The 71,489-nt window shown below is 42.2% G+C and overlaps 3 protein-coding genes across 4 annotated transcripts in view; 2 read left to right on the forward strand and 1 right to left on the reverse strand.

Annotated features, from left to right (window-relative positions):
* Window positions 1-9,116, reverse strand: part of ZNF623 (zinc finger protein 623) — a 16,628-nt gene extending 7,512 nt beyond the window's left edge. Inside the window, 2 exon segments of the mRNA XM_027859884.1 lie at window positions 8,614-8,949; window positions 9,009-9,116. Coding sequence (XP_027715685.1) covers window positions 8,614-8,949; window positions 9,009-9,116 — 444 coding nt within the window.
* A 17,565-nt stretch (window positions 9,117-26,681) lies between these two features.
* LOC114041431 (zinc finger protein 501-like) lies at window positions 26,682-32,060 on the forward strand. The gene is made up of 3 exons (XM_027859885.1): window positions 26,682-26,691; window positions 28,152-28,265; window positions 29,785-32,060. The coding sequence occupies exons 1-3, from the start codon at window positions 26,682-26,684 to the stop codon at window positions 30,810-30,812; spliced, it is 1,152 nt and encodes a 383-aa protein (XP_027715686.1). The 3' UTR covers window positions 30,813-32,060.
* A 13,908-nt stretch (window positions 32,061-45,968) lies between these two features.
* LOC114041416 (zinc finger protein 2 homolog) lies at window positions 45,969-60,655 on the forward strand. 2 transcript variants are annotated; one of them, XM_027859856.1, is made up of 5 exons: window positions 45,969-46,056; window positions 46,606-46,768; window positions 48,485-48,602; window positions 49,350-49,403; window positions 58,155-60,655. In XM_027859856.1, exons 3-5 carry the CDS (start codon window positions 48,569-48,571, stop codon window positions 59,741-59,743), a joined length of 1,677 nt encoding a protein of 558 aa, XP_027715657.1. In that variant the 5' UTR covers window positions 45,969-46,056; window positions 46,606-46,768; window positions 48,485-48,568; the 3' UTR covers window positions 59,744-60,655. The 2 variants fall into 2 exon arrangements, with proteins under 2 accessions (XP_027715657.1, XP_027715658.1); XM_027859857.1 differs by lacking the exon at window positions 46,606-46,768 and having other exon boundaries at window positions 45,996-46,056.
* The last annotated feature ends 10,834 nt before the right edge of the window (window positions 60,656-71,489 follow it).

A 71,489-nucleotide genomic window follows, 5' to 3' on the forward strand; every position in this document is an offset into this window, starting at 1 on the left:
TAAATTCCTTGGCCTCTTACATTATTTCTGTCTTGGACAGAATGTACATCTTTTTTAATAACACAGACACAATCAGCATACAGCCACACGAGCCCAAGGCAAATGCTTCTCATCTTCTTCACCCCTCTCCCACCAGAACTTGCCTTCTCCTCCTAGAACCAGCCTGGGATCTGGTAGGTAAGCTTTTGCTTTAGCTTTCTTGTAACCACACCTCCACATCACTTCCTGGCTGTCATTGCCAAACCATGTCTCCAGCTTCTATCTCTCTGACTCTCTTCTGGCCCTTTTATATACTGTCTTCCCCCTCTGAATGTAAGCATTTTGAAAGCAAAGACTATCTTGCTTTTTTACAAAACACTTAATAAAAGCATTATCATTCATCATTCATTCAACTGAAAACTTCTCACTCACTCGAGTGAGAGCCTTCTGATGTCCCTCTTCTCTCAACTCTCTGTAGATTCAGGCCCCAGGGCGCCTCTCCTCCAGCTGATGGATCACATCAGGTTTGGATAATGGAAGTCCTATAATAGAGAAAGACCTTGTGACTGAAACATGAGGATGGCTCCATGGTCAGTCCAATATTGTGGCAAGTGCAAAGAACTTGGAGTCATGAAACCTAGGTTTGAATACGGACATTGATATTCACTACTTCTGTTAATCTTAATCATGTTAGGTCATTGCTCTGGGTTTCAGCTTCCTCATCTGTAAGGTGAAGAGGCTACGTGATATCTGGGGTTCTCAGTCTTTTCTGTGTCATGGACTCCTCTGTCACTCTGGGGAAGCCCATGGATGTCTTCTCAGAATAAGGCTTGAAAGGAATAAAATAACATACAAAGGAAAGTAATTATATTCAAACACAATCATCAAAAATATTTTTAAAAAACAAGTTCATGAATCTCAGGCTAAGAATCTCTAAGTTTCCTTCCAGTTCTATTAATTTACAAGGAAAAATAAAGAATTATTATAGGTTGGTAACTTCATTGTCTGGATGTTATTGCTGAGATATCTGAATTTTTTTGGTAAAATTCCAGGAAGCCTAGATGCTTCTGGGTAACACATGAAACAGGGAAAGAAACTCCCACTTTTGCTGACTTCTTCAGACTCTGTCCATATTAAGGAGGCAAATCAGATGGAAAGGTCCTACAGTCCTTAGGGTGAAGGGCAAAGCAGATATTAATGCCTCTTCATTAATGTCATTTTGACTGAAAAAAATCACATCAGTTTCTAATTTTTTTTCTGAGGCAATCGGGGTTAAGTGACTTGCCCAGGGTCACACAGTTAGTGAGTATCATGTGTCTGAGGTCACATTTGAACTCAGGTCCTCCTGACTCCAGGGCCAGTGCTCTATCCACTGCGCCATCTAGCTACCCCTTCAGTTTCTATTGTTGAACCGTTTGACAACACCAAGGATTTTAGGGATAAGTATCTTCACAGGGATTGCTTCTCAGAATGATGGCTGTGGACACTGGGCTAGAAGCATTGCTATTCCAAAGGCTCTTGAGTTCAAGGTCCTGGGCTAGCTCTGTCGGAGTCTGAGGGAAGATGATGGTCAAGATGGTGGCAGCAGTGGCGGTGGCTTGACCTGCTTGGCACACACTGCTTCTTGTCTTTCTCAGAGTGCTTTGCAGCTTCAGTTGGACTGGCTTTCTTGCCCTGGGAGTGGCGATGAGTTGGGATGGTTGGCCCCTTTTCCATAGGAGATGCCTCCCCAGATGATGGCTATGAGGGTGAGGCTGGAAGTAGGACTAGCAGTCTGGGGAAGGGGATGGGGTGCTGCCCTCATTTTGTGCCTATCTGCCTACTGGTGGCAGTTGGTCAGAAATTAATGGCGATGGTGATGAGCCCCTTCTCCACAAAGATGGTTGTGGGGACTGGGCTGGAAGGAGGTCTGGTGGTTTGGGGGACACTGCTATTCCCTTGGTTTTTAAGTTCTGTGATATTTTCATCAGGGTCTGAGGGGAGATGGAGGTCAGGCTGGCAGTAGTGGTTTGACTTGCCTATCACACGATGCCTCCTGTCTCTTCCCCATAGTGCCCAGCAGTTCCTCTTGGAGGGCACTCAGATCAACTTATTATCTAAAGCAAAACTTCCCTCTAGAGCAGCCGGCACAACCTTTGGCCCAAGGTGCAGCACACCAAAGGATTTCCAGCAGCCTACCAAAAATGTATGTAGAGGAAATCCTTTGGCCTGTGCTGTAAGCAGCCTGAGGGCCGAAGGTTGTGCAGGCCTGCTCTAGAGTATCATCTCTGACAATACAGACTGCTCAAACACTTCCAGGCACAAGAAACTCATAACACGTGGCAGGCTCTTTCATTCATAAGTAGTCCTTCCTTCTAATGAGTTAAAACCTTGCTTCTTTATAACTTCTCCGATCTGGAACCAGTTCTGCTCTTTGAAGGGTACTTCTTCCCTCTCTAATCCTCTTTGATTTCATGCAGAATTTGGAAAGCTGGATGTCCTTCTTCCAAGACAGAACAACCTACCTGGTTTGATTAATCCTGGTCTGGGTATATCCTACAGAAGGCCAGGTTAAGGGACTCTGCAGACCTCAAATCCCAGCTCCTGACTCTTAGGTCTTAATCCTAGACTTAAAAAGCTAACTTTTTAATGGAGAGAAAGGAACTAGAACAGCCTAGTTAGGAAGGCCTGGGGGAAGGTGGGGCTCAGAAAAGTGTTCTCTGAAAAGGAAGGCAGAGAGAAGGTAGAGAAAAGAGGTTCGGATGAGGGAAGTGAGGATCTTGCCACAGAAGATATAAGGTCTTGTAACTACAGTTAACTGTCCTGAGTCTCCGTTCCATATATCCAGATTCCCAACGGACATTTCCACCTAAATATCTCGCTTATTTAAACTCAGTATGCACAGAAATAAACTTACTATTCTTTTCCCAAACTTATTCCCTTCCTCCTACATTGTTTTTTGTTTGTTTTTCTGCTTTTTGGTGAGGCAATGAGGTTAAGTGACTTACCCAGGGTCACACAGGTAATAAGTGTCATGTGTCTGAGGCCAGATTTGAACTCATGTCCTCCTGACTCCAAGGCTAGAGCTCTATCCCCTGTGCCACCTGGCTGTCCCCTTACATTGTTTTAATTAACGGCATCACCCTCCTTGCAGACTCAAAACCTTGCAGTTATCTTTGGCTCTTCCCTCTCCTTCATTCCTCACAATCAGTCTGGATCAAGTTCTAGAGTAGTAGTATTGGATTTGGAGACAGAAGACCTAGGTTCAAACACCAGTTCTGCTGTTACTAGATAGGTAATCTTGGCCAAGACAATTTACTTGTTTGAGTATCAGTTTCTTCATTTGTAAATTGGGGATAATGTCACTTACATAGGTTTTGGGTTTTTTTGATCAAGAAAGCATTTTGTAAACTATAAAGCAATCTATGTGACTTAATATGTGACTTATTAATATACATTGTTAACAATTAATAATAGTAAAATGTTTCTTGCATCAGTTTCTTCCTCTCCCATTTCCCCTTCCTATCATCACCCAAGTGCTAACCCTTAATACCTCATACCTGTGGATTACTACAACATCAATCAATCAACAAGCATTTATTAAGAGACTAGTATGTCTATTCCTGCAGGGAAAGATGATATTTGTAAATCATGAGTCCTTTGTTAATATTAGGGTAGTGGGAGGGAAAAAATTATATGTATGTATAGATAGATAGATAGAGGGCACAGGGTGAGTTGAAGATGAAAGGGTGATATCTGGAAAATAAAATTAAGGGGTGAGAGAGGATTATACTGGGAGAAGGAGACAGGGAGAAGTAGAACAGGGTAAATTATCTCACATGAAACAGACAAGAAAAGGCTTTTACAGTGGAGGGGAAATGGGGGAAGGTGATAAGGAATGAGTGAATCTTGTTCTCATAGGATTTGGCTTAAGGAGGGAATAACATACACAATGGGGTATGGAAATCTATTTTACCCCACAGGAAAATAAGGGGGAAAGGGGACAAGAGAGCAGGGAGCTGATAGAGGGGAGGGCAGATTGGAGGAGGGGATAATGAAAAGCAAACGCTTCTGAGGAGGGACAGGGTGAAAAGAGAGAATAGAATAAATGGGGAGTAGGATAGGATGAAGGGAAATATACTTAGTTTTTCACAACATGACTACTATGGAAGTGTTTTGCATGACTACACATCTATAACCTGTATCAAGATGCTTGCCTTTTCAATGAGGGTAGGTGGGGAGGGAGGAAGGGAGAAAATTTGTAACCCAAAGTTTTAAAAACATGTTAAAAATAAAAAAAAATAAAAATGTTTGAGTAGAAAAAAAAAGAGACACAAGTATGTCTACACCAGGTGCTGGGAATATAAAGACAAAAATGAAAGAGTTCTTGCTTTCTATACATTCTATTGGAGAGACATGTACAGATATAACTATATAATACATAATAAGTACAAGGTAATTCTATAAAGGGAAGGTACTAGCAGCTGGGGAAGAGATCAGAAAAAGCTTCATTTAGAAAGCTATACTTGATCTTAGTTTTGAAGGAAATAAGGAATTTTCAGATGCACAGGTGAGGAAGGATGTACCTCAGGCAAAATGAACATCCAGTACAAGTGTACAGAGATGGGAGATGGGGGAGCATGTGAGGAACAGCAGGAATGCTGGTTTGGCTGGACTACAGAGTGAGTGAAGAGAAGTAATGTAATAATAATAATAATAATAATATAATATATAATATAATAATACAAATATATAACAATATAATAATAGTATAATAATATAATAAAACTCAAAAGGTAGATTGGGGCCAGGTTGTGAAGGTTTTAAGCAACAAAGCAAGATGTTTACATTTAATCTTAGAGGTAACATGGAGCTACTAGTCTTCATTAAGTAGGGGAGTAACCTAATCATACTTCTGCTTTAGGAAAATCACTTTGGCTGTGTGGAATCCCTAACTGAAGTTAGGCAGAGATTTGAGATTGAGAAATCAATCAGAAGTTCTACTGCAATAATTTAGGCAAGAGGTGATGAGGATCTGAACAAAGGTGATGGCCATGTAATTAGAGAGAAGAGGAGAGATGCAAGAGTCATAGGGGAAGAATTGACAAGACTTGGCAAATGGGGTTGTGAGCCTATGTAACCAGAATACAGAAGTTAGGAAGAGGGGTGAGTTCTGGGGGAGAAAATAAATTCTAGGGGCAGCTAGGTAGCGCAGTGGATAGAGCACCAGCCCTGGAGTCAGGAGGACCTGAGTTCAAATCCGGCCTCAGACACATAACACTTACTAGCTGTGTGACCTTGGGCAAGTCACTTAACCCTCATTGCCTCACCAACAAAAAACAAAACAAAACGGGAAAAAAAAAGAATAATGCTCATTTCTTTCTTGGGGCAGCTAGGCAGCGCAGTGGATAGAGCACTGGCCTTGGATTCAGGAGGACCTGAGTTCCAATTCGGCCTCAGACATATAACACTTACTAGCTGTGTGACCCTGGGCAAGTCACTTAACCCCATTGCCTAGCAAAAAAAAAAAAAAAGAAAAGAAAAAAAGAAAATGAGTTCTATTCTGGACATGTAGAGTATGAGATGGCTACTGTATGTTCAGCTGGAAACGTCTAATAAGCCTGGTCTCTCTTGATTCCTGGCTCTCCTTTTCCAAACAACATGCTGCTAGATTAATCTTCCATAAGCATCACTTTCATCATGTTAATTTCCCACTTAAAACCAACGGATCCCTATTTATATAAAAATCTAAACTCCTGTCTGGCTTTTGAGACTCCATCCAAACAATCTTGTCTTATCTTCCACTAATTGCCAACATGTACCTTTGCTTCCAGCCAGGTTAATTTCCCCTATGTCTCACTAATAAGAAGCTCATTCCTGTATATATAGAGCCTGCATCAGATTTCGAGTCGTCTTGGGGAGGGAGGGGGAGAAAAATTTAAAACTCAAAAGCTTATGGAAGTGATTGTTGATAAGTCAAAATAAGTTAATTTTAAAAAAAAGCAGCTCATTCCCATTTCCTTGTTGAAACCTTCCTTGACCATTCAGCCCTCACCAACATCCCTCTATTTGGAACTCCTACAACACTTTCTATATGTAAGAAACTACTCAGCACATAATTGCATCGTCTTCTGCTGTTCAATATTGTTTGGTGTGTATTAGTTTTGTCTCTCCAACTACAGGGCAAGAAAAGTGTCTTATTCCTACTGTATGCCTCCTTCCCCAACTCCACCCGTACCTAGCAAACAGTAAGAGCTGAATCCTTGCTGAATTGAACTGAACCAACTCTCTGACCATTCATTCGTTCATCTCTGTGAAGAAATCAGTTCTTGAATTTTGCAGGAGAGTAGAGAGAGTGGGAAAGTGTATACAGGAAACTTAAAAGCCTAGAATGGAACTGTCTTCACAGAAATATCAAGACAGCATCCTCCTTTGTCCTCCATAGAAACCAGACTTGTCACCTGGAATCAAGGAACAGGGACCTCCGTCTCTGGTCTCAAAGAAATATGAGTCAGTTTTGATCTCTAAGTCATAGGTTGGAGGAACACTTTAGAGACTCCATAGTAACCAATTACTTGGGAAGAGGCCAGAAGATCCCAAAGGAAATATTCTAAGTCACAAGGAAGAAGGAGAGGGACAGAAAGTTCTTACCCAGGGAGACCATGTTCCCATAATTCTCCAACATCACATCCCTGTAAAGGGCTCCCTGAATGGAGTCCAGCTTCTTTACTTCCTCCCCAGTGAAGTATATAGCAACATCCTCAAATGTCACCAATGCCTGAAGTTCAAAAGGAATTTATTAGTGTCAATTGTATTCCTTATGGATAATTCACTTGCTTGTCCCTTAGGGACAAACTCACATAGATAAAGCAATTAGAAGATGTATGTATGTATGTGTGTCTTTGTGTGTGTGTGTATGTGTGTGTGTGTGTGAGAGAGAGAGAGAGAGAGAGAGATACAGATAGACAGCTTGGCGGGGGGAAGTTCCTAACCCCAGCTAACTTGCTGGACAATGGGTCTCTCATCTAGTTGTCCCAATTCTTCTTTTGCACAAGATGTTTCTCGGGCAGCTAGGTGGCATAGTGGATAGAGCACTGGCCTTGGAATCAGGAAGACTCGTCTTCATGGATTCAAATCAGGCCTCAGATACTTACTGGCTTTGTGATCCTGGGCAAGTCACTTAACTCTGTTTACCTCAGTTTCCTCATCTGCAAAATGAGCTGGAGAAGGAAACGGCAAACCACTCCAATATCTCTCCCAAGAAAACCCCAAATGGAGTCATGGAGAATTGGACGTGACTGAACAACAACCAAAGTTTCTGGGAGGAAAAGAATTCAAGTCACTATCCTCACCAGTTTCTGCATATGGAACTTCTAATTCTGAGGGGTAGGAATTAGCCACAGATTCTAAAATGCTCCCATCCCCTACAAATGACACTCTTTCCCCATTCCTCATCCTTCTCGAAAACGAGCATACAAGTTAGAGAGGTCAGGAAATAAAACTATGGCCAAAGATGGAAAGAAATCATTCATTTCTAAATATAAATTTTGATAAAGAGAAGGTTATTTCATTAAAAGAAATTTAGGGTTACTCAACCACAGTAGTTGAGTAAAAAAAGCAATGAACTTGGGGGTCAGAAGATTTGGTTTTGAATCCTGTCACTTACTTGTCATAGATTAATATAGAACTTAAAATTGAAAGAGATCTCAGAGGTCATTTAGCCCAACCCTCTCATTTTACAGATTAGTGAACCTCTGAAGATCAAAGAAAAGTAGTAACTTGCTCAATGTCTCACAGGAAGTAAGCAGAGGAACCACGGTTCAAACCCAGGTTTCTACTGCACATCTAAGCACTTCTTAGGCAAATCACTTCATTTCCCCAAGCCTCACTTTCCTAATTTGTATAATGGAGTTAATATTTGCACAGCTATTGTGAAGATCCAATGACGACCATATATATGGCACTTTACAAAGTACTATGTCTGCTATTGATACTTTTCACTTAAGCTTCAAACCAGTTTGTGGCAACTACTATAGAATGAAGAGGAGAGCCCTTAAGCTATTTTTCTCTCAGTAGCACCATAATGGTGACAACCTACGATGCCACCAGATAAATCCCAAACTCAAACTTTTTTCAAATATGGTATGTCCGAGAAAAGCTAACTAGGCAGCACAGTGGACGGAGTGCTGGACTTGGATAGAGAAAGACCCAAGTGCCTCAGACCATTTTTGATCATTTTTGCAAACCATTTGAGCCCTCTCTCAGCATTACTTCATAGAATTGTGGTTAAGAATCGGTGATATGACGTCTGTAAAGGCTTGCAAATTTTAACAGTGTTATATAAATGCTAATATTATTCAGAGATGGGGAGGGTTGTCTAGGTCTGTAATCCAAAGAAGGGTCCATTAATACAGACGATATGGAGTGAGAAAACAAAGATGAATAGGAAGATGGTTCTTAAGGCAGAAGTTCTTAATTTGGATTCCGTTAATTTTTTAAAAAATATATTTTGAGAACTGTACTTCAATATCATCGACTTCCTTTGCGACCGAGCTTATGCATTTAAGAGCACCCTGAGACGGGCTGTACTAGACGCATAAGGATCCACGAACCAAAAAGGTCAAGCCCCGGATCCTGAGAGGGAGCGGTCTACACCGCCTTCCTCCGCCAGCAGGTAGAACCCAGGCTGCTGCGGGGGAGGCCTTGAGTCCGGCCTCCTTCTCCTGCCGGGGGTTTGCGGGGTCCAGGAGAGGCCCTCTGGAGGGACGGCTCATCTGGGAACCCGCCACAGGGCACACAGCTGCCATCACCCGAACTCCTGGGTGCACTGGGGGACGGGCAGGCGGGGCTGGGGAGGCCCGAGCTCCGGCCCTGGAGCATCGTCAGCCCCGCAGCCTGGGCAGCAGCCTCACGCATTCCCAGCAGCCGCAGCCACTCTGGAAGCCCGAGGGCGAGCGCCAGACTGGGGCCCAGCAGCGCGCAGGCTTTTCGCTATCCGGGGCGGATGGCGCCCTCTCCCGTACCGACAGGAGCTAGGCCCACCCTCATACTCCGGAAGCGAAGCCAGGACCTCCACTGGAAGTGCGTCTCGGCCGCTCCGGCTCACAAATTATCCGCTTCCCCACCCGCGGCCTCTCTAGGATGCTTGGAGGACTCATCGTCTTAGTGGTTCAAACATTCCACAGCAAGCAGGGATGGTGAGCGTGATTGACAGTCACCTACCTCTCCCTATCTATCCGTGAGACCTATCCGTGACCCGCCTGTCAAGTAAACAAAAAGCATTTATTAAGCACCTATTATATGCCAGGCATATATGCTAGAGATAAAAAGAAAAGGCACAAACTATGTTTTTTACACGACATTAATTTCTACATATATCCCTTTCCTCCTTCCCTCCTTAATGGACCATCTCTAGCAATAGAATAAAAAAGACAGAGGGAGACCAAAAAAAAAACATATGAGCAAAACTAATCACATCAACTGAGACTGACAGTATATACAATGTTGAACATCCACAGTCTCCCACCTCTGCAGAGGTGGGGGGGGGGGAAGGAGGAAGATACATTTTCTCATTGATTTTTCAGAGCCAAGCTTGGTCATAATAATTACTTAGCCTTTAGATTTGGGTTTTTGTAGTTTTTCCCATTTACAACATTGTAGTCATCGTGTATATTGTTATCCTAGCTCTACCCATCTTATTCTACATTAGTCAATACGTTAAATTGCATAGGAAAAGGTGGGGATGATGCCCACGTAAGTTATAAGGGGTTCGGGGTGGCTAGGACAGGGTAGAGATTTGGTTCCCTCTCTGTCAGCTAGGTTAACATAGTCATACGATGTAATTACAGTTGACTATGGTTCCATGATCTTAGTGGTAATAAGGTGTTAACAACCAGCCTGGATTCTGACCAGGTCTAGAAACTCCCTTTCTCCTCCTACCTGTGACCTTCCTGTATTCCACTCTTAGAGAAGGCATTTTCTGTGCATGCATAGAGGGAACAACAAAAGAGGAGATTTGGTCTACAACTCAGCCTCCTCTTTGATATCAGTGATTGACTCTGCCAAGGGAAGGGAACCAGATCCAGTTTTATCAACTTTAGGAAATTTATAATAATTAATAAATCAATATCAATAAGATTTTCTCTCTTACCTTAAGACCCTAGCCAGGATAGATACCTGACACTTTGGACTCATTGTCTGAACCTTAGTCCTTTGATCTTTCTATAATGGTATCTCAAAAATCTTGGTTTAGTTTTAAGCTTTACGACAGTCATTGACCACTTTTTCTTCCTGCTTCTCCTTTATAGACAATGAAACCCCAAACCAGGAAGTAAGAACCATCCTTTATCTCAAATTAATCAGATTTAGTATTGATTAAAGCATCAATTAAACAATTTAAAGAACAGAAAACTAGACTAGTTGTCCGTCCTACCAGTCAGAAAAGAAGCAGGAAAGGGGAAAAAGCACTTCACTATCTGCATGAATTCATGATCATGGAAAGTTCATCACCAATTTGAAAAAACCCACACTCTGGCTTCAACTATCCTGTCTTCCTCAGTGTATGAAAGTACCATCATCCATGATGGATCACTCAACATTTTTTTTTTCCTTTCTGCTAATGGGAAACTTGCTCTTGTCTACCAAGCCTAGGTTCGTGGATTCAATATGCCTCAATTGAAATTTAAACTTCCAAATGGAATCAGTGTATGCTTTTCCTCCCCTTAGCCTTTAGCCGCACTGAAGTGGGAATGGATCTCCTACCCCTAGTCTAAAGAGATCCCAAACCTTTACCGACACATTAAACACGCCAGGTGAAAATCTGGTGGATGCTAGATTTTTTTTTATGTCAAAATGGGGTGATAGATTTGTATGATATATGTGTATTGATCTATCAGTATATATGTGTATATACATATATACATACAGAGAGAGAGAGAGAACGAATAATGGTAAGTTATTGAAGAACAAATCATTTGTAAGGGAATGGCAACCTGAACTGCCACTAATGAGAGATAGGATCAGCCTCTTCCCCAGAGCTTACTCCTCCCTTAAAAGGAGAAGAAATCATCTACCAGATTAATGTACACATGAACTTTGCGTTAATTCTTCTTTAAGAGTGAGGCCAATGCTCATTTCTCAAATATATAGAGAACTGAATCAAATTTATAAGAATACAAGTTATTCCCCAAATTAATAAATGGTCAAAGGATATGAACAAGCACTTTTCAGATGAATAAATTAAAGCTATCTATAGTCATATGAAAAAATGCTCTAAATCACTATTGATTAGAGAAATGAAAATTAAAACAACTTTTGAGGTACTACTTCACACCTATCAGATTGGCTTATGAAAATGATAATTGTTGAAGAAGATGTGGGGAAATTGGAACACTAATGCATTGTTGGTGGAGTTGTGAACTGATCCAACCATTTAGGAGAGCAATTTGGAACTATGCCCAAAGGGCTATAAACTCTGTATACCCTTTGATTCAGCAATACCACTGCTAGGTCTGTATCCCAAAGAGATCATAAAAAAGGGGACAGGACCCACATGTACAAAAATATGTATAGCAGGTCTTTGGGTGGTGGCAAAGAATTGGAAATTGAGGGGATTTCTCTCAATTGGGGAATGGCTGAATAAGTTGTGGTATATGAATGTAATGGAATACTATTGTTTCATAAGAAATGATGAGCAGTCAGATTGCAGAAAAACCTGGAAAGATTTACATGAACTGATGCTGAGTGAAGTGAACAGAACCAGGAGAACATTGTACACAGTAACAGCAACATTGTGAAATGATCAACTATGATACACTTAGCTCTTCTCAACAATACAATGATTCAAGACAATTCCAAAAGACTCATGATGGAAGATGCTACCCACATCCAGAGAAAGAACTATTGAGTCTGAATGCAGATTGAAGCTACTATTTTCACTTTTTTGTTTTTTTGGTTTTTGTTTTGTTTTTTTTTGGTAGTTTTTCCCTTTTGTTTTGATTCTTTCACAACATGACTAATGTGGAAATGTTTAACATGATTACACATCTATAACCTATATCAGATTTCTTGCTGTCTTGGGGGGAAGGGAGGGAAGGTAGGGAGGGAGAAAATTTTTGGAACTCAAAATCTTATAAAAGTGAATGTTGAAAACTATCTTTACATGGAATTGGAAAAAATAAAATACTATTAAGTGAAAAAAAAAGAATGAGGCAAATGAAGGGAAAAGCAAAGTTCCTTCTGGCTGCTCTGTAGTCTCACCATCATGTACTTTCAGTTCTCAGCTGGGGATGGAGGCTATAGGAAAGGTCACTCCTCATCTTTGATTACCATCATCTATGAATGGAGTTCATCAGGTAGAGAAGAAAAGGGAAGGGAGATGGTATCTGGAGAATGGAAACTCTACTTAATCCTGCTTGAGTTTTCTCTCATGTTGTGAGGAGCAAGAATGGCTACTTTTCCAGGTTTCTCAATTCTTTCTCCTCAAAGCCTCCAAAAACATAGTCTCAGAAATCCATATTCAAAGACCTTACCAACTGGTGAGCTCTGGAGTAGTCTCTGTTTTTCTCTCTCATCTCCATAGCAGCACTCAGACCACAGGTGCTGCACAAATACACCTTCCCATGCTTCTATGAATTCTTCAGATTCATAATTTCTTATGATGCAATAATATTTCATTATATTTATGGGTAACAAAGGAATGCCCAATGAGTCCAGTCCTTGTGGGCATAGAAGGCAATCCTTCATGTGGAATGGATGTGTTATGCCCCTGGTGTGTGTGTGTGTGTGTGTGTGTGTGTGTGTGTGTGTGTGTGCGCCTTCTCTCCACTGATACTGCCACCACCCTGGTACAGGCCCTCATTAGTATACCTAGATTATTGCAATGGCCTTCTGGCTGGTCAAACTGGAAAAAAGAAATGGAAGATATTCCAGACACAGGCCTGCCTAAGCAAAGGTGGGGAGGTGAGAAAACAATGCATATTCAGGAGACAGAGAGTTGTCCAATATGGCTGAAACACAGAATGCAGAGAGCAATATAAGATTAGGGCTGCAAAGGTTAGGTGATTCCAGTTACAGAGATAAGGACCTCCAATTACCAGACTTTTAACTTTTTTTGGAGGTGGTAGGAGGCTAGTGAAGATTTTAGAACAAAAGGGTAAGGACCAGATCTCTGCATAAAATTGATTATTCTCACAGTGATATCATTAGTGAGAGGAGAGAGTTCCATATTAGTTATGTTGTAAGAGAAAACACAGACCAAAAAACCCACTGAAAAATAAAGCAAGTGAAAAATAGTATGCTTCAATTTGCATTCAGACTCCGTAATTTCTTTCTCTGGAGGTGGATAGCATTTTTCACGATGAGTCCTTTGGAATTGTCTTGGATCATTGTATTGCTAAGAATAGCTAGGTCATTCACAGTTGATCATCATACAATATTGCTGTTACTGTGTACAATGTTCTCCTGGTTCTGCTCACTTCACTCAGCATCAGTTCATGTAAATCTTTCTAGGTTTTCCTGCAATCTGCCTGCTCATCATTTCTTATGGAACAGTAGTATTCCATTACAATCATATACCACAACTTGTTCAGCCATTCCCCAATTGATGGAAATCCCCTCAATTTCCAATTCTTTGCCAGCACTAAAAGACATGCTATAAATATTTTCATACAAATAGATCCTTTCCCCTTTTTTGGATCTCTTTGAGATACAGACATAGTTGGGTTTTGCTGGATCAAAGGGTATGCAAAATTTTGGACATAGTTCCAAATTGCTCTCCAGAATGGTTGGATTAGTTCACAGCTCCACCAACAGTGTATTAGTGTCCCAGCTTTCCCATATCTTCTCCAACATTTCTCATTTTCCTTTTCTGTCATATTAGCTAATCTGATAGGTATGATGAGGTGGTACCTTAAAGTTGTTTTAATTTACATTTCTTTAATTAATAGTGATTTAAAACGTTCTTTCATATATAGATAGCTTTGATTTCATCATCTGAAAACTGCCTGTTCATATCCTTTGACCACTTATCAATTGGGGAATGAATTGTATCCTATAAACTTATACATCTTATAATTATATTAAAATTATATATTATTATGTATATAATATGTATATTTGATAAATGAGACCTTTATCAGAGACACTTGCTGTAAAAATTTTTTCCTGGCTTTCTGCTTTCCTTCTTATCTTGATTGCATTGGTTTTGTTTGTGTAAAATCTTTAATTTAATGTCATCAAAATTATTTGTTTTACATCTCATAATGCTATCTCTTGTTTGGTCATAAATTCTTCCCTCATTCATAGATCTGACAGGTAAACTATTCCATGCTTCCCTAATTTGCTTATGGTATTACCCTTTATGTCTAAATTGTGTATCCATTTTGACCTTATCTTGGTATATGGTATAAGATGTTGGTCTATATCTAGTTTCTGCCCTACTGTTTTCCAGTTTTCACAGCAGTTTTTATCAAAAAATGAGTTCTTGTCCCAAAATCTTGGGATCTTATTTCATGTCATCCTTACAACTACCCTGTGAGATAGATGGTATTATTATCCTCATATTACTTGAGCCACTGTGTAAAACACTGGTTGTTGAAAAGAGTGAACATGGGCACCTGGAACAGTTAGAATACTATTATGATAATCCAGGTGAGTGGTAATGAAGGCCTAATGTGGGATGATAACTATAGGAATGAAAGAAGGAAAAAGATTAGAGATAACTGAAAGCCTTCAAATAGAGGTTGGTTGTTAATTTATTTAGGATAAGAGACTCCTGTTCAGGTAGACTAGATTTCCTCTTGGAACCCTTCCAAATCTTGGATGCTGTGACCTAACTGTAAATAACTGATTCTTCTTCTCTCTCTACTTCCTACCTCCAAAGATAACCTCAAGATTCCAAAGTTAGGTGACTGGGAGGGTGATAATAATTACCGCTTTAATTTTCTACAGTGCTTTTGAGTTTCCAAAGCGCTTTGTTCACAATAGCCTTGTAAAGTTGGAAGAATAAGTTACTATAAATTACTATTCCTATTTCTAGATAAGAATCTAGGCTCAGAGAAATTGTGACTTTCCAAATGTCACAAGAGCAGAAATTAGAGAAAAGAAGTAAGGGGATGACAAGGAAGAGAGAGAGACATTAAAAATTGATGTTGTAGAGTCTTAGATTTGGGGTCAGAAAACTTGGATTCAAATACTGGCTCCATCACTGACTAGTTGTGTGGCCTTAGGCAAGTCATTTCCCCTCCTCTAAGCCTCAATGTCATCCTCTGAAATATGGTGTGGTGAGATATTATCCTTTAAGGTCACTTCCAGTTTTGAATCATACAACCTATAACCTTCTGTTCAGGTGAAGTAAAGGTCTCCCTTACAGGAGCCGGAAGTGATTTACACACTTCCTTTCCTAACGGGGAGAGTGGGCGGGGCTCTAGGGCGGGCCACTCTACGCTGTTCGGAGGACTTGCCTTCTTTATGTTCTGTGGGTTTCCTAGCTATGGATTTCTGGTGCTACGGTTTGGGGCAGAAAAGAAATGAAGGGAGGGAGCAAAGCTCTGTTTTACCAAGTCTAACGAAAGGGGAGGACCCCTAGATTCTGGGGTTAGAATTCACTAGAGGAGAGGAAGGATGAGGAGGTGTGTATTTAAAAGGATAAGGGAATGTTAAAGAAAGTAGAGGAAGAGGAGAGGGTCTGGGGGAAATAGGGTGAGAGTGAGCAAGCGCAGAGCAAAGAGCCCTGGACTGTGGAATCATGTTATCTGTGTGACCTTGGCCAAGTCCTTTTCTCATCTCTTTGAGACTCACTATCTTCATCTGTAAAATGGGCATATGCATTCCTCCAAGGGCTACAAACTGGGATCGTTGTATCTTGTAAATCTTAGAGCACTATTAGAATGAGTTAATGATTGTTATTATCATAATTGCAACAGGAGAAAGATAAGGGGCGAGGAGTGCAGAGGGAGGTGAAGGCGAGAAGAGCAACAGGGAGTCAGGCAGGAAGCGGCCAGTGCTGCAGAAGAACGCAGGACGTCCCCAGGGATCAGCTCTCTCCAGGGCAAACGGTCTAACCACCAAGACCATCAGTCCTCCGGGTTCCTAGAGCAGCCCGGAAGTGCTCCGTCAGTTTACTCCAGGTTCGCTCTGTCCCCACCCCGGTTCTCCCTGGGCCAGGCGGTCAGGCGGGCTGACAGACTCACAGAAGGTGAACCGGCCGACACAGACACTCCCCCACTTCCCCCAGGGGGAGGCGCGCACGCGCACTCGCGGAGGGCCCCCTCTCCGCTATTTCTCTCGGCTGGCCCTGCTCTCCGCTGGGGAGAGACCCGGCGTGGCTCCGGCACGGAGGCTGGCTTCTGGCGCCTGCTTGGAGGGGACCTTGGGGAGACCCGCCGCGGGAAGGAGCTCACCTGGGTGGGGAAGCCGGGAGCACTGGCCCCGGATCCGGGTGCTCGCCCTGCAGAAGCCAGCCTGGCGCGGTGCAGCCCAGACCTCGGACCCCCACATTTAGGGGGGGACGGCATTTAGGGGTGGGGCGGAGGAAGCTGGGTAGGGGGCGATGGTCGTGGGGTGGTGGAGCGGCGGAGCGGGGCCGGCGTGCTGCAGCTGACCTCTCCCCTCCTGCGTGTTGAGAGTCCTTGTGCAAAGTCCTGTCTGCCCTGCGTGGGTTAGGGCTGTGTGTGGAAGGGGGCACGTCTGGAGAATAGGGTGGTGCCCAGGACTAGGGACCCAACGTTGGGGGTGGGAGGGGTGGGAAGATAGGTCGATTCATCCTTACCTTAAAGACCAGCAGCGAGGAAAATCTAACCATACCTTCTGTGCCGGTGCCACCAGCTGTCTCCAAGCAGGCCCTTGGGACTGGGGGTCTGCCCACTTGAGTTATTGGGATTTGGCACTTAGAGAATAATGAAGAGTTAATAGCCCGGGGCTTTGTAGTTTGCAAAGACTTTTCTCAGACATTTTGCACTTAGATTTATACGACAGTTTGGGGAGAAGGGCGGGGATTATGGGCTCCATTTGACAGATTGGGATATGAGCTCAGAATGGTCAATCGACTTGCCTAAGGGCCCATCCAGCTACCGGGAATTCTTAACCTGGGGTCCGTGAACTTACTTTTTAAATACTTTGAAAATCATATTTTAATATAACTGGTTTCCTTTGTTATCCTATGTATTTTTTTAAATGCAGTTAAAACATTATTCCAAGGAGGTTTTTACCATACTGCCAAAGGGAACATAACACCAAAAATGTTAAGAACCAGTAGCCAGAGGGCAGCCAACTGGCGCAGAGGATAGAGCACCAGCCAGGAGTCAGGAGAATCTGAGTTCATATTTGACCTCAGACTCTTGCTAGCTCTGTGCCCCTGGGCAAGTCATTTAACCCCATTGCTCCCAAACAAACAAAAGCAAAAAATACAAACCAGTAGCTAGAAATTGGTAGAGTTAGGAATTGAATTTGGGTACTCTGACTCCCCAGTTCACACCTCTTTCCGTCATGGCTTTCTCACACCTCCCAACTATTCTAGCCAGATTGTACTGTTACTCACGGGACATTCAATTAATGCATGTTTGGGTGCTCTCTGCACACAGGGCATAATATTCAGCACTTGGGATACAAAGATGGAAAAATAACAAGGCCTGCCTTCAAGGTCCTTAAAGACTTTGGGAAAAACGTTCTTTCATTTGCATACAAACATTTGTGGCTTAACGTGAAGTGCAGTTGGGGCAAAGGAAAAGTCTGGACAAAGTTTCCTAATGAATTTTGAGGAGGAGGAGATTATTCCTAACTGGGAGAGCATTAGGGGAGGCTTCTTAGAGGAGGTTGCACCTGAACTGAGCCCTGAAGAGGGGGAAAAAAAGATTTCAACCTGTGTAGGTTAGAAAGGAATGTGTTTTTAGGCATGAAGGACAAAAGGGTGGAGACTGAAAATGGCAGCATGAGTTTGGGAAAAGCTAGTATTCCAGTGTGGCTGGAATATAGAGGTAGTGAAGGGGAATAGAGGGAAATAAGGTTGGAAAGGTAGGTTGAAGCCAGGTTATAGAGCTTCAGATGCCAGACTAATGAAGTGTCATTTTATCCTATTATATTAAATCAACAAATATTCATTTATTTACAAGTATTTGTTATCTCTCCCTTCCATTCCCCCCATTGAATAATAAAGGAAAAAGATAATCCTCGTAATATGTATAGTACAGCAAAACAAATTCCCACCTTGGCCCTGTCCAAAAATATCCATCTCTTGCATTTTAAGCTTGTCACTTTTTCAGTATATGGGTAGCCTCCTTCATCTTTCATTCCTGTGGAATCTTGCTTTATCATTGCTTTGATCTGATTTCTAAATTCTTCAGAGTTGTTTCTCTTTATGTTTTTGTCATTGTATATATTGTTCTAGTTTTCACTTTGTTGCATCAGTTCATATAGAGGTCTTCCCAGTTTATTTTGTAACTGTCATTTCATCATTGTGGTTTAATAATATGACATTACATTAATAGACCATAATTTGTTCAATGATTCCCCAATAGATGGGTATCCCCTTAATTTCCAGGGTTTTTTTGTTATAATAAAAAGAACTCAACAGATATTTATTAAGCAATCAATATTTATTGAGAGCCTGCTATATAGGAGGCCCTCCTCAAATCCCAACCTGTTGAAATTGTGCCCAGCTACACATGTACTTGTATCTACACAACTGGAAGTGATCTTTTGCTTCTCTGTGTAGTCATAGCATCTGTTCATACTATTCCTGTTATGCACAACCACATTTTACCTTGTCTCTATTTTATTTCCCTGCTATTAGACTGAGCTCCAAGATGGTAGCGATCTTATTCTTCTCTGTCTCCCTCTCATTGTCCATATTGAGCTTTGTAGTTCAATAAAAATAATAACTTAGACATTATGATAATGATGATGATGATACACAGACAACTTTGAGGTGAAAAAAGATGTCCCAACTTGATACTGGGCTTTAAATAACTCCTATTTAGATATCACTGATGTTTACATAATATCTCCTTACAACAACAGCCCTGTGAAATGTGAATTATGCAAGTATGATTACAGTCAGGCTCTGAATGAAGTTTCTTTCAAGGTCACAGAGCTGGAAGTCAAATGCAGGTACTTTGACTCCCAGCTCCAGTGCTGTTTTAAAAAATATTATTTTTCAATGAACAAAAATCTGTTTTCCCTCCTTTTGACTCCCGCCTTCCCAATAAAAAAGAAAAACCCAAAATCTTTGTGATAATCATGCAGAGTAAAGAAAAACTAAATCCAGCATTGGCCATGTCCTAAAATATATGCCTCAGTCTTTATAGTGAGACTATCACCTCCCTTTCAGGAGGTAGGGAACATGTTTCATCATGGGTTCTTTGGAATTGTGATGTCATTGTGTTGATCAGAGTTTTTAGATCTTTCAAAGTTGTCTTTACAGTGTTTGTACTGTATAAATTGTTCTTCTGGTTCTGCTCATTTCACTTTGCATCAGGTCATTACAGATCTTCCCAAGTTTCTCTGAAAACATCTCCAACATTCCTCACAGCACAGTTCCATTATATTAAATTGCTGTAGTTCATTCAGCCAATCACCAACTTATGTACCTGCTCTTAGCTTGCAGTTCTTTGTCATCACAAAAAGAGCTAGTATAAATATTTTTGTACATATAGGTCCTTTTCCTCTTTCTTTAATCTTTTAGGGGTATAGACTTTGTCAGGGGTATACTGGAGCCAGCTTAAAGTGGCTATTGATTTTTAAATCTTTAGCTGATTTACAAATTTTCATCATAAGCATTTATACCTCAGAAATTGTCAACAGCAAAGGACATAAATCATGTCTTGATTTATTGTTTTGTTGTTTGTCTTAAGAAAGTGGTGGAGAAAATATTAATAATGTGTATTAAACTTAAGAGTGTTATTGCATACATTTTCCCTCTGGAGAACCAGTTGTTGAACATTTACTAGCATACACATGGCCTAGTAATGGTTTTGAAGGATCAAAATATATACACAGTGTGATAATAATTTTTATCTTCTTTTATTAATTTTTATTTTTTAGGGTTCAGATCCATTCCTCTTTCAACTTTTGGTTAAGTAAAAGCCTCTTTTCTGTTAATATTAATCTTATCCACCTAAAACCTGACTCATAGAGTAATAGTGTTAGAGGGATACTTTTGACATTACTGACAGAAAACAAAGGAGAAGAAGGGAAATATAGCATTTTTAAAAACTCCCTGAAATATTTTATTTGTGGAAGAATTTCCCTGACACTATGACATGTAAATGTCTCCTTCTAAATTAGCCCATTGTGATTTCTTTAAAATACAGCCTTGAAGTTTTTTAACAGTAAGATTTTGCAGACTCAGTGTTTAGTCTGTAACCTGACTTAGTTTTCCTATGGAGTCTCTTTGACTAGGTCTGTTTCCTTAGGGGGTGAATGATATTATAACTGCTCAACTAAGTTTATGACATTGAAGGAAGTACGGGTTTATAAATCTATCTTTTATAGCCTAAGAGAATGTATCAGATTACAATATGCAAAAGAATTAGTTCTCTGTGTTTCTGATGTAATTCCTTCTATGAAAGGTTATCAGAAAATCCTAATCTCTGTTTAGGGGTTACTTTTCTATCCCTCTGAATGCTTGGTTAAGCATAATAAATCCTAGGTTTTTAGCTCTGTAATTTCTGTGTTGTAGTAGATATATTTTGGCAGCAATTACCTACCACGTGAACTCAAAGTAGAAGATATTTCTTCTATAATAACAGTTCAGTAAATTTTTGGGCATGGTTCCACATTGCTTTCCAGAATGGCTGGACCAATTCACAGTTCCACCAAAAGCATATCAATGTACCTGTTTTCCCGAAGCCCCACCAACGTTTGCCATTTTCTTTTATTTGTCAGCTTTGCCAATCTGATGGGTGTGAGGTGGAACCTCAAAGTGGTTTTAATTTGCATTTCTACAGTTATTAGTGTTTTGAAACTCTAATGCCCTTTCTATTATAGCACATTGCAAAGGAGATGGCATGCTCTTATTGAACTAGAATATGACACTGGCCATGAGTGGACACCCTTGGGACACCGGATAGTTGACTGTCGAGATGGGTGTGGTGTATCTGTTGGTATTCTGTACTGGTTCCCATCAAACGTTTGTGAGATCTTCTAGAATGGGTAGAGTGGCATCTCCTTCCTGCATGACCCCTTGTGGTGCCTTAACCATAGCCCATACTCTTTTTTTTTTTTTTTTTTTTGGCTAGGCAATGGGGTTAAGTGACTTGCCCAGAGTCACACAGCTAGTAAGTGTTATGTGTCTGAGGCCGGATTTGAACTCAGGTCCTCCTGATTCCAGGGCCGGTGCTCTATCCACTGCGCCACTTAGCTGCACAGCCCCTACTCTTTAAGGACCCAGGATGTGGGGGCTGATGGTGATTTAGTGACTGTGAGGTTTTGTGAGAGAAGGAACTTTGGGCCCCCAGATTCTCTGCAGTCCAGGGGGGATTGAGTGAACGAACCTCAGGCTGCAGCTAGTCTCACTCATAGTAACTCTGTCTTCCTTCAGTTCTGCCTGTCTCTAAGTGTCTGCCCTCTCCTCACCATCCCAAGGGAGTCAAGGAGATCAGGCAGTGGTAGCTGTGTCCTCGATGATGCCCAGGCTGCAGGTGAGCTGTCCTTTCCTGAGGTCCCATCCCTGTTGGCCTTGTCTTTTCTCTCTCTCTGGAGCTTCTCTGCCCTACATATTCAATGCAGGGCTTTGTGCTTCTTTTCTAAAACCCTAGGCCCCTCTACCAACTGGGAGAATCCCTATGGATAGTCTCTGCTGCCTCCTCTTTGTCCTTCAATCATCTCAGAGTTAATGGTGTTCTATATTTGAAGTCTCTGACCGCTTCTTCAAGTGCTTAGTTCTGGACAAGGGGGTTCCTATTGGCTTTATCTTAACCCTCTTTGGAAGCGTGTGTGTGTGCGCGCGCGCACGCGTGTGTGTGTGTGTGTGTGTGTGTGTGTATGTGTGTGTGTGTGTGTGGTGTGATGGTGGGGGGGGTATTGCATTGTTTGAACCTAGCTTTGCCTGCCTCCACCAGGAGACCTTCAGGTGCTGAGATATTTTCACATGGGCAACATGGTCAGCAACTGGAAGATGGAACCGGTGACTTCCCCAGCGATGCAGGATGGAATCCCTATTGTCCTCTTGTTAAGGGGAAGTCTGGGCCCTTCCCACGCCAGTTAGTGGGACTTTTCCTGTTCTAGTTCCTGTTCAGAATTAAGACTTCCATCAGACACTGAAGCTCGTATGAGGCAGCATCAACCCCACTACTCTCCCAGTCCTAGAGGCCTTGGGCAAGAGAGGAGTAAAGAGGTAACCCTAGACTTGGGTCTGGGAGACCTGAGTTTGAATCCTGGCTTTGACCAAGATTCACACAGTAGCCGTGTGACTGGAATGACAGTAGCACTTTGACCTGGGACAAATCACTTCACCTTTCTAAACCTAAACTTCTTCATATGTAAAATGGGGGTCATGTTAGCATTTACTCCATCACATGGTTGTTATGGGGAGAAAAACTCTGTAAACCTTCAGGTAGATCCCAGGACCATAAGTTTAGAGCTGGAAGGAATCTTGGAGAACATCTGGTCTAACCTTCTCTGTTTGTAGTTGAGGAAGCTCAGGTTTATAAGTGAGGAAGTCCAGAGAGATTGAAGTGAATTATCCAAGTTCGTGCAAGGTGAGTGGAAAATTGGGGATTCGAAACCAGTTCTTCTGACTTCAGATATAGCACTTTCCCCACTGTGCCTCAGAAATAGGAGTGATTATTATTATTAATATGGAAGTAGTTCTTTACCACTTTTCCTACCCTCACCCCAAAGTCAAAATTTGTGAATAATTCTCCTAGAAAAACCCAGCCAGGGGCTTGTTGAACCTTACTGGGGGACATACAGTTTACCATGGTAGGTCAGACCTGCAGATTTATCCACCTTTGATTTTGTTTTTCAGTGACACCGAAGGACATTTGTGTACTGGGGAGTGGGGGATGAGGTGGTAAGAAGTGTTTAAATTATCTCTCGTGCAGCAACACCCCTACACCCCAGCCCCTTGGTCATTTCAGTTGTTCCCACTTCCTATGAATCTTCTTTGGCTCTGGGGATTAGTTGTTCAGTTGTTTCAGTCGTGTCTGACTCTTCATGACTCTGTTTGGGGTTTTCTTGGCAGGGATACTGGGGTGGTTTGCATTTTCTTCTCCTGCCCATTTGACAGATGAGGAAACTGAGGCAAACAAGGTTAAGTGACATGCCCAGGGTCACCCAGCTAGTAAGTGTCTGAGACCAGATTTGAACTCAGGAAGATGAGTCTTCCTGACTCCAGGCCCAGCGCTCTATCCACTGCACCATCTAGCTTCCCCCTGGGGATTAATAGCAAGGTGTAATGGTACGATCCTTGGTTTGGAGTGAACCTAGGTTGACCCTCCACCTCTACCATTTACTTATATGACTTTGGGCAAGTTACTTAACCTCTCTGGGCCTCAGTTTCCTCACCTACAAAATGAAGATGTTGGATTGGATGACCCCTTAAGATCCATTCCAGTGCTCAGCCTGTGATCCTGAAGACCAAATGCTCTTCCCTAGTCCCTGCACACATGAGAACGCACAGCTCTTTTTACCCTTTCCTCTCCTTTTCTGCCCCCAGTCGTTGTGGCTAATTCTTCCTGAATTCCTGGGGTGGAGAATTGCTCTGGAAACAGCAGGTATATGTTGTTTCAGGGGATGGTAAGATTCCAGGATGTGGCTGTGTACTTCACAAGGAAAGAATGGAAACATCTGGACTCTTTTCAAAGGGATCTCTACAGGGATGTGATGCTGTAGAATTATGGGAACCTGCTGTCCCTGGGTAAGAGCTATTTCCCTGTGTTAAGAACTGTGACTTATAAACCTGTCTTTCCCGGTGTCCTGACTACTTCCTATGATTTCACCTGTGTTGGAAATGCCTGGTGTGGAAACTGCCATTCATTTCGTATCCATCTGGTAAATAACCTACTTATTTACATGTTGTTGCCCTTTCCGCTGGACTGCCCCACTAGCCCTGCCGCAGATGAATCCTGCCTCTCTGGAAATCCTTCTCTTGGTGACTGATTCTTGGTGATTGTGTCCTTGTCTCTCCCTCTTTGTCTTTTTTTTTTCCCTTTTTTTTGGTGAGGCAGTGGGGTGAAGTGACTTACCCCCGGTCACACAGCTAGTCTCAAGTGTCTGGGGCCAGATTTGAACTCAGGTCTTCCTGAGTCCAGGGCTGGTGTTCTATCCACTGTGCCATCTAGCTGCCCCTGTCCTTGTCTCTTGGTGACGGATTCTGATTCTATTAGAATGTGAGCTCCCTGAGGGAGGGGTGGGTTTTGCCTTTCTTCAGATCCCTAGTGCTTTTGTGCAGTGCCTGGCATGTTGTAGGCATTTAATAGGTGCTTGTTGACTGACTCCAGAAATACAGATCTACAGCGTAATTGTAGAGAGCTGCCTGAACCAATTGAGAAGTTAAATGACCTGCCCATTGTTGAATAGCTAGCGTGTTCTAAGCAGGGCTTGAACCTAGATCTTCAACTCCAACCCTTTCCACCCCTTCGGGGGTTCTTAACCTGGGGTCAATAAAATTAAGATATTTTGATTACTCTTTCAATATAGTTTATCTCCTTTGTAATACTATGTGTTTTATGCATGGAAAAGCATTATTTGGAGAAGGGGTCTGTAGTCTCCAGACTTCCAAAAGGGTCTGTTTGTGACACACAAAGAAGTTAAGAATCCCTGTGCTACAAGCTGCCCCTTGTTGATAGTAATAACTCAGATGTATATAGCATCTTAAGATTTACTTGCTTCCCTCAAAATAACCCCTTGTGAGGTAGGTAGTTCAATAAATTAGGCCAGTTCTAGATTTCAAGGGGTAGAAACCCAGCCTTATATCACAGCCAGGTTCCTGTTAGTGCAAATGATGAATCTTATGAAGTAGACATGTTATTCAGATTTGCACTGTATAATTCCACTGGGCTGGAACCAGTTATGATACATAATTATAACTTTGAATAATGTTCCATTTCACAGGATTCATTATTGTTGAGTCCTTTCTGTCATGTCCGACTCTTTGTGACCTTATTTTGGGGTTTTCTAGGCAAAGATACTGGAGTGGTTTGCCATTTCCTTCTCTAGCTCATTTTACTGATGAGGAAACTGAGGCAAACAGGGTTAAGTGACTTGCCCAGGTAAGTGTCTGAGGCCACATTTGAACTCATGCATATGAGTTTTCCTGATTCTAAGCCCAGTGCTCTATCCAGCGTACCACCCAGCTACCTGGATATATTGTGCACATTAATTGGGACCTAGCTGTACTTAAATTTAACAATATAGGGTTTGTTGAAAATATACAGACTGTCTGTTGGACAGGCTGTTTCTATTCTTCCTGGTGCCCTTCCCTTTCCCCTTCTCCTGGAGCTTCTCATAGGTAGAATCTCCTAACTTCATGTGTTTCTAATTGGCACTTCTCTGCTTATGACATCAGACCGGGGGTTTGTTGGTAAATGTTTAATAGCCGGACTCTCATGAAAAAAATATGTATGCACACACTTTTCAGTTTAATCTGCCTTATTAACACTTTCTTAAGTCTAGAATGGGGGAGGGGAGGAACCTGCGGCCTTGAGACCACGTGACCTTCTAGGTCCTTGGGTGCGGCCTTTTGACTGAGTCTAAGTTTTACAGAACAAATCCCCTAGGGGATTTGTTCTGTAAACTTTGAATTCAGTCAAAGGGCCACACTTGAGGACGTAGAGGGCCACGTGTGGCCTTGAAGCCGCAGGTTCCCCACCCCTAGCTCTAGAAAATCAACAAAACAATAAGTCAAGTCTTGATTTGTATCAGTCGCTGATTTTGGAAGTGTAAGTATTCACACTGAAAAGTTAAGAGTTGTGTAGAGCTGGCTTCAGCACATCCTTACATCAGACACGTCTGAGTGAGACCTTGCTTTTCTCTCTATATAATATCTGACCCTCTTCAATATACTTAGCATCCCGTTATATGTAACAGCACAGGTATATCCATACCAAACTAAGAGAGGCTAGACACTGGGTCCCATGAGAGCCATTTGATTGTGCCATGGCTCCCCTATCTACCTCTGTCGTGCTCTCAAGCAAGGCCTGGACTGCCCTACTAGCTGTGCACAGAAGAATCCTGCCCCTCTGGATATTCAGTTGTAGCTTTGTTTCTCTGAGACTGACTCTAATGTGGCCTTTCCCTGAACCTCTTTCTTTGCTCTCCCCTTCTCCATGGATGTCTCAAGTTAAGCACCATCCCTCATTCAAATTAACGTGCACTAGATAAGGGCCTATTGCTTGTAACCTCAGTGGTCCAGTTGGCCTACTTCTGAGGAAATCTCCAAGTTTCCCAAAGTAGCCACAGTGGACTAGGACAGTGACAAAACCAAGATCAGTCACTCAAGCATTTATTAAGCACCTACTAAGTGCTAGTCAGTCCATGAACATTTATTAAGCACCTACTACGTGCCAGGCACTTTGCTAAGCACTGGGGAGACAAAGAAAGACAAAAGACAGTCCCTGCCCTCAAGGTGGTCACAGTCTAAAAGGGGAGGCAACATGCAAGCAGCTATGTACAAATAAGATGCGTACAGGATAAATTGGAGAAAATAGAAGGAAAGTATTAGCATTAAAGGGGATAAGGAAAGGCTTCTTCTTGTGGAAGACAGGATTTTAGTTGAGACTTGAAGAATGCGAAGAGGTAGGGATGAGGAGGGAGAGCATTGTAGGCATGGGGTCAGCCCGCCAGGGAAGATGCCCAGAGTAGGCATGTGCTAGATGGTGGGAATATAAATCCTCTTGCAAGAAGGTTACATTTGGGGGCAGCTAGATGGCGCAGTGGATAGAGCACTGGCCCTGGATTCAGGAAGACGCGAGTTCAAATCTGGCCTCAGACACTTGATGCTTACTAGCTGTGTCACCCTGGGCAAGTCACTTTACCCCACTGCCTCACTTAAAAAAAAAAAAGGAGCTTACATCCTAACTGGAGAGATAATAGGTACGTATATAAGGTGTACACAGAAGAAATATGAAGAGAATAAATATACGTTTTTAGGGATAGAGAACACTAGCAGTTCAGGGGGATCCAGAAGGGCTTCATGTAGAAGGCAATGCTTGAATTGTGTCTTGAAGGAAGAATGGGAGTTTGCAAGGCAGAGGTGCAGAAGAAGTATATTCCTGGCATGGGGGACAACCGTGTCCAAAGACATGGAGATGGAAGATGTAGCACCATGTGATTAACAGAAGGCCGGTTTCACTGGATCACAGAGTGAGCGAAGGGAAATAATGAATGTTGAGTCTGGAAAGATAGAGTGGGGCCAGGTTGTAAAGGGCTTTAAGACAGAGGAGTTAATATTTTATCTTAGAGGCAATAGGGATCTAGTGGAATTTATTGAGCACCTGAGTGACCTGTCAGATCTGTGCTTAAGAAAAACCACTTTGGCAGCAGTATGGAAGACAGAATGAAGCAGGGGAGAGACTTTGAGGGGGGGAAACCAGTTAGGAAGCTTTTGCAATCATCTCGGTAAGACCACATGAGGGCCCTGAACAAAGGGAATGATTGTATGAATACAGAAGGGGTTGGATGAGAGAGATCATGAGGAGGCGGGAATGGCAGTCTTTAGCAATTCAGTGGAGATGTGGAATGAGAAAGAGCATTAAGCATTGCCACGATAAAGAACCTGATGGACTGGAAGGTAGTCCAGATTCGCATTTGGGCCTTCTGACTCCGAGATTAGTGCTGTTTTTCATTTCATAATGCTTCCTTTCCTGGTGACAACACTCACATGCTCAGATGAGTGTGGCCCAGGGATCAGAGTGTCGTCATTTTCCTTGGGACCTGAGACAGGACATTTCCCCTCCCTCTTTCCATATGGCAATAATCTTTGCAGAGAAGGAAATGAGCAGCTTTCTTGAATTTCCTAATAAGATTGGGAGAATCCTACAGATTCCCTAGGGAATTTCCTAGTTTCCCAGATAAACCAGATGAAGTTATTGCCCTTCTGTTCCTCGGTCCTGAGTCCTCTTCCCCCTCCTTGGAATGTGTTTCTGTCTCTTCCCATCTGGCCCTTGTCGACTGAAAGGCTGGTGCTAAAACCTGCGGCAGGCCTTAGTTTTAACCCGGCACAAACCAATATGTCCCATTTCTTTCCCTCTAAGCAGGTTTTCCATTTTCCAAACCTGACCTAATCTCCCAGCTGGAGCAAGGGGAAGAACTATGGGTTCTAGATCTGCGGGGAGCTGAGAAGAAAGAGATCTTAAGGGGCTCCTGCTCAGGTAAGAGAAAGACTGCCAGTCAATAGAAATTATTATCTCCTCAAATACTCAGACTTTCCAGATGTTAGGTCACTGCTTTAGAAGGGCTCTAAGGCAAGAGGATAAATATAAAGAAGGGTCTTAGGAGAACAATGCATCAGAGAAACACTGATGGGGAAAAGGTTGAATGTTGTTGGGATATTCGGTCAGAGTTGTCATACATTTCTGAACTGAATAAATGGTGGTCTCGGAAGATGATTTATGTGTTATTTGCATAGCAGTAGTACAACCCATGGGAGCAGATGGTCATAGTCCCATTGTAAAATGAGAAGAGTAAGGGATCATTAGATTTAGCCTTGTGAAAGGTCCTTAGAGATCACCCAATCCAATCTTCTAATTTTCCAGATGAGGGAGCTGAGGCCCAGGAAGGTATTGTTCCTTGTTTAAGATCACATAGCCAGTTAAGAAGGCAGAACTGGAATCTGAGCTCTGATCTCAACTCCAAATCCAGTGTTCTTTTGACTACACCGTGAGATAAAAGTTGAGGGTGACACCTATTGTCAGAGAAGTTGTGTTGATGTAATACTTTCCTCCTCTTTGGGATTACTTCTTTCCCCTCCTCTTATGCAGCTGCTGTTCTGCTGTTCCCCTCTTCTGACCTCTCTGCTTAGCCTTCGCTTCATCACATCTTTGATGTTCTTTTGCATACTCCTGTCAAAGCTCGGTTCCCTGAGCAAGCCAGTCCTTCCTATTCCTTTTCCCACGAATAGGATTTTTAGGCCCTACACTTGACCTGGAGCAAGGGGAAAGGCAATGGGTCTTGGATCTGCTGGGGGCTGAAGGTCTCTGTCCTGACCCCATTTTTGCCCCACAGTTCCTTGTATCTATTTATCTCTACCATATCTTCCCAAGCTATTTCCCTGGGCACATATCAGCTGAATCTCCTTTGGGTTGGCCCGTGAGTTTAAAATATTTGCCCCAACATTTCAAGTGTCTGCTCACCTAATCTTCACTTCCCTTTCCACCTAGCTGCGTGTCATAGTTTGGACAGTAGACTTTTTTGTCTATTTGGTTTTTTCCCTGCACAGATTGTTAAACTGACCCCATTTGGAAGATTGGTGGATCTAATCAAAGAAGGCCTGTAACATTCTGGAGTTGGATTCAGCCATCACAACATCATCCATAAATGGGAGCACCTGGAGGGCCTTACCATTTATAGGCAATCAACCTCTCAGCGTGGTGTCCTGGGAAGAGCTCTGGATTTGGAGTTAGAAGACCCCGGGTATGAATCCCAGCTCTGCAGCCAACTCCTTTTATGATCTTGGGCTTAACCTCTTTGGGCCTCCGTTTTCTTATCTGTGGTCCCTACAGTCTCATTCAGCTTTAGGTCTATAACCTTATTGCAGTGCTCTCTTCAGCTTTTGAGAGCTATAAGGATACAAATTTATTGGCATTTATTTCAATAGTACTGTTCCATTTCAGCAATTTTCTTTCTCAGAGAAGAAAGAAATTGGTGACCTTTTCTTTTTTCCTGTTTCAGGTCCCAGGGTATTAACTGAGGACAAGCATTTATATGAACAAGTGCATGCTTCAGAAGATACAGACTCATGTAGAGCAACTTCAGAAATATTCTTAAAGAATGGTGCTCCAGACCCTGGTTTTAGAGGAGCTTATGAATATGAAGGAAAAATAAAGAATCATCAGAGAAACCCCAAAAAAGTGATTTTGAAGAAATCCCCTTCCCAAAAGAAACGTTCAAAGCAAATAACTATAACCCACAAGAAAATTGCCATAGGAAAAAGAGACCAGGAATATAATAAATATAGGAGAAACTTGGATGTGACCTCAAATCCTGTCACATACAAGAAAGAAAATAAAGGAAAGAAACCCCATAAGTATGATATCCAGGCCAAAACCCCCCCTCCAAATCAAGTTCATATTGAACATCAGAAAACTTACGCTGGAGAAAAACCCTGTAAGTGTCATGAATGTGGGAAAAGCTTTAGATGCAGTTCACTACTTGTCCAACATCAGAGAACTCATACTGGGGAAAAACCTTATAAGTGTAATGAATGTGAGAAGGGCTTCACTTGCAGCTCACTACTTATTCAACATCAGAGAATCCATACTGGAGAAAAACCCTTTGAATGTAATGAATGTGGGAAAACTTTGAGTCGGAGTTCAAACTTTATTGGACATCAAAGAACCCATACTGGAAGTGAATGTGGAAAGGATTTCAGTTGGAGTTCCCAACTTATTCAACATCAGAGAATTCATACAGGAGAAAAACCCTTTGGATGTCAAGAATGTGGGAAATCTTTCAGTCAGTGCTCATCCCTTATTCAACATCAGAAAATTCACACGGGAGAGAAACCATATAAGTGCAGTGAATGTGGGAAAAGCTTCAATCAGAGCTCATTGCTTATTCAACATCACAGAACTCACACTGGGGAGAGACCATATAAGTGTCAGGAATGTGTAAAAACCTTTAGTCAGAGCTCTCAACTTACTAAGCATCAGCGAATTCATTCTAGACAGAAACTTGCAAATGTGATGAATGTAAACTAGTAAGTGCTCCCAAGTTATTCAGTTGAACAAAGGTATCTTACTCAATTCTACAAATGTTTATTAATCATTGACAATGTGCAAGACAGTGTGCTGAGTGCTAGTAATAAAGGAATGTACCCTAATAATTTTATTTCAAAGGTTCAGGCAAAACACTGTGAGAAGTTTGAGGAGAAAGAGATCATTTTCATTTGCATGAGACATAGCTCCTATTTTCTAGTTGTTTCTAGTCCAATGGAAGAGCTGAGAAACAAATGTAGATATCTACAGTACAAGGCAGTATATTGAAATCTTGTAAGTACATTGAATTCCATCATGTGAGTGCAAAATAAGGAGGGATTTTTTTCAGCCGAGGTCATTAGGTAGGTAACATCTGAGCTAGATCTTGAAGGATGGCCAGAATTTTGTTTTGTGACAATAATAGTACCTACCTCCTAGGGTTGTCGTGAAGATCGAGTAAGATAATCATTGTAAAGCACTTAGTACAGTGTTGGGCACATAGTAAGCACTATATAAATTTTAGCTATTATTAGTTGTTGTTATTGTTGTTGTTACCTCACCCTGAAGTTTTGTCTGAAGCGTCCTCTTTCATATTTGTAAAAGTAGTTGGTTACCTCCTTTTGTCTACTACCTTTGAACAGGAATGTCCTCTCATTCCAATAAGAAACAAATATTCCCCCCAAATCCTCCCTTTTCTCTCTTGAATGATTCCCCCTTTATCTGCACCTCTTTCTATTGTAAAAGATGTTATTTATCCTAAATTGCCTCAGAATACTGCTGATTGTGCTGTAAGCAGGCCTGAAATTTGTAAAAACTAAATTTGTACCCTAGAAAGTCAAAGCAGCTATCAGCAGTTTCTTTATCATACTCATATATTCCTTTGCTTTCAGTTTGGCCTCCTGACTTTGACCAACAGTCATTGAATCTCTGATGATGGGTATGCCTCTCCCAAGAAGTGCCATTCCTCTCTGTAGAAAAAAAATTCTGTAACACATTTTATAGCCTTAGAAAGTTTCCTGGGGGTTCTGAGAGGTTATTTGATTCTCTAGAATTACATAGACAGTGTATGTCAGAAGCAGGACTTAAACCCAGGTCTTCCTGGCTCCAAGGCCAGCTCTTTAGCCACTATGCATTCTCTGTACCAACTGGTTCATCACTATAAATTTTTTTAGAATGATCTATGCTCATACTGAGCCTCTCAATGAAAATATGAGAAGAGCAAAAGACTTTCAAAAACAATTTTCTATAGCAGATCACACATTTGTAGTTACACAATTGATGAAATAACAAAGATCATACGTTGTACTGTTGTGTATATTGTGTGTAATTGTGAAGAAGTGTTTGACTTGGTAAAGCAAAATGAAGCCTTAAGCATTCACCTCCACCACAGCTTCTCTCATGAATATGTTAAGATTACACAATATTCTTTTTTAAGTTAATTTTTTCAATCAGCAAAAGATCCATCTTCTCTCCCTCCTATCCCTATCCCCAGTTGAAAAAGAAAAACTAAAGCCCTTTCACAAACACATATAGTCTACCAAAACAGCTTTCCAGATTGGCCATGTCAAAAAAAAAATATGTCTCATTCTGTACTGTATCAGGAGGTAAGTAGTGTATTTCATCATGAGTCCTCTGGATTTATGGTTGTTCATTGTCATCATCAGAGTCCTTAAGTCTTTCAAAATTATTTGTCTTTAAAATATTGTTGTCATTTTATAAATTGTTTTCCTGGTTCTGCTCACTTCACTTTGCATCATTTCATACAAGTCTTACCAGGTTTCTCCAAAACCATCTCCTTCATCATCTCTTATAACAACATAATAAATTATATAATAATTGTATATGTGCATATATGTATACATACACATATAAAAATATGTGTGTATATATATGTGTATATATATATATATATATATATATATATATATATTTACCATAGCTAGCTCAGCCATTTTCCAATTGATGGACATTTCCTTATTTTCCAGCTCTTTGCCACTGTAAAAAAAGATATGCTATACCTATTTTTGTATATCCTTAGAGTTTGTTTTGTTTAGGACTAATCCTTTCCTTAATTTACCCTCCCTCTTGTTCTTCCCTCTCCCTTCTCTCTTTTCCCTCCTGTTTCCTGTTTAGTGAGATGTTTTATACCCAACTTTTTATATGCGTATGTGTATATTCTCCATTTCTCTGATCAGTTCAGATGAGGTGAGGTTCAAATGTCACCCTGCTACCCCTGCACTCCTTCCTCTTTCTTTGTATAGACTTCTACCTGCACACCTTAGTTATGAGAGAGAATTCCCCAAGTCTTCTCCCTTTTATGTTCGCATGGGATTCTTCCCCTCACTTTCCTTTCTTTTTAAGATCATTAGGATGTAACAGAAGGACTCACAGGCCTCCCTTTATGATGCCTGATGATAGGGTTCGGAGAGTATATATATCATTTCTCTATATTAGAATACAAACAATTTAACTTTGTTTAGTCCCTTGGATTGTTCATTCACTGTTTACATAAACACTTGTTTATGTTTCCCTTAACTCCTATAGAAGCTTCAAAGTAGCTATGCAGCTTATTTCTTATATCAGGAATGCTGAGAAGTCTTCTATTTCATTCAAATTACATTTTCACCTGCTGTGGATATTCAGATTTTCTGGGTAAGTTATTCTTAGTTATAAGCATACGTTTTTTACTTTCTGTAATATTGTATTCCAAACTTTCCCCTCCTTTATAGTGTTGGTTGCTAAATTATGTGTGATCCTGATTGTGGTTCCTTTATACTTTAATTTTTTTCTTTCTGGTTGCTTGCAGTATTTTTTACTTAATCTGGAAATTCTAGATTTTGGCTATGGTGTTCCTGGAGGATTTTCATTTTGGAGTTTCGTTTATAAGGTGACTGGTAGGTTCTTTTTCTATTTTGTCCTCTGGTTCAAAGAAATCTGGGCAGTCTTATGATTTCTTTAAATACGATATATTTTGGTCATGATTTTCAGATAATCTGATGATTCTTAAATTATCTATCCTTGATCTGATTTTAAGGTCAGTTGTTTTGCTATAAGGTGCTTTATATTATCATCTGGGATTTTTTCAGTCTTTTGATTTTAATATTTCTTGTTGTTTCAGAGTCATTAGTTTCTATTTAGTCTATTCTAATTTTCAGGGAGTTTGTTGCTTGGGCAAGGTTTTGTACCTCTTGTAACAAACTATTAATTCCCTCTCCAGTTCTTTCTTCCCCAGCTCTAATTTCTTTTCTAATTTTTTCCTCTAGCATTCTCATTTCATTGACAAAACTTTTTTTTTTAACTTTTTTCTTCCATCACTTCCAGGAATTCCAGTTGAATTTGTGCTCAGTCTTTGTTTTTCTTCGAGGTTTTGCTTGTAGGTGTTTTGGAGTCATTGTCTTCTACTGGTTTCTTCTGCCTTTGGAGTCCTGTCATCATAATAGCTTTTTATGGATGTATTCTTTTTTGGCTTGCTTACTCTTCTAGCTTTTTCATGACTTCAGACTTGATGTTAGGGCCAGGTTCAGTGTACTTCTAGTGGGAGTGTCTAAGCTGATCCTGCTGCTACTTTCTTGGGGTGTGGAGTATTGTGTTATTCTATGTTTTCAGGGACACATCAGGCTGGAAACTTTCAAAGCTCGCAATGTGCTATGATTACCCTGACTGCTGCCCTCACAATCTGAGTTCTCCAGATTATTGACCTGAGTTTGGATCTAAGCAATAGTGCCCCATTTGGAATCCCAGTAGATTTTGGCTAGATTCAACTACTCTCAGTCAGCTGGAAAGTTCTGTTTGTTCAGAGTGACAGAATATAGATTCCTCTGATCTGGAATTCGTGCCCTGGTTATTCCTCTGAAGGCTTCAGTCTGGTCTGGAAACTGGAACCGAGACTCTGTTCTGCTCCTGGGTTGCTGCTTGCTTTTGACCTTGCTCCTTGCCAAGAGCCCACTCTAGGCACAGGTCCCTATCCTGGATCTATGATTGGAAACTGGATAGTTAGCAACAGAGTTGCCAGTTGCACCTGTTTCTATATCCTACACAATCTATATCCTACACAGTCCAGCCTTTCTGCTAGATCTGGACAGCTCGATGGTACAATGGATAGAGCACTGGGCCTGGAGTTAGGAAGAACTGCGTTCAAACCTGACCTCAGACGCTTACTAGCTGTGTGATCCCGGGCATGTCCCTTAACCCTGTTTTGCTTCAATTTCCTCTTCTTTTTTTTTTTCTTTATTTCTTTTTTTTTTTTTTGGCTAGGCAATGGGGTTAAGTGACTTGCCTAGGGTCACACAGCTAGTAAGTGTCAAATGTCAGAGGTTGGATTTGAACTCATGTCCTCCTGACTCCAAGGCCCAAGCTCTATCTACTGTGCCACCTAGCTGCCCCTTCAATTTCCTGTTCTTTAAAATGAGGTGAAGAAGCAAATCACTCCATCTTCTTCTATGGTCCCTTTCTCTCATTGATGAATCTTTCACAGAATCTCTGTTTTGAAGAAGGTCCCAAGGTCGGCTAGGCCGGCCATCCTTCATTCTTCTCCAAGCTCTGCTTCTGACTTCCTGGACTTAATTATAATGCTCCTGTGTGGCTACCTTCTGCTTTCTCTGCCTTGCGTTTCAGCTCCCATTTATGTCTTCCCATATTAGAATGTAAGCTACTTGAGGGCAGACACTTTCAAAGCACTTAGTACAGTGCCTGACACTTAGTAAGCACTTAATAAATGCTTGTTGACTATTGTTGAATATATAGTTGGACAGGCATCCTAGTAAGTTAATCAAACAATATATATGTCTTTTTAGTCATGCCATATGGACAGTGGGCTAGGTTAAATCACATTTGGAAAATTGTACAGCACTTTCAGTGATACCAAACTACTCCTTGACATAAATCCCATCTTTTTTTTAACTATGATTTTTTGGTCATAATATGTGGAGGTGAATCCTGATATCCCATTATTTCTGAAGAATCAGAATTGTGGAGAATGTAAAAGGAGAATGTAAAGATATATTGTGGGGAAAAGTAGGTTGCAGAAAGTTACCAGTAGTGATTGTTTGCAAGGAGTGTTGCAAAAGATATCTAGGAAATCAGAGTAGGATTTTTCTGGAGGCATGAAGAGGGGAGAAGCTAAGTTGGTCTTGCAGAGAGTGTGAAGGATAAAAGATGGAGAGCCTAAGCACTATACTGGTACCCACAGAATGTTCACATCTAGAGTGAGGCCTCTAATACACTGGGAAGATTTATGGGAGAACATAGATAAGAATTGCACAGGATTAGAAGGCAGGGATGGGTGGCGATTCCTGCTATTGGAGGGAGGGCTCACATCAGTGAGAGCAAAATCAATTTCATTTTGGAAGAAAAGATCCATTTCTTCCAAATACATCTTCTGGGTGAAGCAATATGGCTGTGAATCATGTTACACTGAAGTCTCTGAATAAGTAAAATTTCTGGTGATCCAAAAAGGAATGGAAAGACCCAACTCTTACTCCTTTTTAACCGCCTTTTTAAGACTGGCCCCTAGCCTCCACCAGCCCCTGCCTTGACCATCCAGCAGGGCTAACAACTGGGCATTTGCTCTTCTACCCTGTGTACAACAGCCCCTTCTTGCCATATTCCAACTCCTTCTTATGGATTGATAATCAGATCCACTTTATTTGTGCTACTGTGAAGAGCATGACAATCTACTGGTAGGCAGTTAGATGGTACAGCTGATAGTGAGTTAGACCTAGAGTCAAGAAGACCTGAGTTCAAATCCAGCCTCAGATACTAGCTGTGTGACCCTGGGCACTTAACCTCTGCCTCAGTTTTCTCAGCTGTAAAGTGGGGATAATAATAGCATCTACCTCTCAGGGTTATTGAGAGGATCAAATGAGATAATATTTGTAAAGTGCTTGGCAAACTTTAAAGGGGTCTATAAGTTCTAATTATCATCATCATTATTATTATTATTAGTGCTGTTGTAGTTATTATTGCCCCATGGAATCCTTATGTTTCTGAGCTTTAGTCTACCTAGACTGAAGCTCTCTTTTGTGACTACCATTCCTTGCTCCCTCTTTCCCATCCATGTCACCCCATCCCTCCAGTGTCCCTTGCCGTACTCTGCCCTCTTTGTTATTGTTTGGTTATTTCAGTCATGTCTGACTCTTCATGACCTGGTTTGGGGTTTTCTTGGCAAAGATACTGGAGTGGTTTGCCATTTCCTTCTCCAGTTTATTTTACAGATGAGGAAACTGAGGCAAACAGAATTAAGTAACTTGCCCAGAGTCACATAGCTAGTAAGTGTCTGAGTCCAGATGTGAACTCGGGAAGATCAGTCTTCCTGACTCCAGGCCCAGTGCTCTGTGTACTGTGTTGCCTAGCTGTCTACTCTTCCCTAACCTTCCAGTGATCCTCCCCATGGAAACTGCTTTGTAAAATTTTTGTATTTATTTATAAAAACATATTGCTCACTCTTCAGTAGACTGTTTAGCTCCTTAAGGGTAGCATTCCATAGGGAAGAGGTCCAAAGAGAGCTGTGTGAGGACATCACCATGAGATATTGGCAGTCATGAAACATACAGGACATGAATTGCCCCTCCACACCTGCCCAGGCCTCATGTGTTCCCAGTGTGTGTGCTCCCTCATATAATCCCCTCTTACTACTGATGTTGTATGTGTTTGTGGGAGTACATACCTCAGGTTTAGGGGAATTCTTCATTGCTCTTTTTCTTACTATGCTGTTTCATTAAATACCTTTGCTTTGAACTAATTGTGTCCTCTGGTTGACTATTGAAGGTAAAGTCACTAGTTGGGGCTCAAGTGTGATAGTTTTTAATGGGTGTGGTTCCACAGAATGGAAGAAAACAATCATTTATTAAGTGCCTGCTATGTACCAGGCACTGTGCTAAGTGCTTTACAAATATTGTGTCATTTGAATCTCACAACAATCCTGGGATATAAAAGATATTATTTAGAGCGCTGGCCCTGAAGTCAGGAGGACCTGAGTTCAAATCTGGCCTCAGACCAAACACTTGACACTTACTAGCTGTGTGACCCTGGGCAAGTCACTTAACCCCAATTGCCTAAAAAAAAAATATTATTACCTTCCTTTTACAGTTCAGGCACACCGAGGTTAAATGACTTGCCCAGGGCCATATAGCCAGTAAAGGTGTGAGGTTGCATTTGAACTCTGGTCTTCCTGGTTCTAGAACCAGTCCTTTATCCACTGTGCCACCCGATGAGTAGCAGAATAAAGTGCAGCTATTGAGTCTCCAGGCTGAATGGATAAGTGAGGGTTAAACTGTAATGTACAACAGTCTTAGGAAGGAGTCTTCTATAATTCCTTAGCTCCTGCCAAGAACAGGTGCCTAAATGGCAGCCAAACCTGAACAGATTGTTCTGCTAATGTTAAGCCAGTGGTAGTGATTCACCCAGGGCATGACAAACTTACTGATGAAATAACGGGATGACAATTCTGAAATCTAGTTGTATTGAAATAAGCTCTGAGCAATAACTCTGTTACTCACGAGTTATTTTTAGATAACTGTATAAAAAAGAGTGCTCTTGCTGATTTCTCTTTGTGGTCTCTCTCAGGCTACCTGAACAGGACAGCCACCCTGGCCTCGTTAGGTTGACATGAACCTATGAGGAGACAATCCCTGAAATAATATAGAGTTTATTGAAAAGGGAAAACGTGGGTATCCAGTGTATATACAGCATATAGATAGCCTGGCTGTCTCTGTCTTCCTTTTTTTTTTTTTTTCTTTTTAACAGCTCGGTCCAAGTTGTGTCCTGCTGTTTATGGCATATGATAATTCCTTGGTGAACTGCTAATTGATTTATGAAATTATGAAATGGGGAAAACATACTCAGTTCTTTTGGTACTTGCTGGGAAAGACCATGATGGCAGCGGAAGTGAGGTTACATTCACCTTTTAATAAGGCATGGAGGGAAAAATAGCACAGAAAGTATAGAGATAAGTCTCAAAGGGGTTGGGGGGTAGATACAGAGGCAGACTGTGTGGGTGATGGAGGATGGGGTGGTGAAGGCAGGCATTGTGAGCAAGAGGATATGGAGGGAGAGAGGCACAGAGAGTCACTCATAACTATGGATTGAAGTTGGGTGCACTGGGCAGCATGCACCCAATGGAAATGGAAGAGGGCTGGGGAGGGGGTAGGGACAGAAGGTTGACATCTCATTTTTATAGGATTTTTTTTGGGAAACAGTAATTCTTATCTGTGTTCTCTTGGGGTTCATTAACATATTCAAATTTTCTCAAAATTATTGGTAAAAATTTTAAAGTTAACATATCCATGTCACCTGAAAGTTATCAAAATCTTTTTTTTTTTTTTTTGGCAAGGCAGTTGGGGTTAAGTGACTTGCCCAGGGTCACACAGCTAGTATAAGTTATCAGAATCTTAAAGTGCTCTGCGGATGTCTGGAGTTTATTTGAGATTTACATATCATAGGACCAAAAGGCTCCATCAGCAAAGCCTCATTGGCTTTCCCAGTTCAGCTCATAGATGTGATTTTTGGTTAACATATGATACAGTTGGTAAGTTTTGCTCCTTTGATCTTTAGGATGATTTGTACATGACTTCTAGGTTCCCCTTTGCAATTTTACTTCCTGCTATTGCCATTTTATACTGGCTGCATATATACTTACTTATTACACTAACTAGAAGTGGGGAGGGGAGATAAAGGAGGGGAAGCAAAACATGATTTTAACACACTTGGTCAGGTTGATGAACAAAATCTCATATTCCCAGAAGTCTATGAGACTCTGTGCCAGTCATTTCACCTATGGCGGAGTAGAATATATGCATCCCCCCACCCCAACCCAAACACCATGTGTATGTTTCGCTCCTTCTGGGAGCTACATAAGTCACCTCAGTTTTCACTCACAGGTTGCAGGTTAGGCCCCAAGCGGACAATTACCTCAGGTTCAATGATGATAGGTGGGTCTGCACTCCTAAACCATAGCTCATGACCTACCACAATGTGTTTACCTTTATTAGTTAACCAATAGACACAATCAGATTAAAGCAAAAGCACTTCCTAAGATTGTATAGTGAGAAGAGTAGCTACAAAACATTGCTCCCATGAGGGCCTTTCCCCAAAACATACACAAAACATCAATGGGAAGATTAGGCACAACCTTGCTAATACTGAGGCACACAGGTAGGACCAAGACAGTTCATAGCTCCTATAAGGACCCTTGTGCCCCTTCCCTTCTCATAGTGTCTTCATCGTGCTCTCTGTTCCCCTTTTCCTCCTCTCCCCCATGATCTCTGCTAGGCAGGTCACTCACCTGGGCGTCCTTGGCGTAAGCAAGATATAGTTGGTTCAAGTTAATGAATGCCCAAGGGGACTGTGGACCCAAAGTTAAGGATCCCTGTTTTAGAGAGATGACATGTTTGCTTTGGACTGAATCTGGGGGTTTGGGAAGAGAACTTAGAACAGCTGGTGAAATAGGAGAGTGGTACTAAACTATTACAAGACTTGCAATTAATTCTGTATTTATATACTCTTAAAAATAAAATTATGAGCTATTAAGAGCAGCAGGATAGGAAGGGAACAAAGCACGTAGGCATTTTCAATTTCTGTTTTTACTGGCTATGGCCATTTGCCCCAACTGGCTTTGTAAAGCAAGCCATGCTGTGAAGAGAGAGGGAATGAATTACTTGGAAAGGGAAATTACCCCCAAAAGGAATGAACTTTTAGAGAAGCTCCACCTACAATTTAGGGAAGGGTGCCAGTTGTATAAGCATGTTCAATAGGTCCTTTGGTTCAGTAGATGATTGCTAACGTAGTCTGCCTAGCAACCCAGTACCACCTACATACTTACAAGGGGATGGGGGAGAGAGGAAAGGATAGGGAAAGGCATAGGGGGTGAAGCAGAGAAAGAATGGGGATGGAGGAGAGGACTTTCCTAGAATCAGGTATCCACAGCCTTGTCCCTGTCTCCCTGTCCTCTGGGTGGGGGAATTGGAAGTTGGTGCTGGCTTGGCAGAGGATGGAGGGGGCATCCCCACCTTCATCACCATGTGATTATCTTGAGATTCAGGAGAGGATCCCAGAGTTTGAGGTGGGTCAGCAGGATGGTAGAGAAAGGCCAGAGGAAGTACAATTATGGGGTAATGGTCTTAGGAAGACCTGGAGAAGGTAGGAGCAGGAAGAATTGATTACTCTGATTCAGTCCAAGGGACCCTTCATTGGAGTCCCTGCAGTGATGGATAGGGGCCAGACATTTGTGGTCTGAATAAATGAATGTATTTATTAAATGCTTACTATATGACAACCTCTGTGCTAAATGCTGAGAATTCAAATATGAAAATAAGACAGTTGCCCTGCCTTCAAGTAACTTATATTTTTATGCCAGAGACAAGACATTAGGGGAATTTCCTAGAGAAGGAAATTAGGGTATTAGAAGTGACAAAGATGATGATTGGAACAATAGGGCAGCTGGAGACCAGATGCCTGGGTCCCTGATGCAGCAGGGGCTATCAGTCAGATTCTTGGGTATCAGATGGGACAAAACCTGAGGGAAAATAGGCTACAAGTCCCCTAGGAAAAGCAGGGTTAGAGGCTAAGAAAGGGGACATCTGGCTTCCCACGGTATGTATGGGGTGGAGGACACAATGGGGCCTAAACACAAAAGCAGATCTCTGAAGGGCCAGAGGCTAGAGGTTAGTATATGCAGCCCTTCATGTGGGGCACCAGATCAGAAGGGGAGGGTAAGATTGGAGGAAGAGAGTGAAGAAGCTGTGGAGTCTGGGGAAGGGAGGAGAAGACTGACAGAGAGACAATTAAGGGGAAAAAATACAGAGAGAAAAGGCAGGATGGAAAGAGAGAGAGAGAGAGGGAAAGAGAGAGATCACTAAGGTGAGTCATTTCAGACAGATCTGATCACTCCTTCACCCTCAGCCAACCCCCCAACCCCCATTTGGATCAAGAAAAATCAGGAAAAAGCCCAGAGAAGTAAAGGGTGGGGTTGGATGGCAGATATGGATTTCATAGCTGAGCTGCAGAGTAAACGTGGATGGCACTGCTGGGCCTAGGGAGTAGGGTCTGTTCCTGCTGGTGGGGGGAAGAGAAGGGGAAGGAAGGCCAGGCATGACCAGGGGCTGGCACAGTTTGGACATGGCGTAGCTACGTTTGGGGAGGAGAAGAGAAGGGGAGAGGACAGAAGCCCAGGAACTTTTATTAGGGCATCACTTGGTCTCCCCTCCTTTCAGTAAGCTGAGAGCAGGACCCAGATGCCTGGGTCCCCAAGGGGCCTGGGTTTGGGAGATGAGGGTCAATGTATTTCAGAGGGAGATGTTCTCCCTGGGGGCTAGCATCCTGTTGAGAGATGGACAGACTAGAGCAGGGCAATGTTGGCTCTGTCCCTGCTGGACAAGGGCTCTTCAATGAGGTTGAAGCAAGGACTCTGCTTACATTTCCACACACCCAGCTAGAGCAGAGCAGGGCAGTTTCTGTCCCTGTTGGACAGTATCTCTTAAGGCTCCTTGAAGAGGCTGAGGCAGGGTCTCTGCTTACGTCACACACAAGGCTGGAAACAGCAGGTTCTTCTGGGCTTCCTGCTCCTTTGGGTCCCTTCAATCCAGGTGCTCCAGCTACTGTTGCTTTTGTCCTTGTTGCCTTTAACATCTGTGAGAAAGGAGAAAGAGGGAGGCATGGGAATAGGGGCAGCGAAAGGAATTAAGATTTTGATAGAGAAGAAGGGAAGCAGAACAGAGGGAGAGAAGAGGCAGTAGGAGAGGAAGAAGTCAAGAGATCGGGGAAAGGAGGAGCTGGTGGTGGTCAGTCCTCCCCCAACCCTTCCTGGTCCCAGGCATTCCAGACTCAGGTCTTCCTCCCCACTCTCAGTCCAAGGCCCCCAGCCCTCACCAGTACTCTCCATCCCGGTTTCCCTGAGGCACCATCTCTCCTTCTCTTTGCCCTCTTCTTCCTTTGGCCTAGGGCATCTGAGCAGCGGCGCCCGAGCCCACTGTAGATGATAGGATCCAGGCAACTATTGACATAGGTGAGGGCTGTGATGGCATGTGTGACTTGGGCCTGTGTAGCTGGGGTCAGGTGGTCAAAAGGCTCAGTAAAGGGGCACTATCTGCCAGGCCCAGAAGGGGAGGTAGCAGGCCCAGAAGACCAGCACAGCTGCTCCAGTCAAGGCAAAGAGGTGAAGACTGCCCCTGTGGAGCTCCCTGCCATGCCTTCTGAGGTTTCTCTGACTATGGCCCACGAGCTGGACCAGCCGCCCGTACATGACAGCCAAGGCCAGGCCTGGCCCCAGAAGCCCAGCCCCTGCTAGTCCTGTAAGGTAGGCCCAGGCCTGGGCTTCACTCCGGCCTGGCCCATAGAGCCGTTGTCCTCCACTCCACTCCTCTTATTGGGCCATCAGTGCCATGGGCAGGGCTAGGAGGCCTGAGGCTGCCCAAGCAGCAGCGGCTACAGCAGGGCCATGCCAGGTGGGAGTTGGGGATAATGGGTAGGCCACAGCTCGATAGCGGCGGGCACCAAGGCCAGTCAGCAGGAAAATGGCAGCATGCATGGCAAAGAGGTCCAGTGCCAGGATGAGACAGCAGCCAGTGTCTCCAAAAGCCCAGTCACCTGTCAGGGCATTGTGGACCACAAAGGGGACAGAGGCCGAGTAGAGGAGGTCAGCCCCAGCCAGCTGGGCCAGGTGTGGAGCCAAGGCCCTCCCACCCAGGCCTGCTTGCCCCATACACAAGGCATAAAAATTTCCAACAGCAACCCCCAGGCCCAATAGGGCCAGGGAGCCTTCCACAATGGCTGGGGAGAGGCCCTCAGAGACTGGAGCTGGGGGCAGTGTTGGGGACATGGCTAGCTATTGGGCAGCTTCTGTTAGAACCGAGAACTGCCTGATAAGCACTTGTTCTGTCTTTCCCTATCTTTTGTCCTGTTCCCAGATCTAAAACTCTCACTCTCCTTTGACCTACTCTGTCTCCTACTATTTTCCCTATCTATCTCTTACACTGTCTCTCATTTCAATGTATCTTTTCTCTTTACTTCTCTTTTACTGTGTCTCTGACTCTTTCATCTCTTGCCATCTCTGATCATCTTTCCCTGTTAGTCACTGTCGCGCTTCCTCTCTACCACACTAAGTTGCTCTTCTGTCTCTGTCACTATCTCTGTTTCTCTGTCTCACTGTGTCTGTCTATTGCCCCCTAGCTTACCTTTGCTGTCTTTCTCCCACCGTGTATGTCCCCTACTCTCTGGCTCTCACAGTCTTGTTTTCCTGCTCCTGGGGTGACCCAGACCTGTAGGTCCTGGCTCTCTCTGCTGGGGCTTTTCTCTCTGGGGCGTTGGTCTCATGGGTAGTACGGTGCTCTGTTTCTGATCTGCTTCTGTGTCCAAAGCTGCGCTGGATGTGAGTAATGGGAGGGAGTTGGAGCAGTTCTGGGTCTGGATGCAAGTGTGTTGGTGGTGTTGGTGGAGGGGGGCTGCTGCGGGGTGAGTTGAAGTCAGAGTTTGGCCTGGAAGAAGCCTCACATTCTTACTCCCTCCCCTCCCCCCAGTCCCTGAGGGGAAGGGAAGGCTAGGGGTCTGGACCCCTGGTTTCCAGAGGGAGAATGGAGACTTGGGGGAGGGGTCCATGGTAGAAGAGGTCTGGATGCCTGGGATCCTGACCATAGCCCACTCCCAGTAAGGTCCAGAGCACCTGCATTCCTTGGTATCCCTGGAGCCAAGAGTAATATCTGCCTGCCAGGTTCCTGGTTTGCCTGGGACGCAAACCCAGACTGGTGGGGAAATCAGTGGAGGGCATGGAGGGGTGAGGGGAAAGCAGGCAAGAAGCTGACGTGAAGACTCCCCCCACCGTGTGTACCCAGATACACAAAGCCTTACTCTCCTTTATTCACAATCACATACACGATTTGTCACAGACACTGTCAGAGTATTATTTACTCTCAGATTCATACACAACAATGTGTCCTTTTTCACATATCTTCAGTTGAACAAAGTCTTTCCTTTCTTCCTCTCTCTGTCTCTCTCTCTGTGTTTCTCTCTCTGTGTCTCTCTGTCTGTCTCTCCCTCCTCTCTTCCTCCTCCTTCAATCTCTCTCTGTCTTTCTTTCTGTCTGTCTATCTTTTCCTGAGATCATTTAGTTCTATTCCCTTTTCACACCAAAGGAAAATGAAGCCTACAGGAGGCAATTACCATTCTTAAGGTAAAAAAATGAGTTAATGGCAGAGCTAGAACTGGAACCCAGGTGTCCTGACTCCCACTCCAGGACTTTCCCCTTTATACCAGGAAGCTTCTATTTCAAGGTTGAGCCCTGGACAGTGCAGTGCTTACCCTCAGCAGGAAGCTTCCGGTGGGCATTGCAAGGGGGTTCGTTGCATAAGTCTGCTAAGCTATCATAGCAGGGTGAGTGAAGAGGGAGAAACTCTTGCCCAAATGAAAAGGGAAGTGGATAGAGCTGACCTTTGGTGTCACCAACCTCCACTCCCAGCCCCATCCCTGACCTGACCTGATAGCTCCTTTTCTTCTTCTGGAAGGCCCCCGACCTCATCTCCCAAAAGTTCCAGCCTTATTCAATCCCATGATTTTTGTTGTTGTTGTTTTGAGGTAATTGGGGTTAAGTGACTTGCCCAGCTAGTAATGTCTATGAGGCTGGTTTTGAACTCAGATCCTCCTGACTCTAGGGCTGGTACTCTATCCACTGAGCCACCTAGCTACCCCAACTCCATCATTTTTACAGAAAATGAAAGTGAGGCCAGATTTGAGCTCAGGAAGATGAGTCAGGAAGATCTGAGTTCAAATTCAGCCTCAGACACTTACTAGCAGTGTGACCCTGGGCAAGTCCCTTAACCCTGTTTACCTCAGTTTCCTCATCTGTACAAATGAGCTGGAGAAGGAAATGGCAAACCACTCCAGTATCTTTGCCAAGAAAACCCCAAAGAGGCGGACACGACAGAACAACAAAAATAGGATGATACTAATAACCACTTAATGTTCATTAAATTAAACCGAAGGGTAAAGGTTCAGTTGCTATGGAGAAGGGACGAGTGAGGTGGCGAGTGGGACGGGCCCTCGACTCCTCTTTCCCCTCCCACTCGCCCCTTAGGGGGCGGGGCTGTCTCCCCGGACGCGTTGAACCACCGAGATGGGCAGTCCTCCCAGAAGCCTAGAGCTTCCCAGGAAGCGCTGTAGGCCCGACTCCTGCTCCGCCGGCCGGTGGCTTCCCGGGTCGCTTCCGGTCGTCGTTGTTGGTGGCCGCTGCCGGTGGCCTTTCCCGAGGACCCCGCGGCGGCCGGTGAGTGTGGTCCGGGTTCCACCCCTCCAGGGTGTGTCCGCGGTCCCCGTCCTCCTCCCCCATTCCTTGCCAGCCCCGCCCGGACCTTGGGGGCCCGAGTTCTCGAGCCCCGCCCCGCCCCGCCCTCGGGGTCCTCGAAGCTTCCCTGAAGAGCGGGCATAGACGGGGAAGATGCGGCCGGGTAGCTGGGTGCGAGCCCGACCTCAGCTTCCAAGCATTTGTGAGGCGCCTACTGTGTGCGAAGCTCCGAGCTGGGCGCTGGGGATACAGAGAAAGGCAGAAGCACCGCCGCACGACCCAGTGGGGAGATCGTTCCCGCTGTTAGGGCTGGCCCAGGGTGGGATGGGCCCCGGGGAGCGGGAGTGGGGGGGGGGGTGCAGTAATGATAATAATGATAATAATAATAACAATAAGCACTTACTTAACGCTTTAAGGTTTGCAAAATGCTTCGCACATGTTATCTATTTCACCTCCTATGAAGTAGATGCTGTTATCCTCAGTTTACAGATGAGGAGACTAAACGTTTAAGAGAGGTTGTGGTTTTCCTAGGGTCCCACATCTACTGCTGGTCTGAGGCAGGATTCAAACCCAGGTCCTTCCCGACTCTCAACTCCAGGGAGATAATCTTCTGCATAGTAGTGAGTTTTCCATCACTGGAGGTCTCCCATTGAAGATTGTACTGACACCTCTGAGGATGTTGTAAAGGGGACTTGTGAGTACCTGTAGTTTACGATAGCTTTGTGTGGCTGACCAGGCTGTGCACTTGTTAGTTTATGGGAGCTTTTGAGGGCTGAGGGCCTTTGGGCACCCAAAAAGGCTGCCTGAGGGTGATATTTATGTGAAAGAGGCTGCAAATGTCACTCATTCATTCCCTTAACAAGGCCCAGCGCTTTGCTTGGTCTGCCAGATAAATCCTACCTTCAGTAAGTTTACAGTCTCAAGGTGGGGAAAGTTTTTAGAACTTGGAGTAGGGAGAGATTTGAATGGTAATCCTGCCTCTCCACATTTAATTTGCTGTGTGACCAAGGGCAAATCATTTAATTCAATTTAACAAGAATTTAGAGTCTGTTATATACAAGATTCTACAGAAACAAAATAAAAAACAATCATTAACCTTAAGGGACTTACATTCTGTTGGGGAAGAGGAAATAGGTAAACAGATAAATTTGAGAAGAGATAGAATACTAACATCTAGGAGCATCAGGATCAGATTCCAGTAGGAGGTGCCATCTAAGTTGAGCCTTGAAGGAAGCTAAGGATTTTAAGAGACACAGGTGAGGCAAACATTCCAGCAATGGGGGTGGGGACAGCATGTGCAAAAGTAGGAGATAGGATATTGAGTTAGGGAATAGTACATAGAGAGGCCAGTGTGGTTGGACTATCGAATGTATGGAGAGGACTAATATGGAATGAGTCTGGCAAGGGAGGTTGGAGGCAGTCTTAAAGAGCTCATTTTCCTCATCTGTAAAATGAAGATAATGCTTACCTCCAGGATTGTAAAGATCAAATAAAATGATTAATGTAAGGAATTTTATAAGCCTGATGTCTCAGTTCCCAAGCAAGTCACTAAAACTGTAAGTTACACACAGTTTGTATCGCTGACATCATAATTATGGACAAAAAAGATCATTGCTGGATTCAGAACTGAAAGGGATCTTAGAGATCATTCTCCCTTCTCCTTTAAGAAATGACAACCCATAGAGATGAGTGACTTGTCTGTGGTCACCAGGGTTCTACAGTACTTATCTGCAATATAGTCCTTGTCTGATACTCTCTACCACCCCTTGCATATATTGGGTACTCAAATGTTTGTTGAATGAATGTCAGATATATAATAATGATAATAGAACATATTTCTTTAGTGCTTTCATCTTCACAGTGCTGAAAGGTATGTAGAGTAGGGCTTTTGGCCTAATTTTTGGAAGTGAAAAGGCTCATTATTGGGAAGTGGCATGCCCAAGGTCACACAGCAAGTCATTGGCAGAGCTGAGAATAGAATGGAGGTGTCCTGATTCCAAGAAGAGGGTGTTTTCTATTGTACCATTCCATACCCCCAGAACATAGGCCTTTTGGATCACCTCTGACCTCCCAGTTTCCTAGGTTTGTGAGCTTTTGGTTCTATTCCAAATGAAATTAAATAAATAAAATTAGTATGGAGTTGGTGAAAAATCCTGGGACTGGGAGTTAGGACCTAGCTTCTAGTTGTGGATTCACCATTGATTCTTTGACAAGTTTTGCTGGGGTCCCAGTGACTCTCTTCTCTATGGAAGGATAAGTGGGAATCAGATTCTATGCATGTAATACTGGACTTAGTTCCCTTGTCTCCACAAGGACATAAATATGCAGGATCTTTTATATTTCCATCCCCTTCCCCTTTGTTTTCTCTTCTTCCCCTCATTCTCTGTCCTCCTGGAACGTGTTGTTTTAGGAGTCATCGATGTACAAGGCTGTGGCTGTATGGCTCAGGTTGGAGTAACCTGACCTCCATGAAAAGGTGTTCTACAGGGATGTGATGCTGGAGAATTATGGGAACATGGTCTCCCTAGGTAAGGACTCTCTGGAATCTGCTCTCTTGGGGCTTTTGGCCTTGCCTGCCTTATTAATAGCTGCAGGGCTTCTGAAGGACTTTACTGAGCTGACTCAGGGATGGGCTCATGGAATTTAGAGCCAGAAAAGAGCTAGGAGGCTGTCTAGTCTTAATCTTTATTTTATGATGACAAAATTGAGGTGTAGATGGGTGAAATGACTTGCAGTGAGCTCATCCAGTGGAGAAGTAGCAGAGGCAGGATTGGAACCAAGGTCCTCTCACTACAGATCTAGTGTCCACATCACAGTGTTCCTATTCCTTTGTCCAGTCCTTCACTTGACTCCAGAAATGTAGCTGTACAAATCTAGGCGAAAGATTCATATTGGGGAGGTGGAAAAAGGGAGGAAGAAGGGGAAAGGACTACCTAATATGATTTTGTGAACAATACTTAGAGGGGTTACTTAAATTCAAGCTCTGAATGAGTTCTTGGATTTTAGCTGAAATAGATCGTAGAATCTAGACCTTAGTGATTATTTAGTTCAAGCTCCGTGTTTTATGTATGAGAAAACTGAGGCCCAGTCCGGTTTGTCTAGGGCCATAAAGTTAATAAGTAGCCCAGGTTTTTTTTTTTATTCCAGTTCCATTTTACACGTTACCTGTGTTCATGTCATATGAGGGTTTATTGAAGGAACTAGGGAGGCAGGGTGGTTTTGGCTTGTGGAGGGCCTTGAATACTGGACAAAGACATTTGAACTTTGATCTGTAGGCAATGGGAATCTACTGAAGATTTTTATGCTGGGCCCTGGAAGCAAGCAAAAAGGTAAGTAAGATGGTTCCTACCTTTAAGAGTTTACAGTACACTTTATACACAGACACGGCAAAAGGACAAATAAGTACAACAGAAATTAGAAGAGTCTGGGTGTATCTGGTAGTGCTATGAGATTCAATAAGGGAAAGATCACTTCTTACTTGGGATATCTGGACAGCTTCATGGAGGAGGTGGCATTTTACCTGGGCCTTGAAGGGTAGGTAGGATGTTGTCAGGCAGAGATTGGGAGAGAAGAGTCATGTTTATATGGTGTGTGAAGGTTTACAGTGGGCTTTCCTTATAATAGCCCTGTGAGATTAGATTGTACAAGTATTACTTTCCCCATGTTAGAGATGAGAAAACTGAAACTCAGAGTAGAGAAATGACTTGCCCACAATCAGTCAGCAAATCACAAATACCCTTTAAGTGCCTGCTGTGTTTGAGCTACTGTGTTGGGTTCTGGAGGCATAAATGCACAGAATCAATCACTACTTGCAGGGGGCTGATATTCTGTTGAGTAAGACGAGAAGCACTTACACAGAACAAATATGAAGAGAATAAGCCTAATTAAATACAGAGTCGCTTAATATAAAGAAGTTTGGGAAAGATGTTACTGGCATTTGAAGGGATCAGGATAGACTTCTTGTAGAGGGTAGTGCTTGGTCTGCATCTTGAAGGAAGAGAGGGATTAGGGGAGGTGGGAGTGAGGAGAGAATGCTTTCCAGGCATTGGGGCAGCTAATGCAAAGACTTGGAGAAAGGATATGGAGTGTGACCTGTAAGGAACAGAGAGAGGACTAGTTTGGCAGTATCTTAACTTGTGAGGTGGGGAGTAATGTCCAGTATGGCTGGAAAGATAGGTGAGGGCCAGGATGTGAAGTACTTTAAAAGCCAGACAGAGGAGTTGATCCTGCAGAGGGGATCTAGGGACAGGACTTTGGGGAATTTCCAAAGATCTGAATGATGAGCCAGCAAAGGAAATGGAGAAGGACTGGTCAGATCAGTAGGAGAATCAGTCGAAAATCATGTCACTGAGATCCAGAAAGGAGAGAGGTCCTGGAGGAGAGGTTGATCACTGTGTTAAATGCCACAGAAAGATTGAGAAGGGTTAAGACTAAGAAAAGAACATCAGATTTGTCAGTTAAGAGACTGTTGCAACTTTGAAGCAGTTTTGGTTGAGTGATGAGGTCAGAAGCCAGAAAGGAAGTGGAGTTAAGTATAGACATATCTATGTCTACATATATCTATATATCTTTTTCAAGGAATTTGATTGAGAAAAAGGTGATAGCTTGAGGGAATGGTAGTGTTAAGTGACAAATTTTTAATAGTAGAGGGTCGCTTAGGCTCTTTTAAAGGAAATAGTGAAGGAACCAGTCAATAGGGAGAGGCTGAGGATTCCAGGGAGATGGAATGATTGAGGTTGCAGTCTCCTCAAGAAGACAGAGGCTATTGGGATTAAGTGCACTTGTAGAGGGGGTGGCCTTGTCAAGGAGAAGAACCATATCTTTGTCAGAGACTGGTGGAAAGAAGAGAGTAGGTGATGGGGTCAAGGGGACGATGGGAGAAGAGGAACGGGGAGAGGCAGGGATGTGGGAAGTGTGAGGAGGGAAGAAAGGTTAGGAATAGCTTCTGTGGGGAGTGAGATAGGAAATCAAGTTAGGGAGGAATAAAAGGACTGCCTTGCTATGACAAGGGCCCAGTTGAGGTTGGATAGTATGAATTTATAATATACCTCCAGTTGGCATATACCTCTAGTACCTCCAGTGAGCCTCCTTTAGCTCTGTTCAGCAGCCCGTGAGTGGATTGGAAAAGGTAGATGGAGGGAGTAATCTAAGTCTGAAATTTGGCAAGAGAAGGTAGATGATAGCATGATGGAGTGAGGGATTTGAAAACAGGACAGTGTAATGCTGAAATGTCTTAACAATAGGGTTGAAGTTGGAGAGGGAGGAAAGTAAAGTTAGAGCAGGAGTACCTGCCTAGAAAAAGTGTGAATGGTGGAATAGGTTGAGGAGGGGTGAAGCATAGGGAGAGATGAAATGCCGGAGGTTATGGTCTGAGAGAGTAATGTCAGAATTGCTAATTGAGGAAGTGGAGTTGGTAGGATTCAGTGTGCGACTACCACAACATGTGGTTGAGATGGAATGAAAACAGCAGGCCGTAGGATCTAGGGAGGCTGAAGGATTGAGAAGTTGGGGAGTTAGAGGGAGCTCCGTGTGAAGATGGAGAGGAGTGAAGATGGTGTCAGGTGTTGAATTCCTTGAGAAAGGAAGAAAGTGACCTGGGGGTCAATATACAACAGGTTACTATGATTTAGATTGGGTAGAAAATTTTGATTGAGATTTCAAAAGAGGAGAGGTTGCTGAATAATCAGGGTAAAGGGAGAGTCTGGAAGTAGAAGTGTGAAGCAAGTAGGTATTCCTACTGTCTGTTCAGGACCTTTGGGTTCAGAACAAAGGATCTTCTATTTGATCCTAGAGGTGATAGGGAGCCATTAGAGTTTATTGAATAGGGAATTGACACGGTTAGACCTCTACTTTAGGAAGAGCAATTTGGTAGCTGAGTGGGGAGAGAATTGAAGCCAGGCAACAACCCGAAGGCTATAATTAGCATTTATATAGTGCTTTAAGAGTTTCAAAATCCTTTAAAAGTATTATCTCATTGATCCTCACAAAACATCCCTTCAAGGTAGGTGTTGTTATTAATCCTATTTTAGAGAAAAGGGGTTGAGGCAGACAGGTTAAGTGACTAACCCAGGGTCACACACTAGTAAGTGTCTGAAGCTGGATTTGAACACTTCCTCACTTCAGATTCATTGTTCTCTATGACATCTAGCTGGCAATTGCAAAAGTTTAACTGTGAGGTAATGAGGGCCTGGGTGGTGGCAGTGTCAGAGGAGAGATGGGAGTGTGTACTAGAGGTATAGTGAAGGTAGAAACAACAGGTCTTAGCAACAGATTGGATATTGGGGGGGGGGTGAGAGTGGGGAATTGAGGTTGCTAGCCTGGGAGACTGAGAGGATGGTAGTGTCCTTAATGGTAATAGGAAGGTTTAAAAGGGGGAAAGTTTTGGCAGGAAAGAGAATGAGTTCAGTTCATCCGGTTTGAAATGTCCAGTAGGTTGTTGGAGGTTTGAGACTTGGAGATTAGCAGAGAGGTTAAGGCTGGGTAAGTAGATTTGAGAATCATCTGCACAGAGATGAAAATTGATTCCGTGTAAGCCAAGGAAATCATCAAGCAACAGTACTTCAAAAGGTCAGTGATTTTGTTGCTCTGAATGCTTCTTCCAGCAGTGCAGATCACAGTTCCTCCACAGGTTAGTAGATAATATTGATTAGTTGTTCTGGCTAACCAAAATCAACACCTGTTGGCCCGGTTTCTGGAGCTGAGCCCCCTTATACTTAATAGTGTTAGTCTTTAGACATTGACAGGCTTTAGCTTGAAGCTTTTAGAGTTTGGCAAGACCAGCTTCAGCTTGACCTCTGCTGGGAAAGCCTTTTTGTACCCAGGTATCAAAGTACTTTAGTGGAACTGTGCTTTAGGAAAATTAATCCAGTAGCTGTGTGTAGGATGGATTGGAGGAGAAGAGCCTAGAAACGAGGATGTATTTTTAGGAAGCTTTTGCAGTATCCTGATGAGTGTGATGGCATTGGAAGTGGAGCAGATGGGGTTAGGTGAGTTTGAGAGATGGTGCAGAGGAAGAATCAGTAGGACTCCCCTCTCTTTCCATCCTACTTCTGAAGAAAACCAAGTGCGATTTTGTTTACAGAAATATGTTCTTCTAACTAAGGGTGGCTAGGTGGTGAGTGGATAGAGAGCCAGGCCTGGAGTCAGAAAGACCTGAGTTAAAATCTAGCCTCAGACACTCATTAGCTGTGTGACCCTGAGCCAGTCACTTAACATTGCCTCAGTTTCCTTATCTGTAAAATGAGCTAGAGAAGGAAATGGCAAACCACTCCAGTATCTTTGCCAAGAAAACCCCAAATAGGGTCATGAAGAGTCTGACATCACCAAAATGACAGAAACAGCTGTTATAACTGTGTGCTTAAAATGGTCAGAAAAGAGAAAAAAGTATTAGCTCCTTTTAAAAAGAGATAGGCTACAACGGAAGCAGAATCAGGTTCAATTCAGTTCAACAAAGATTTGTCAACTGGGCCGAACCTCTTGGGCTGAACCACTTGGCCTGTGAAGGCCGGCACCTAACAGACACAACAGGCAAGAACAACTGTGCATCTTCTGTCTGAGGCATCTTCTCCTACAGGAATGCAAACAGTTTAGCCTTATTGAATCCCTTATGATTTATCTTTCCTCTTTACCTTTTTAACCCTTCTCTAGAGTCTTAGAAAGTCAGATTTTCTATTCAGTTCTGGTCTTTTCATCAGGAATGCTTGAAAGTCCTCTGTTTCATTGAATATCCATTTTTTTCCTCCGAAGTATTACACTCAGTTTTGCTGGGCAGGTGATTCCGGGTTGTAATCCTAACTTCATATTCCAAGCCCTCTGATCCTTTGGTGTAGAAACTGCTAAATCGTGTATTATCCTGACTGTGGCTCTGTGATATTTGAATTGTTTCATTCTGCTGCTTGCAGTATTTTCTTCTTGACCTGGGAGCTCTGTAATTTGACTATAACATTCCTGGGAGTTTTCATTTTAGGATCTTTTTCAGGAGGTGATCAGTGCAGTCTTTCAATTTCCATTTTACCCTCTGGTTCTAGAATGTCAAGATGGTTTTCCTTGATAATTTTTTGAAAGATGATGTCTAGGCTCCTTTTTTTTTTTTTTTTTTTTTGATCATGGATTTCAGGTCATCCAATCCTCAGATTATCTCTCCTCTATCTGTTTTCCAGGTCAGTTATTTTTTACAATGAGATATTTCACATTTTCTTCTGTTTTTTCATTCTTTTGATTTTGTTTGATTATTTCTTGATGTCTCACAAGTCACTACCTTCTTGTTTAATTCTAATTTTTGTTTATTTCTTTTTCCATTTGGCCAATTCTGCTTTTTAAGGAGTTCTTTTCAGTGAATTTTTGTACATCTTTTTTCCATTTTGCTAATTCTTTTTTTGAAGTTCTTCTCTTCAGTGGGTTTTTGTGTCTCTTTTACCATTTGGCCTGGGGTGGAGAACCTGTGGCCTCAAGGCCCTATGTGGCCCTCTAGGTCCTCAAGTGTGGCCCTTTGACTGAATTCAAATTTCACAGAACAAATCCTCTTAGTTAAAGGATGTGTTCTGTAAAACTTGAACTTAGTCAAAAGGCTGCACCCAAGGACTTAAAAGGCCACATGTAGCCTTGAGGCTGCAGGTTCCCCACCCCTGATTTGGCCTATTCTGTTTTTTAAGGGGTTATTTTCTTCATTATGGTGTGTATGGGTGTGTGGGTGTGAATGTACGCACCTACACCTTATTTACCAAGCCAACTCTTTTTTTCATGATTTTTTTTTTTCTATCACTGTCATTTCTTTTCCCAATTTTACCTCTACCCCTCTTACTTGAGTTTTAAAATCCTTTTTAAGCTCTTCTTAGAATTCTTTTTGGGCCTCAGACTAATTCACTTTTTTTTTTTTTTTTTTTGAGGCTTTAGATGTAGCAGTTTTGACTTTGTTACCTTCTTCTGAGTCTGTGTTTTGATCTTCTCTGTCACTATAGTAACTGTCTATGGTCAAGAATTTTTTTGTTATTTGCTCATTTTTATGGCCTCTTTCTTGGCTTTTAACTTTATATTAAAGTTGGACTCTGCTCCTGAGGTGGAGAGGGCTCTGTTCCAAGCTTCAGGTTTTTTGTGCAGCTCTTTTCAGAGCATCTGTAAGTTTTCAGTTCTCCCAAGGTGGTATAATCTAAGGGGAGGTGTGTTTACTACTGGATTGTGAACTATTGTAAGTGTTCTTTTCTGTCCTGGAACTGTGTCCAGGGTCGCCACTCCCCTGTAGCCACAAGCTCTGGTATGCTAGTGCTCTTCCTCATCCTGGGACTATGACCCAGCTCCATGTATGGGCAATGCAACAGAGTCCTGACCCCAGTGCCAGCAGAGGAACCCTTGTAATCTTCTGACCAGTTGTCTGACTCCATTAACATTTTTTAGGATGAGAGCTCCAGAAGCTGCCACTGCTAGTTTGCTGGGGGGTGGCCTGCACTGCCTGTGCTCCACTCTCACCCTGGTATGATAGATCTTTTTTGCTGACCTTCCTAGTTGTCTTAGCTGGAAAATTGTTTCACTCCATCCTTTCTCGGATTCTGCTGTCCAGAATTTGTTTTGAGAGATTATTTAAAGTTGTTTGGAGAGGAATTTGGGAGAATTCAGAGGAGTCACTGCCTTTTTTCCACCATTGTGGCTCTGACCCCAGAAGAGTTTTTCAAGGATAGGGGAGACATGGGCATGTTAATAGGCATTAGAGAAATGGCCTGTAGATAAGAAAAGGTCGAAGACAACTGAATGGGGTGATAGAGGGAGTAACCTACTGGAGAAGATGGGATGGAATGATATCACTTGATTGCCCCACCAGTTAGTTGGAATCTAGAGTCTTTTAGAGGGCGTAGAATGAAACAAGTCAAGGAATGTAACCAGTCTCTGGAGAGCCTTCAGTGGTAGGCTGAGAAGTTTGTATTTTATCCCATAGGCATTGAGATAGACTGAAGATTTTTGAGAAGGGAAGTGACATTGCTGACAAAGAATTCAGGTGTCAATAAATCTGTTTGCTATGTAAAATTACTTTTTTTTTTTAAAAGGAACAGGGGTGAGTTAGCTAGAGCAGGGGAGATAATTTTTAAAAATCCTTTGATGGGAGGAAATGGTATTGGTTTCTCTTTGATAAATGACATTTATAAGCTGGAAGCAGCTTAAAGTAAAAAGTGTTTTCCTCAGTCTTCAAGGTCCTGGGATTGTTAAGTCCTTGGGCAAGCCAGGGTAGAGTTATGTATAGCAGTTAAGTCTAGCAGCAAGAAAAAACACATTAAAGGATTTTAACCTCTAAGACAGAGACAGTTAAGAATCTGCTGACACAGAAGGAAGGTCAAATTTAGATTATAGTGATTATTAAAAATTGAAGTTAAATTTAAGAAGTATCATCAAGTTGTATTTAGATATTTATAATTCTTTTAAGTTTTATTTGTATTATATGTTTATTTATGCCCTGCAGTTATAGTTAGTGTTACTTTTGTAAGGCAGCTAGGTGATGCAATAGATAAAGTGGCAGGCCTGTAGTCAGAAAGACTCCTTTTCCTGAATTCAAATTTGACCTCAGACACTTTCTAGCTTTGTGACCCTAGGCAAGTTACTTAACCCTGTTTGCCTCAGTTTCCTCATCTGCAAATTGATCTGGGGAAGGAAATGGAAAACCACTCCAGTATCTTTGCCAAAGAAAACCCCAAATGGGGTCACAAAGAGTGGGACAAAACTGAAAAATGACTGAGCAACAACAGCAAAAACTTTTGTAAGGAGTTTTTTACATATCTTAAAATATATCTTTATAGAAAAAGCAATTGACAGAATCCTAAATGCTCTGAGTCTCAGTCATACACTTCTGAGAAAAAACTCAGCAATTTGGCTTGTGTATTAAGGCCATATATCCTTGATCACCTAATGGCAACCACCTGATCCACAGAAACTTAGGCTTACAAACCCAAAACTCTTAAGTGACAGTGGAATATCACCTCTATTTCCATATACTCTGAAAGCTCTTTTCTTCTAACTCCACATCTTTTGAGTTCATTCCCACCTGGCCTATGCTAGTAATGAAAAACACTTCCTTTCTTTGCTGGCTTTCCTGGTGCTCACCCTGCCTTCGCTCTTGGCCACTTTTATAGTACCTTATGTATGATTTAGAACTGGAAGAAACCTTAAAGGTCATCTGTTTCAGAGCCCTTCATTTTATAAGCAAGGAAACTATGGGCCATAGAAGTGACTTACCCAGGGTCACATAGCTAGTGAGCAGCAAGACCAAGACCGGAACATAAAGTTCATTTTCAAATTCAGTCCATTTTCTACTGGAAGACGTGCTTTAAAATGGATAATAGCAGGTACTACATATAGACCTGGATTTTAATGGTACTTAGAAAAAACTTTTTAAAAGGGACATTAAGTCCCTTAGTAAGTAACTTCTATCATATGAAAGCAAATGGTCAGAGTATAAATTCTCAAGCTGGGAGAGACCTTTGAGATCATCTAGTTAGATTCCCTCATCTTACAAATGACTTCAGATGAAGAACCTGAGGTATAGAGTAGTATGTGACTTGCTAAAGTTTATGTAGCCAATAAATAGCATCACCAGAATTTGAACCAATGCTTTCTGCCTCTGAATTCAGTATTCTTTATACGGTACTAGAGTTCTTAACCTTTTATGTATTATGGACAACTTCAGTGGTCAGATGAAGCCTATAGACTGTTCTCAGAATAACATTTAAAATGCATATAATAAAGTGTATAGGATTATCAAAGGATGCTAATTTTGGTGAAATAAAGATGCAAATTTTTTTCCTATCTAAGTTTATAGATTTCCTGAAATTTATCCATGGATCCCATGAGGTGAAGGGTGGGAATCTGTGGACCACAGGTTAGGATTCCCTGCATTACATCAACTTCCCATTTTGTTCCCTTGTTTATAAGCTATCAAAAGTTACATTTTCAAAAATTATCTTAGATATTAGTTTCAATTTTATGATCTTATTTCTTCATTAGTTTAGGAATAGATGCTTAAGAACCTACTATGTGCCAAGTACTTCTTCATTTCTATAAGACAACAGGAGAAATTTACATTATCTGTTTATTTTTTTCAGGTCCTAAGATCAGAACTGAGAAAAGGCTATCCACTCATAATCAGGAAGTTTCCAAAGAAATAGAATCAGAGGGGAAGACATTGGAAAGTTCCCAGGGTCTTTCATTTAGAGAAAGCTGTGACTCAGAAGGCAGTTTGGAGAGACAGAAGGAAAGTTCTTCAGGGAATAGCTTAAGAAAATGTCCTTTCCAGGAGAAAAATTTCAGGAAAGTGAGCACCCCTCACCCAAAAAAACTCACAGAAAAGAGGGCACAAGAATGTAATGAATTTAGGAGAAACTTTAGGCTGAACTCCAATTTTTTTGCACAGCAGAGAGAGCTTACAGAAGAAAGGTCCCATAAATGTGATACTTGTGGCAAAAGCTTCAAATACAATTCAGACTTTATTCTCCATCAGAGAATTCATACTGGAGAGAAACCTTTTGAATGCAGTGAAGGTGGAAAAGCTTTTGGGCTCAACTCTCACCTTATTGAACATCAGAAAATTCATACAGGAGAGAAACCTTACAAATGTAATGAATGTGGGAAAGATTTCTGTCGGCGTTCACAACTTATGTTACATCAGAGAATTCATACTGGAGAAAAACCCTATGAATGTAAAGAGTGTGGCAAAGCTTTTAGTCAGAGCTCACAGCTTACATTACATCAACGAATCCATACTGGAGAGAAACCCCATAAATGTAGAGAATGTGGCAAAGCCTTCAGTAGGAGCTCAACCCTTATTAAACATCAAAGAGTTCACACAGGGGAGAAGCCCTACAAATGTAATGAATGTGGTAAAGCTTTCAGTCAGAGTTCACATCTTATTCTACACCAGAGAACTCACACTGGTGAGAAACCCCATAAATGTCACATATGTGGGAAAGCCTTCAGTCGAAGCTCACACCTTAGAGAACATCAAAGAATTCATACTGGAGAGAAACCCTATAAATGTAATATATGTGAAAAATCCTTCAGTCAGAGTTCAAACTTTTTTCAACATCAATTAATTCATACTGGAGTGAAACCCTATAGATGTAATAAATGTGGGAAAGCATTTAGCCGTAGTTCACACCTAAATGAACACCTGAGAATTCACACTGGGGAGACAGTCCATCAGTATAATGAAAATGGGAATGTCTTAGACAGTTCAGGCCTTTTAAAACATCATCGAGTTCATGGTGGAGAGAAACTTCATAAATGTAATGAATGTGGGAAAGCCTTCAGTTGGAGCTCACATCTTATCCTACATCAGAGAATTCATACTGGAGAGAAACCCTATGGGTGTCTTGAATGTGGAAAGGTCTTTAGTCAGAGTTCTCATCTTATTTTACATCAGAGAATTCATACTGGAGAAAAACCCCATGAGTGTAATGCCTGTGGGAAGGCTTTCATTCATAGCTCAAGCCTTATTCAACATCAAAGAGTTCATACAGGACAGAGACCATATGAATGCAATGAATGTGGAAAAGCTTTTAGTCGTAGCTCAACTCTCATTCAACATCAAATAATTCATACTGGGGAGAAAATATATGGGTGTAATGAATGTGGGAAAACCTTTAGGTGGAGCTCAAACTTGAGGAAACACCAGAGAATTCATACCAGAGCATAAGCAGGTGTTTATAATGAAAAGGAAGAACATAGCCTAGATAGTTAACATAGTAAAGGCTAGTCAGTTTAGTTATAGGGGTTTTTGGGGGGGGCAGTAAGACGAAAGGGGGTAAATCTTTGAGTACTAAGTACAGGTCCAGCTAGATCAGCATCCCCACTTTGTCCAGATTGATTGAAGTCAATCTGCTTCAACTTCTTAGCACAAGATCTGCTAATTCCTACCTCTATGCCTTTTTACCTATCTTCCTGTTTTCTTATGTCATTGCCCTTCACCCCTTTCAAGATCTTTTTGAAAATCCCCTTCTCCAGGAAGCCTCCCACTTCCAACTCTAATTATAAATACCATGATATGCCCTTTTGTATTTCTGTATTAATGTTGTGGCATATTATTTTCTACTTAGTTTATGCACTGGAAAGAGTATGAGCTAAAAACCAGGAGACCTGGACTCTAGCCCCAGCCTTGATTCTACTAACTGACATCAAGCAAATAATTTTTCCTCTGGGGCCTCATTTTCTTGGTAAATTAAAGGGATTGGCCTCAATTATTTCCAGTTTTGATATTCTATGATTCCGTATATTGGTTTTTATTTGCCTTCTAACTAAATCATGTGAGATTTTTTTTTAATCCCAGTTGAACTTTAAACATATTAAAATTGTGTTTTGCATTCATTAGATACTTAATAATGTTCATTGGATATCTGCCATTAGTCTTCTCCACTTAGCTCTGGCATAATTCCTGTTGTTTTTAATGCTATTTAGCGTACGTAGGATGCCCATTGATAATGGAATAGTTGTTGAGCTCATATTTTTATAGAATCGTAGATATGGAGACGGAAGGGGACCTTCAAGGCCATCTAATCCAACCCTCATTTTACAGATGAAGAAACTGGAGCTTACAGAAATTTTCATTTATTCATTCAATAAACATTTTTAAGGACTTACTTACTATATGCCTGGCATTGTGTTAAGTGCTGGGGATACAAAAAGAGGCAAAAGATAGTCCCTTCCTTCAAGGAATTTACAATCTAAATGACTTGCCTACTAACTACAGAGTTACTAGTTGTCATAGTCATGACTTGAACCCAGATTTTTCTCATTCCAACTCCAGCATTCTATTCACTATACCATGCTGCCTCATAATTGGTTTGGTATTTGTTTTGCTAGTGACTTAAGCCCCTTCTACATTTCGGGGGAAAGCCCACTTGCTAGATTACCAGAGAGGGAAGGGAGAAGTAACTTCATAGGATCATCGAGTTGGAACTAGAAGGGACTTAAGAAGCCTCATTCAACCCTTTTATTTTAGAGATGAGGAAACTGAGGCTCAGAGAAGTAAGTGACTTGCCCAAGATCACACAGGTAGCAATTGTCATCAGAGGTGGAATTTGAGTTCAGGTACTTTTTTTCCCCTGTACCATGCTGACCAGGTGTGGCTCAGGAAATTACCAATCTGGGGGAAAAGAAGAAAAGGGACAGTTCACCAGCATCCCCAAGAAGTCAGACTGTGTTAGCAAATACAGGATGGGGAGTGAAAAGAGTGGATGGGGTGGGGACCGACAAACTCAGTTACCCAGTGATGAAGAACTCTTTCTCAATCTTCTCTGTCCACTGTAAACAAACGCTCATTGAAATATCCTTGCATTTAGGTTTCCCACTTAAGAATGAGGGAGCAAAAAGCAGGAACTAGGGAGAAGAATCTTGGTTAAGTCAATGGAAAGGATTAGGAAAAGAAAACCTGCTGCAGGGTCAAGGAAGCCATTGTGGTCCAGGAAACTGCCATACTAAGGGCCAACTTTAGGGTGCAGGGACATGTGGCCTATTGTGAAGGACATTGGTCAAGATGTTAGAGGAACCACATACACACACTCTCTCTCTTTCACTTCCAAATACCAGGAGTTCTAATTCACACCACCTGATATTAAATCCAATTAATAGAGAGGCTTATTCCATATTCTAGGTGACTGCTCCGGTGTGTTTGTGTCTCTTGCTGCTTGGTACTGAGCACAGGATTCTCTGTATGCTGTATGTATCTGTAATAAATGTTTGCTTGAATCAGGGCCTTTTTTTTCTCCCCCAGGGCAGGTGGGAAAGGACGAGGGGTGGCCCCCTGTCTTCTGATTCTCTTCTTAGCAGGAGGAGGGAAGTGTTTGATTTTCAGGTTTTATGAGCTCTCCTGAATTAGATTGCTTTTTCATACCATTTCTTAGATCCTGCATTTCTCAGGCAACAGAATTTTTGTGTCTGCTCTATGCTGGTTGCTAGGCAAACTAAAGTTTGCTACACCATTGGAAGGCCTTCTAGTGCCCCACAAAAACTATACTCATGTTATTCTTAATGTTGGTTGTCTGTTCCTAAAGAGCCATCTGTGGAAGGATAGCAAGAGATACAGAGTTTTGTTACTTTTATTCTTTGGGTCTGTTTTCTGCTGTTTCACACTTTTTTTTTTTAAATTTTTAACTAGGCAATGGAGTTAAGTGACTTGCCCAGGGTCACACAGCTATTAAGTGCAAAGTGTCTGAGTCTGCATTTGAATTCAGTTCCTCCTGACTCCAGGGCCAGTGCTGTATCCATTGCGCCACCTAGCTACTCCCTCACATTCTCAATTGTGAAACAAAGTTGGCCATGTCTACAGCATCTCCGACTGTATTTGTAAAAGCTGACTGGAAGATTAGGAGAGCGCTCATCATTATGTTGGCTTCACTTGCCAACCAGGAATTTCAAACCAGGTATAGAGAGGAGCTTTTTTCAGAGGAGTGTGTGAGTCTTCCTCTTTGGTATGTTTTTCTTTTTTGATGCCCCAAGGAGCTTACATTCTACTTGGGCAAAACAACATGTACACGTAAAAGTGAATACAAAATATGTACAAACTAATTTTGGAATAAAGGGTAGCATTAATTGAGGAAGTTAGGAAGGACTTCTTCAAAGAGGTAGAATTTTAGCCAAGCATTGAATGGAGCTAGGGGGTCCAAGAGGTGGAATTGAGCAGGGAGTGCAGTTGCTATGAGGGACAGCCTCTGTAAAGAGATGCGAAATGCACATGTAACAGCAAGTAGGCTAGTTTGGCTGGCTTGTTGAGTAGCTCATCTATATTGGTGGAGGGAGATTCCTTCCTAATAATTTCCCACATAGGCAATATTATGGGTCCAGACAAATATTTACCTGTGTGTGTGGAGTTCATTCAGGCTTACGAAGCTCCTTACTCTTTGCAACTCTGAGGTAATTATTTTTCGCATTTATATAGTGTTTTAAGTTTGCAAATTGCTTTACAGATATTTTATTTTATCTTCACAACAACCCTGGGAAGTAGATGCTATTGTTATCCTTTTACAGATGAGGATACCGAAGCAGATTGCAATTAAGTGACTTGCATTGTCACATGGCTAGTAAGTAGCTGAGGACAGATGTGTACTCAGATCTTCCTAACTTCAAGTCCCAAACTCTATCCACCTAGCTTCCTAGGTAGATAATATGTATTATCCCTATTTGACTGATGGGGAAAGTAAGGTACAGAGATTAAAGTCATTGCCTATCACAGAGTTACTATCAGAGACAGAGTTTGAACACAGATCTCGACTCCCTAGTCAGCACATGTACCATATACTATCTGTATAATTTCTAGTAGTATGGGACCTGAGATGAATCAGCTTATCTAACTCTTTTGCCTATAGTTTTGGGGGAGAAAACCCTTTTAATTTTTAATAGTTTAAGTCAATAATACTTGGTGTCATTTTTTGACTTGTTACATTGCATACATTTATTATCTAGAAATAACTAGATCAAAGTTCACTTTTCCTTCTGTTGTCTTGTTTTTATCTTCATTTGGATTCTGTGTGTATGGATCATCCTATGTATTTTTTCTTAGGACATTCATTTATGGATTTTTTAATTAATTGATTTTAATTATAAACAATTTTAATTTTAAGCAATTTTAAAATTAGTAGATTTAAATTAATGAATTAGGATTTAAAACAAGTTTTCAGTTATTTATGTGACACGCATAGTTGCCTATAGCCAAGCTTCTGCATCTATAAGAATGTATGTCTAAAATAACATCCAGCTGTTTGACAGTCCACAAGGGAGCCCAAGAATGCTCCTCATCTCTTCCCATCTAACATATTCCCTTCACAGGATAGAAGAGATATAGAACAATAGTTAGTGGGGATGGAGGGATCAAGTGAGTTTTGAGGATAGGGCTGATATGAGCCTATTTATAGGCAGTAGAGGAGCCAATAGATGGGGAGAGACTGAAGATAAGTGAGAGTGGGGATGACAGGAGGTAATGTGTTGGAGGAGAGAGGATGGAATGGAATTGCTTTTGCAATTTTTTGGTAGAGGGGTGGGTCTTGGTAAGGAGTAAGGCTACCTCTGAGACAGGTGTGAAGGAGAACAGTGGCAGAAAGCATCAGAGTGATACGAGATGAGGAAGAGGGAACTCGCCATGAATGGCTTCAATTCTTTTTTTTCTGTATAAGGTGGTAAACTTTGCAACTGAGAGAATAGGGGAGGAGGAAGTTTGAAGAGGGTTGAAAAAGTTTAGAATAGACACTGAGAAGAGTAGGTTAGGGAGTTGATAAGAGAGGTGTAGGGTTGCTTAGCAGTTGTAATTAAATTCAGTAGTGAGAGTGCAATTGAAATTGTGTAACATAAATTTGTAGGGGACCCAGTTAGAATGGCTATGTGATTTTCTCCACTTACTTTGAGCAGTGTGTGTGTGGGAGTGAAGGCAGTGGATGGTGGGAGTCACCCAAGGCTGAGGCTTGGTAAGGTAATTGGTGATACAAGAAGGGGATCAGGGGCTCAAGAGAAGAAGACAGTATAGAGTTGAACTGGTTCACCAAGGGGTCAAGATGGGGAGAAGAGTAGAGAGTTGCTTGTGCAGGAGTGATGGCCTAGGAGAGAGTTGAGGGATCTAGAGATTGGAGATCACAGTGAGGGTAAGGAGTAGGGTTTTGTAAGAAAAAGCAGAGGGCCAAGTGGAAAGCTAGTAGATTGTGGTCAGATAAGGGGGTTTTGGAATTCTTGAACATAGAAGTGGTATACATTTGTGGGTAAAGACAAGATCAAGGGTATGGCCATTTTTGTGTGTGGCTGAAATGGGGTGGAGGAGTTCATAATGGTAAATGAATAGGTTGAGGAACTGGGCAGTTAAGGTATTTAAAGGAGAATTAATATGTATGTTGAAGTCCTCTAGTAGGAAGGTAGGAGTTGGAGAGGAGAGAGAGATTGTGAGCCAGGTACTGGAATTGTTGAGGAAATAAGAGGAGTGACTTGGAGGTCTGTTGACAGTAGCTACTATGATTTTTACTGAGTGGTGGATATGAATAGCACAGACCTCAAAGGAGGAGAGGTTACTGAGTGAAGGTGGCAGGAGGAAAACCTGGAAGTGGTGATGAGAATCAAGGGGAATTTGACCAATCAGCTGAGGAGAATGAGACTGCAACCAGTACTGGAAAGGGTGATCAAGGAGGCTGTGTCATTAGAGGGGAGTCAGATTTCAGTGATTGCTAGAAGATGGAAGGAGAGGGACAGGAAAAGATTTAACATGAATGGAAGGTTGTTACTTATGAAGCAGGCATTCCAGAGGGCACAGAGGAAGGGTGGGTGGTGTTTGGTTGGGACTTTGGGGTGAGAGAGTTGAGGGGGATGGAAATAAGGAATCAGGTGGAGGATGGAGATTGGGGTTTGGATGATAACTCACAGGGGTTCATAATCACTGGGATGTGTCAGGTAGGACCAGTTGTGAGAATGCTCATCTTTGATGAGAGGTGCCTTTCCTCTTGACAGAGGATAGAGTTCAGGCAGGAGAAAAGTACAGCATGAGAGGAATGCATATAGTCAGATGGGAGGCCCTATTTCGTTACTCTTTTTCCCTCTGAAGACTGGAGATAAGGTAGGAGATGGTGCAGCAGGAGATGGAAGTTATGTCTTCCACCGACTTTCCTCTTTCTGTTCCCTCAAGGGACAGGCACAACAGGAGAGGGAAAGCCTGAGGTCAAAGGGAAGCTTGCTCCTCCCACCTGGACACTCTCCACATTCCAGGTGGGCAGATAAGGCTGGCAGCAGAAGGTGGAAGTTGGCTTGCACTGGCATTGGAAGGTGTGCCACAGAACCCCACTAGTCTACTCTCAGGAGATATGAATAGTAGGTGATGGAAGGTGTGTCTCCTCCCCTAAGGCTTGAGATCAGGTAGGTGCAGCACCTTTGCCTGCTGGGGGACTCTGAGTTGGGGCAGGTAGAAGTCAGCCTGACCCCTTGCCACTTTGCCACCTTTTTTCAGGGCATGGACAGCAGGAGGTGGAATGTCAGTGGTTCTGGTCAGGAGAAAGTATGGTTCCTCCTCAGACCTGAGGGTGAAGATAGGTGTGTATAGCAGTAGGTGGAAGGAATACATGGTTGCAAGTCAGAGGAAGGAAGTACTTAAAAACAATGCTTTGAGAACTGGTGGGGGTCAGCAGATGACTGCAAGAGTATGTGGAGCTGCAGTTAAGGTGGAGAAGATAATTGCATGAGATGGCAGTCATGGTATCATTGTCATGATCACTTGCCAGGGTTGTTGTAGAAGAGATAACTGTTGAGGTAAGGGTTGGATCTGCAAAAATCAGCACTAGTGTATGTATGAAGTGGTCAACCTTTAAGTCCTGCCCACATTTTGTATCCCAATAAGCATTAAGTGGTGCTTGAAGTTTCAGGCCAAATAACCTATTTTTGCTTTTCTGGTTCTTCTGAAACACATGTCCATTAAGTAACCTTATTGAGAAGCTGAGTGATGATGTCATAATTCTCTACCAATTTCTGATAGTAGTCACTGAACCCTAGAAAAGTAGTGAATAGGCTTAAAAATTCTTTAAATTTGGCTAGTAGTATTTCTGTCTTCTCAAAGTCAGTACTTATTTCCTATTGAGACGCTTAGGAGTTGCTCTGCCAAACTGGCAGGGGAATTTAACCAATCAGCTGAGGAGAATGAGACTGCAACCAGTACTGGAAAGGGTGATCAAGGAGGCTGTGTCATCAGAGGGGAGTCAGATTTCAGTGATTGCTGGAAGATGGAAGGAGAGGGCAGCATTAGACCAGAAGTTACTAGTAATCTTTGCTTTTTTAATGTCTTTTCAACTACAATGAGATCATCCAGTTATACCAACACCTCCAAGTGGTTCCTGTCATCAGCCGTTTTCTATGAGCCACTGAAAAATGACAAGGCCCTGAGGAATCACTTGGCATAAGTTCAAGCACTGTGACCTCTGGACACTCATTTTCAGGAAGTGTATAAGGTCAAAAGTGGATCCTTCTCTAGCCTCTACACTTATAAACATTATTGCATTATTTCTGTGGCAAGTCCCTTCGACAACTCAGAAAATTTGTGTGTGTGTGTGTGTGTGTGTGTGTGTGTGTGTGTGTATGTGTATGTGTGTGTGTGTAGGAGTAGGGGGCAGGGAGAAATGGCCTTCTGAAAATGCTAGTATTTTCCCAAGTGGAACTTATTAATACTACTTGTAGCTTACAACCTTCCCCTTATGACTACAGATCTCATTGCTACCAAGTTACTGTCTTCTGAAGAAGGTTGGCACCTCATTGATGGCTACTGCTGATGTCACTGGTTGCTGAGGAAAGTGTAGGTCTAGGGGCACTGGCTGTTGAATATGTTTTTCTCTTTGGTGGGCCTTTTACATTATTTTCCAATTTATTTTTTTCTCACCAGAAAGGATTTACATTTGCTCACAAGCTCCTGGTGGGGGTTTATTATAACTACTTTCCAAGTGACCCCTTCAAATCCCACCCCTTTTGGGAGGGGAATATTTTAATAGCTTACAATTTCAGATAGTTCATATAGTACTTCTACTGTTTTCCTTCCTATATAATAGTATCTGACATTACCTCCAACAAGTCTACAACATGGTCTGGAGTCCTTACAATACCATGATTATCATAATCAACAGAGAACCCCCGAGATCAGTGGTATTTGAGGTTCAAGTCGTAATGTTTACTAATTTTTAAATAATTAAATATCTTTATTGTGCATACTCAAATAGATGATGCACAGTCATGACCATGGTCCAGACTGTAGGCAAGATCAGAATACCATGTTTGCTGCCTCACATGATTACTCAGTCCTGATCTTAGCTCTGCATATTGCCACTCCCTCAAGTTCTTGGAATACTGCTTTTTAAACATTCCATTTTGTAGAGCCTCTCCACCAACCTCCTTTTCTGGTGACATCACACGAAGTCTTCTGCATAATACTCTTTTGCCCCTAAGCAATACAGGAAGTGAAATCCTTAGATATTCCCCTTATATTTCCCAATTTTAAAAAATACAGTCCCTGCAAATCTCACCAAGTGTATGAATACCTCTTTAAGTATATATCATAAGCATTAATTAATTGGCATATTGAGTGTCACAGGCAATTATCCCAGATTACATAGTAAATACATAAACATGATACAGAGTATATACATCGAAATTTCATGAGGTAGACTAGACGTGTAGGTCACAATCAGAAACAGAGTACATAGCAGTTACAAATGTTAGGCCAAATACATAGGTTGCATGCAATACATAGCAAATTTTAAGGTTACATACACAGTATACCTTACATATAATTAATCAATGTACTTCTGCCTTTATATGTAATCTTTCTCATTACCCCTGAAGCTTCATGTCTCAGACTGATCGTTGGTCAGATTTTTCTCAGCCTTCTGTGATGTTCATTTTGTACCTTCATTATCCTCAGATTTACTGGCCCATTATCTCTGAAAACCAAACATTCCCCTATCTGACCATAACCTCTTCTCTTTCCTTTTTTAAAAATTAAATTAATTTTTTGTTACATTTTAAGTGTTGAAATGTCTCCCTCCTCCCTCCTTCCATCCATCCATCCTTACCTCACACTAGAGAAGGCCACCATTTGACATAGATTTATAAATAAATGTAAAACCATATTATGTATACTTCTATTTATCAGTTCTTTCTTTGGAAGTGGATAGTGTCTTCCTTCATAGGTCCTTTATAGTTGATTTGAGTATTTGTAGTACTCAGAATAATTTGGTTGTTCACAGTTATTCTTTTTTTTTTTTTTTGAAGCAACAGGAGTTGAGTGACTTGCCCAGGGTCACACAGCTAGCTTGTAAGTGTCTGAGGCCAGATTTGAATTCAGGTCCTCCTGACTCCAGGGCTCGTGCTAGCTTATCCTTTTTTAAGGCAGCCTGTTCCCAATAGGTCTCTTCTCTTTACCTCTGATCCTCTCCTCCCATTAGTTATTTCTTTCCCTTTGAAGTTTTGCTTATTAGTTCCTTTTTCTCTCCTGCTTTTGTCTGGTTATTTATTGCCTGATTTCTGCCTTCACCCCCGTCTCTTCATGTACATTTAGAAAGAAGTCTCTTACTGCTCTCTGTTGGCATTTGGTTGCTGTTGTCCTTGGGTACTGCATTCCTTCACCCCTACTTTTTTGGTTACATTTTCATTTGTTACAACACATTTTTGTTATCTGGGGTATTTGAGAAGCAAATAATCCCTTCAGGTTTGGCTTTCTTTCTAAGAATGTTTCAAGTGTTTCTTTATTATTGAAATGTCCATATTTTTTTCATTTATGATTAGCCTCCAAATTGTAGGATACATCACCCTGGACTGTATCCTGAGCTCCATTGCTCTTTGGAACACATTATTCCATTCCCACCTTCATTTTCTGGTGGGTTCAGAATAGTCTTATGTTATTCAAATTTCCTTTCCTTTGTGATTTGAAGGTCTTTCTCCTGATAGCTTGCAGAACTTACGTCTGATGTGAATTCTTAAATTTAACCGCCATATGGGCAAGTTATGAGTTCTTTCCATTGATATTTCATTTTCTGTGTTCAGAAGTTCCAGGCAGTTTTCTTGTATTATTTTCTTCATTGTGGTATTAGGGGTTTTTTTGTCCTGCTGTGTTTTTCTGAGAGACCTGTGATCCTTAATTTGGCCCTACACATTCTGTCTTTGAGATCAGTATATTTTGCTTGCATAGTGGGCACATTTTCTTTTAATAAATATTGTGCTTCACTTCTGTGTATTTGCTTCCCAAGCTGTTTTTCTCTCTTTTGTTTCTTTGGTGAGACTGGCCATCACAGATTCCAGTTTTTCTGTTCTGCTCATTATTTTTGTTGTGCAGGCCATAAATTCTGCTCTCATAATTCTCATTTCTCTTTTGAACCACTCAAGAACAGTGTGCTATGGTTCCAAGTTCTCCTTAAATTCCACAGGGATTTAAATTTAAAATTCTACAGTGTCTCATCAAGTGTTGTATCATTTTCCTTTGTTTAGGACTATTTAGTCATCTATGTTTGAACTTGTTTACTAGATCTGGAAACTATATTTCTTTCTGATATTGTTTTCTGTTGATTTATTTGCCTATGTTTAAAGTCTTAGAGTTCTCTTCTTCCTGAGATCTCTGTAATTTCATGTAGTCTTGGCGCCGCCCCTCCCCTCCCCCCCAGGAGGCACTGTTCACTTTCTGACTCTTTGACTCCTCTCTGGTTGTGGTTTCCTTGGGGGCTGAATCTCAAAGCATCTCAGTCTTCTTCCATGCTGGGTAATTTATATTACGTCAAACCTAGGTCTCTGCTATAAGTGACTTTTGGGTGGATAGGTGGGTGCTGAACGCATTCTCTAGGCTTAGTGGAGTGTGGCACTGCCCTCCCCATACACACTGTGTCTTATGTCAGTGCCCCATCACGCTTCCTCTGTTCCTCAGTTCCCTGTTCTGATATGGCAGTTCAGAGACGTGCCATGCTGGTGCTATGGGTTGATTTTTGTAGTTTAGGTCTCCAACGTTCTGGGAGGAGGCGGTAGAGTGACACATGGTGTTGAGCTCTATTTCCAGCCCAGACATGTGTCCTGTCTCTTTTCCTCTGTTCCTGACTCTCCTACAGAGATCTTTTTTGAGGCACAGAATACTGCCTGCTATAGTGCTGGCTATGTGGTCCCAGAAAGTTTCAGTGATCTGGAGAGGTGTCAAGGCAGGCTGGCTATCTGTCCTGGAACAAGGAAACATCTTCAGTCTGGAGTCAGGATCACCACCTGCACTGGACAGAGGAAGGGAAAATTGGAGTACATGGGTGTCATTTTGTTGTGAGCCCATGTGGGTTGGTTAATGACTGTAGCAGGAGATGTGGGGGAGGGGTGCTGAGTGAGCTCAGTGTATCAGTCACTTTATGGGTTTGTTGTTGTTTTACTTTCTTTGGGATACTAAGTGTCCTAAATCATGGAGACTGCTGAAGTTGTTTTATCTTTGGTGCATAATTCCTGTTTTGGAGAAGTTTGAGAGGTCATGGGGATCAGAGAAAATGACTAGTTGTCCATCTGTTTTCTTATAAGAAGCAGAAGTCTCCTGACACTTAACACTTACTTTCTACATGACAATGGACAAGTCGTTTAACTGTTCTAAGCCTCGATTCTGTCATTTGTAAAATCAGACTTATATGTAGTCCCTTCCCCTCAGAGTTGTTTTATAATTTGTTGTTTAGTCATTTCAGTTAATTTCTGACTCTTTGTGATCCCATTTAGGGTTTTCTTGGCAAAGATACTGCCATTTCCTTCTCTAGTTCATTTTACAGAACTGAGGCAAAGAGTTAAATGACTTGTCCAGGATCACACAGTTACTAAGTGTCTGAGACAGGATTTAAACTCAGGTTTTCTTGACTCCAGCCCAGTGCTTTATCCACCGTGCCATCTAGCTGCCCCTTTATAATAATATTAACTAATAAAATGTCTTAAGGTTTGCA

This window comes from Vombatus ursinus, unplaced genomic scaffold, assembly GCF_900497805.2.
Source record: "Vombatus ursinus unplaced genomic scaffold, bare-nosed wombat genome assembly UNPS02014173.1, whole genome shotgun sequence".
NCBI classification, from domain to species: domain Eukaryota; kingdom Metazoa; phylum Chordata; class Mammalia; order Diprotodontia; family Vombatidae; genus Vombatus; species Vombatus ursinus.

Bases quoted from the DNA above. Each gene is read 5' to 3' on its own strand.
- LOC114041431 (XM_027859885.1), top strand. The intron at 28,266-29,784 runs GTAAGAGAAAGA...TTCCTGTTTCAG, and splicing joins CTTAAGGGGCTCCTGCTCAG to GTCCCAGGGTATTAACTGAG.
- LOC114041416 (XM_027859856.1), top strand. From the start codon at position 48,569: ATGCTGGAGAATTATGGGAACATGGTCTCCCTAG. The intron at 48,603-49,349 runs GTAAGGACTCTC...TTTGATCTGTAG, and splicing joins TGGGAACATGGTCTCCCTAG to GCAATGGGAATCTACTGAAG. The intron at 49,404-58,154 runs GTAAGTAAGATG...TATTTTTTTCAG, and splicing joins CCCTGGAAGCAAGCAAAAAG to GTCCTAAGATCAGAACTGAG.